We start from the raw sequence: 52,702 nt of genomic DNA on the forward strand, positions 1-52,702 counted from the left end.
ACAAATTACACTACTGCATTCCACTTTTACAGTGATGCTGAAAGTCCATACTTTAATGTGGGCTCCTCTCACCGCATACAAATTGAAATCAGTGAAATATTAATCCCTTTGACAGGAGGCTCTTAGCTCCAATTTAGAGCTCCATTAATTAAATAATCTTCCATAAATTGTTTTAAGTGCTCAATGTAGTGTTTCAGTCTCCCACATTAAATTAGAATTTCAAAGAATTAAATAATACAGCTTATTTTAAGCAACCATCAGAGGGCTCAACAGCCTTCTAATAAAATTATAATGAAACCATACTCAGTACACTGTAGGAAACTTTGGCTCAGTCTCTTTTAAGATAATACACTTCAGTTACAGCTTCTTCTATATGTTAACTTGGTAACGTCATAAAAGGGAAAATACAAAGCGCATTCAACACCGTGTTCCTGTTCTGCTCCTAACCACAGCGAACCTCTCCAATTATCTTCCAGGTGGGGGCAACAGTAAGCCAGTTTTGTGTAATCGCGGCCGTGTCCTTCTGCATCAGGAGCTCAGGGCGCGGGGATGCGCTCCCGCAGAGGCGGGCACCGCGCACACCCCGAGCTCCAGCTGCCCGGGGAGGCCCTTCCAGCCTCTCTGCGGGCCAGGCGCGCCCTGCCCTCGCTGCCGAGCGGCCCGCTCACCCTGCGGCCCGTCCGCACCGCCGCGGGGCCACCGTGACAGCGGGGCCGGCACCTGTCACCCCGCCCCGCCCGCGCCCTCACCCCCGCCCGGGGCTCCCGGAGCTCGGCCCGGCCCCGCTGGGCCCCGCCGGGGTTACGTGTCGCTCCTGCGGGCGGCCCGGCCCCGCGCCGAGCCGTTGGCCGTGGCCCCGCCGGTGCCCGCCTCGGGCCGGTACTTGAGCCAGCAGATGAGCCATGTGACGACCACGGAGAAGAGGGCGAGGATGCTGGCGACCGACAGGCAGATGGGCCCCACCGGCGAGGGCGATGCCGCGGCGCCGGGCGCGGCGTCCCCGCCGTACTGGTTGACGAAGATGAGGCCGGTGAAGAGCAGCACCACCATGGAGAGGAAGGAGACGACGACGCACACGCAGCCGGCGCTCAGCGCCGCCCGCTTGCAGCTCTGGCAGCTCTCGTAGCCGCCGCCCGAGGAGCGCGGCCCGGCGGGGGCGGGGGGCGGCGGGGCGAGCGCGGCCGCCGCCTCCCGGGCGCGGGGCGGGCGGCGGGGCGGCAGCGGCGGCAGGCGGTCCTGCGGCACCGGGTCGCGGGCCCGCAGCTGCGGCGGGCAGGCGGCGGCCAGCTTGGTGTTGACCGGGAGGCCGTGGACGCGGTGGTCGGGCAGCGCCGTGCGGTGGCGGCAGAGCGGGCAGGCCAGGGAGCCGCCGGGCGAGCGCCCCGGGCCCGGCTCGGCGCCGGCGGCGGGCGGATGCTGCGCGGCGCGCAGGTGCAGCTGGCTCAGGCACTCCTGGCAGAAGGTGTGCAGGCACTCCAGCAGCTTGGGCGCCCGCCGCTCCAGGTCGAAGTAGTTGTAGCAGATCTTGCACTCGTAGTCCTCCGAGCTGGGGGCGGCGGCGGCCGCCGGCGGCGCCGCCACCGCCGCCTCATCCTCCCGCCGCCCGCCCTGCCCTACGCCGCCCGTCTGCGCCGGCTCGGCCATAACATCTCGCCGGAGGGGGACGGAGAGAGCCGCGGAAAGGCGGGGAGCGCCGGGCCGGCCCGCGGGGAGCCGCGGCAGCCGCGACCCCGCCGCCTCCTGGCCGCGCCCGGGGGCTGCGGCGGGGCCCGGCGGGGAGGGCGGGGGACGGAGGGAGGGCCCGGCCGCCTGCCTGCGTCGCCCGCCGCGCTGGCGGTGCCGGGGGCTGCCGGCGGCTGCCGCGGGCGGGGGGCGGGATCGGCGCCGCCCGCCCCCGGGAGCGGCCGCCGGTGCGCGGCGGAGGCTGCGGTGCCTCTGTGCTGCCCGCCCGGCGTGCGGGGCTCGGCTCGGCTCGGCACGGCACACGGCACACGGCACAGCACGGCCTCGCTGCTGGCTCGCCGGCGGGAGCCGCCCCCGCAGCCCGACCCGGCGGGGCTCGGTGCTCTCCCGCAGTCCCTCCGCCCTGCAGCGCTGCGGGGAACGCGCCTGGGTGCCGGGCAGCCCTTTAATCCTGGAGTGCGTGTTGTTAAAGCGTTCTGCGGGTTTTAACAGCTGACGAGGATTCCCCGCTGTCAGTATGCTTTGAGACCCGCAGTTACAATGTCATGACGCTCGTTAGGCACGAACGCGGCAGGTGAAGGGTTAATATGGGAAGGCAGGGTGACATCTCTTTCATACACCGCAGCTCGCAGGCTAACTGATATTTTACTGCTTTTCGGAAAGAACATTTTGTGCGCTGTGATTCTCGTTCATGGTGCACGCTGAGAAATAAGAGGTATTTTATTCCGGAAGCTGGAGGCCGAAGGAGCTGCTGGTGTTGTTATTTACATCCTGACATCACTATACAATTGAGAGCTTTCACCCAGTTTAAGGGAAAACATCCAAACAGTGAGATGCCCACAGCTGTAATGTTATATGTTAAACAACCTGATAGATTTCACTACATCAAAGCCTGCGCTGTCTCATCAGGGAACTCTCTGGAGAAACTCTTTTATCTCAGGTGTAGCAGAGGCCATAACAGTGATTATTTCTCTCTGCAGTTCCGACGATAGCTCTAGGCAAATAAGGCCCGTGTTTCAGGTACTCTGCCTTGCCTTGCTGTCTGGCTAAAGCTGCATCTTGGGCAAATCCACTCTGGCCTGAGAACTGTGTCATCTTGGATGCTTCTGCCCTCCTCTGCCGTGGGACATGCTGGATCAGGGGTGCTTCACAGCAAATGCTCTGAAAGCTCTCTCCTCCTCAGTGCTGTCTGTGCTAGGGCTTTGTTCTTGAGCTCTGAGCGTTCTTGAAAAGCAGGGGAATCATTGTTTAGAAAGACTGACTTGTTGGAAAGATAAAAAGCAATGTATTTGTAAACTGTGATGACAGATGTGATGATTGTCCTGGCCAAAGGGGGAGCATATCTCAGCTTAGCATAAACTGAAATCATGGGCTAAAGTCAAACAGTGAAAAGTAGGAATGTTCTCTGTACAGAGAGACATTGTTTTATAATTTATCTATATTTAAGACTAAGAGATGTCTTAAAATCCTTTAAAAATGTTGGTTGTGCCTCTAAAAAAAAGAAAAGTGACTTTTGTTGTTACTGTCCATAGTGCTGCTTGGCCTGTGCAGTCAAAAATTACCCTTGTTTAAAGGCCCACATTGGTTTGCAACCTCAGAGCTAATCTGTCTGATGAACTTGGACTTTTTCATCTACCTCTGGTAACTTCCTTTTCTAAAATGAAATCTCATTGTATTTAGTCATACATCCTTATATTCTAAAATGTATGTTTCTGGTAGTTTGTCTGTTTTGGTTTTGGTTTTTTTTTGGTTTGGGTTTTTATTTTGATTTGATTTGGTTTGGTTTGGTTTTTTTGCTTGCTACTCTTTCCCAGTTAGCATCATCTTCCCATTTAATTACTTCACTGTTAAAAGATGTCAGGTTATCCCAGGCACTGCCCTTTTCTTTAATATTACTGCCACTTTCACGACTCTACAGCCTCCAACAATTTTCAAAACATGTGAAAGTCCTCAGATCCACACAAATATGAATTAACATTTCAAGTACTTTTTTTTGAGGCACTGTATCAAATGCTTTAATAGGGTCCAGATACATCAGCTGCATTTCTGGTTCAGAGTGCTTCACCCCTGCCTTTTGTGTTCTGAGTTTTCTTATCTGATGGATATCTGCCTTGACGTCAACTGAAACTCCATCTAATAAGTATGTGAAAGTCAGCACTGGAAAAGCTTCCTGTAATTCAGGCATGAAAACTGCACAGGATAGATGGGGAAGTTGAGCATAACTGAAAAAATAATAATCATTAAAAACAGCTAAATGCAAAATTAGGATTAAATTTACTCTTTTCTGTGCTAAATCTAAGGATGGGGGAAACTGGTGAGTGGTCACAGAAACATCCTGGTTCCCCATCACCCCTGTGAGCACAGTGCTGGATAACTCAGTCCCACTCAAGCAAGGTTATCTTGTGCTGTGCAGTCCCTAGAGAATATTGTTTAGCACAGCATGTAAAGTGCATGGGCCTCACTCCTGGTGAGATGCTGCGTTGTTCTGGACCAGCACAACCCCTCTTCACCTCTTTGTTTCTCTAGTGGCACTTGCAGGTTCTGTCCTTGCCCTTCTGCTGGCACAGGAATTCGTGTGATGACACGGCCAGTCAGCTCTTGGAGACAATCCAGCTGAATGCTTTTTACTTTTTAAGTAAGTTTTTTCTGCTGGAACAGCTCAGGGAAGCAGGTTGTTGCCTGGGTGCATGAGGTCTGCAGCCAGTGGGAGGAAAAATGCCAGAGGCTGTGTGGTCAGGAGAGGAAATGAGGTGGGACCACAGCGCGGCTGAATTACGTACATTTACCTTACCATGGAACCAAGCCATGAATGATTTCAGCCCTCCTGTCCCAGTCAGCATCCTGCCATGTGTGTGTTACAGCTGGGTCAGAGGCAGCTTGGCAGCCCCTGGCAGCCCTGTCTCTGCAGGACAGAGTCCCCCTGTGTCTCTCTGGGAGGCTCTGTGTCCCATCTGCTCCCTGTGCCCGCTGCTGCCCTGGCTCCTCAGTCCCTTGGACAGGGAGGGTGCCCAGCCTGCAATTAAAGGGGGCTTCTTACCTGGATCCTTCAGGTGACTGACCCTGTGACTCTTCACAAGCAGAGGAGCTGGGCCATGAGAACTGGAAAATACCTCTGTGCTGAATTTGAAGACTTCCTAGGCAGCGAATTGAAGAGATGAAATATTTTTTCAGATTTTTGGAAAAGTTGCCGTATTTACAGAGATCCAGATATATTATCTCTTTTAGTCACTTTAATGACAATGAATGTTTATTTTTTGGATTGTCAGGTTGTAGGGACTGTTTTTTAGTGGGAAACATGTATCAGTTATTGTAAGAAAGCCCCAGAATGTGTCTGAGCTGATTCTGAGGGCTGACTTTTGTCTGAAACACTACAGAAGACTTTAGATGTTATTCAGCAGAAGTTGCGTTAGAAATTCAGGGCAAAAGTGGCAAACAACCCTTACAAAAGACACATTTTTCCACTTAATCTGCAGCTGGTAAGAATTGATTTTTAGTGTGGTAAATATCAGGCCTAATTTATCCCGTACAGTGTGCCAGTTTCATGCTGGTGCAAGATTTGGTCTAAGAAGAGTTGTAACAGTATAAATTAACAAATCAATGAGTCAAGCCCAAAAGCTCATAGAAGAATCCTCCTGTTTTTCATAAGGGACATATTGACATACACCCCTGCAGCAATAATGTCATGTTAAGGTAGTTTAATTCCCCAGAAAGTCTGTGTTCTTATACAATAAGTGTTTTTCACTTTTGATGGGTGGCAAAAGATGTCTTATTTTTATGCCCCATCATTGCATAATAGGATGCTGCATCATCTTCTGCTTTCTTCACGTTGACATTTTATTTCATATAAAGTATTTCTGAATAATTTATAATTAAAGTGCTTTTCTACCTTTTCTGTATTGGAACTTCTGTAAAAGCTATTGCATGTTGGTCTGTTGCATTCAGTACTGAAAGGAACATTCACTTTCAATAATATTTGAAAATAGCCATTTCAGGGAGCTGAAAAAGAGAAAATGGATTACAATTATGAGCAATTCTACATCAGTCACATCCATATAAAAATATGTTAATCTCTTAATGTATGTAATAAGAAAGATGCAGAAGTAGATGCAATGTTTGACACCACTCTCCTACCAGTAAAACCTTTATTGTGTTGAATCTGCTAAATACTGTCCTGTTTCAATTGGCTCAGGAAATGAGAAATGTCTGAAGGACAGACCTTTGCTGACCACTCACCTCTTTTCTCCAGGGTTAAGGTCTCAGCTTCTCCTCCTCACACAGTGTTCACCTGCAGCCCCAAGCACAGACACACTCTGGCTTGTGTCAGTATCATGCCAAATTTTATTGGCAATAAAAGGATGAGGGCTTAAACCTGGGGGTGATGCATAATTTCTGATGGGAATGATTTCTTGTTGTTCCCATCCGTGTCTTTTCCATAATGTGTTTTCAGCACATCCCTGCATTACAACTGCATTACAAGCTTTTGTTAAGAAATAATGAAGAACCATTTGAAATTGTGAGGGCATGTCCAGCAGGTGCATCTCCTCCAACAGCTAAACTTGAACAGCACAAAGAGATCCCCACAGATGTGCTATCCACAGAAATGTTTGAGCTGATGGCAGATGTGGGCTGGCTCTGCAGTTTGGGGAGAGATGGATCTGGGGTCCCCTGGGCACACCTGGCTTTGCTCCAGCCCATGGGAATTTCAGGTTGGATGGTTTGGGCTCCAGAGCTCCAAGACAGTTCCCATCTCCTGTGGTATGGCACGTTATTGATGGCTCCTTGGAGCAGCAACTGTGTTAGGGCAGATCTGCCCTGGGTCTTTGCAGGGATTTCATAAATCTTACATTTTATAAATCTTTTAGAAAACAGTATTTAAATTGGTACAGTCTTCCAGGTTGTCCGCAGCTTTTGAAACAAATGTATTTGTGTAAAATATACCTTCTTCTAAGCTAATGGCACTTCTTCAAACTGTGTGGTGATGATATAATTGAATCAAGAATCCAGGAATTTCATTCTTGGATTTAACTGTTGGTTTTTCGTTTGTTGTCTTTTTTTTTTTTTTTTTTTTTTTCAAAAAGGAACAAGCTAAAAAGAGAAAAAGAGGGAAAGCCTCAGAGAAGCCTTTTGTTTTAGCCAGCACTGTGTCTTCTGCAGTTCAGAGTAATGGTGAAAATTTAATCCAGCACTGGGTGCTGAATGCAGTGTGGGGCTGGCGGAGCCTGTTGGGGCTTGCCTGGAGCAGGAGCCTCTGCAAGGAGAGGGATTTCTGTGGAGCAGGGCATTTTTACATGTGGAACTGCTGGTGCTCAGTGGCACCTTGGAGCTCAAAATTATGGTTCTGTTTGCCACAGTAAAGCAGCTGGGTAGGAAAATGTATAAAAACAAGATTAATAATTATTATTAATTGTGATTAGAGTAATTAGTGAATGCCAGCATGGCTATTAGCTCTTGGGCAGTTACTTTATGCTGCCCAAATTGTCCTTGCACTGCAATGACACAGTCTATGGAATCACTTTAACAGATTACTTAGTCCTTTTGGGAACTCTGTTTGGAAGACACAGTACACATTCCAGTTACTGATTTTATTTCAGGATATCATTGGTAACCTTGAGTTAAAATAGGGATGGTTATCTCTGAAGTGAAATCCTGAGCCAGTGAAGCTGCTTAAGAATTTTTGTCATCGGCTTCAAAGTGGCCAAGTTTTTGTCCTTGATAATGACAGGGACATTTTTTCCTTTTTAAGACAGCTTGGAAACAACTACTGTTGTTCAGACCACAATATTATGTATATGTGCTTGAATCAGTTCAGAATGAGAAACAGATGCAGAATTTGGGATTTTTTTTTGCATATATGCAGATATTAAAATTCCAGTTAGTTTGTTTGTTTTGAGCTGAAGTGAACACATGGAAATTAACACATATTATACTGACTGGGGGTTTTGTGTAGAGAGAAAAATACCATAAAGTTTTAAAATAAACTTTAACATCTTCTCACAAGAAATAGCAAATTTAAACATTGCTTGACATGAGCCTAAAACCTGCCTGGGTCTTTGCAACCCTGGAGAAGTCCAGCCTCTGCGTTTAAAAGAGGCAGAAAAGCAAAAAGCAAGTGTTAGGGGTGAATTGGGAACAATTCTAGATTCCAACAGAAAACCTTGTTTTGTTGCTGTATCAACCATGTACTGAGCACTGTGTGCCCTTTGGTGCCTTCCCTCTAGGAAGGAAATATCGTAAAAATCCCTGACACAGGGAATTGATTGGCATCTGGCTCCATTGCTTCAGAATGCTGAACACTCACTTTATTAGAACTATACTATATTGTAATAATACTAAATTACATTAAAGAGAGATACTAACCTATACTCTATCATACCATGCTTACTTCTAACTTCTACCTTCCTTCTAACTTCTGAAAAACGCGTGACTGTCAGCTGATCCAACTGGTCACCTCAGGTAAGCAATCTCCAGAACACATTCCACATGAGCACAACAAGAGGAGCAGCACATGAGATAAGAATTGTTTTTTCTTTCTCTGAGGTTCCTCACTGCAATTCCCAGGAAATATCCTTGGGAACTGTGCCTTGCTTTTCTCAGTGAAGAGAAATGTGGCCACAAGGAGATGTTCAGGCACGAGCGGGGACGGGGAAGACCTTGCACATGAAGGAAACCCCACAGAGCAGGACTGCACAGCCTGTGGAGGAGGAGGAGGCTCAGGGGGATGCTCGAGCAGGCTAATGGGCTCTGCTGGACCAGCCCAGGGACTCAGACACCTGCAGAGATCTCCAGCACCTCGGGGGGATGGAGGCGGCCAGGGGGTGCTGCCAACTCCCGAGCTGCCCTGCCAGGGGACTGTAACCCCAGCAGGAGAGGGATATCTGATTTGTTCCTTGGCATCTCCTGCTCCCTTGTCCCTGCTGCGGGCCCCTCGTTCTCACAGTACTGGTGGGGAGGTTGAGAAGCTGCATTCTAATGGGCTGATTCGAAATTAAATATTTTGTAACAAAACCAGCTTACCACCGGGATGTCTTTCTGATGGGGGTGAGAACTCAGGATGTAACCTTTGGAGAAAAAACTCTTCAATTAGCTAAAAATGAGGTCCTAGCTGAGTCAAGAAAGAGATTCCTTCATCCCAATTTAAAATCTAAATTACATTAATTGAAGAGTGTATGGTTTCTGAGTTTTATGAGTAAGAATAACTGAAAATTGATTAAATTGACATTTCTTGTTCACAGTTGTTTTCCACACAAAAATGTGGACTAAATTTGTGGACCCAGCAGTAAATGCCAGTTTGGAAGAATTCCACTAGATTCATTGTTGCACCTTCCTTAGCCAGTGTAGAATCAGACCCTGCATGCACAAGTTTTCTGCTTTTAGACCTGGGGGAATATAATCAGGATCCAGGCTGGGGTTCCATTCCAGATCAAGTCTTTCACATGCAGACTATAAAATCAGTAAAAAACAAGCTTAGTTTGGCAGGGACTTTAAAAGAAACCTTTGGATGATTTTATCAACAACAGAAGAGGCAATTCGTTCTCCATGCTAGAAATCAACATATATCTCATTTTAGGAGATGTGATCTATACTGACTGGAGGTTTTTTGTAGAGAGAAAAATGCCATATTTGAGAGAATTTTTCTTAGGACCACCTCAAGTCCATGTAAACACTTCAGCCTTCAAAAACCTTATCCCCTAATCTCAGAGAAACATTCTTGCCCAACATATTTAGATCAATATTTTTGGTTTATTTATTTACGTTGTCTTTTTGATTGTCTAAGGCTTCAAATAAGATTTTAGAAGTTTATCCCAAGTTTCTGTATTAATTCTGCAGGAAGCTTGAACATTGATTTAGGAGTTGTGGTTTGGATTTGTAGATGCTAATGCAAGAAAGCTGCCAAGGAATGCAGCTTCTCTCAACTCTTGCACTGAAAGAGACATCAAAACCACTAAGGAAAGGAGCTAAAACCTGATTTTCTCTTCAGCCATTGCCAGGAAAGCTTCCAGCCAGATGGATGATCTGTGATGGATGGTCAACAATCATAGTTAAAAGTTCTGAGTGCTGCCATTGCTTTTCAAAACGGCATATTCCCCAAAAGAGCGCAAATAAATAGAGCGATAATGGGGTGGGCATGGGTGTCTTATCTAAAACAATCACTGAATTTCTCAAGTCTTGTTGGCTTGCCCAGTGTGTGTGCAAGAGCCACAGGAAATGCTGCCCTGACACCCCCAGGTATGGTTGAACACCTCTCAGAGCACATCTGGCATTCAAAAGCTTGATGCAGAGGAAATATTTTACTAAGATACTTAAAAAAAAAAAATTAAACTAACCCTCCATGCAGTTGACAGAGTTTGCATTAAAGGGAGATAACCAATTACGGTCATATTTCTCTCCTGCAAAAAATGAAAGTTCAAACTCCCTTCTCTCCCCAGCCAGCCATTTGGTGATATTTAAACACATTTCAAGCAAAATGTTTGGTCTGGAATGAAGTATAGTAGAAAATCTCTCCTACTATAAGTTATTAGAAGTGAAGGATCATATTTATGATCCTATTCTGCAGAGGGAGGAGGGAGCTGCCCAGGCAAGCCCCCTGCTCTATCTTGAGACACTATGGTTTCACAGCACTTGAGTTTTTGCTTCTGATTTAATGTCTATCAAAGGTCAAATAAATCCAGTTTGAATAAATGTTTTTAGAGGAAAAAAATTTAATTGCCTGCCCCCAGTTCAGTGATGTCTCCACAAGGAGATCTCTAAATGGAGCTTACCCCTGTATTTTTGTCTTCCATATGGGCCCTTCTCCTTTTTTCCTTCCACTGAAGATGGTCACATTTTTAAGGGTTTGCAAACTGCTTCAGAAAGGAAGGGCAGGACAGGCTCAGGCTCTGGAAACACACTGGTCACACCTAAAAAACTTCATTTTTTCAGCTTAATTTATCCATATGGAAGAACAGCAGGGCCCCTGCTTCATCAGCATCTCAGTAGTAGTTTCTAGAATCAGGGGTAATTCACAGATTATTAAAGGTTTTTCCCACTGCCCTGTACAGTTAATTTCACAGCTTCCTCTATTTGAAGTGGATAACTTGTATTATTTTTAATGAATCAAGGTAAATGCTGTCCTAATGGTTGTTTCTATCTACTATCCCTTAAAAAATGTACATGTGCATCCTTCTTGGTTTGCTGCCAGTCAATCAATGTCACAGCATTGACAGATGGATGTGGGATTTTTTGCTGTCTTTAAAATAGGATCAATGACATTAAAGCTTGTCATGTAAATAGTAGAAATAAAGCAGAAAAACCCAAGAGCTATTTATGTTTTTTAGGATGACATCTGTAATGTGGGTGGCATAGAATGGAAAGTAAAAAAATTCAAAGCTGTTCATAATTGAATGAATTGACTGAGCATATATTTTTTTAGCAGTTTAAAAGGCATTAGTTATGCAAAGTCCATGCATGCAAACAAAATAAATGTATGAACTAAAGATAAACCTATGAACTGGTTGCACAAATCTCAAACCATTTATTTGCTCATTTTCTACTCCCAGCCTTTTTTCTCTGGACTGTTTGCTTCTGAACAGACTTTTTCCTGAAACTCATAAATTGCCTGAAAAAAAACATAATTTAAGAGGTCAGCAGCTCCCAGCAAAAGCCTCTGCTGCCCTTCACAGGATGCTTTTTGTTGGCTGAGACTCTGCAGGGACCAAACAACCCTGCTGGCCAGGCTGACCTGCCCTGGCAGTGCCCAGCTCCATACTGCAAATAGATTTGAGACAAAAGAAAAGAGCCCTACGTCTCTCGCATTCCAAACAAGTGTTTGACAGAGTGACTCATGCTGCCATAATGCAGGGATAAACACTTGGAAGACATAAAGCCGCAGCTTTAGGGCTGCTGGCAGGAAGTTTGATGCATGTAAGATGTCACAAAGAGAGGTTTCAAGGGGAGGGCAGAGAGGTGCCTGGCTCCCAGATCCATCCTCTGCTCTGGGCAGGAGGAGGAACCGTGAGAACATGCTGGGTACAGAGGGCATTTGGGAGGGCTCTCTGGCATGGCAGGGTAGAGCACTGCCCCCAGCCCTGGGGAGTGCCAGCTGTGCCCCAGAAGAGGGGCAGGATTGAACTCAGCAGCTCCTGTCCCTGCTTTTTGTTCAGATTCCTGCCCATTATCAGCTGACTGCTCCAAGGCTGCACACCGTGCTCAGGCTTCTGCTGTGCTTGTGGGCTCAGACCAAAACTGGCTTCTCCAGAATGATGGATTTCTTGAAGGAAAAGGCAGTCATGAAAAGCAGGGTATTACTCTGTATTTAATAATTATTACTCGAGAACTGTAATCTTGTCTCCATTCCTGCTCTTGCTGAATGAGGATTCATCAGAGAGCCCATGCCAGGAGATGTCTCAGAATGAAGCAAGCGAAGGGAAAGGATGTTTGCCCAGCTGTGCCCCTCCAGCAGAGCTCTTGTCTCTTCAGCAAAGCTGCACTGCCAGCCTGGCCTTTTCCAGGGGAGATGGTGGTAAGGGTCTGGAGCTGCTCACCCTTAGCAAAGACCCTCCCAGGCCCTTTTCCAGCAGTGATTTACAGAACCTGCTGAATTCCCTGGTCTTTGTGCCATCCCTTCAGTGCAGGCACTGAGGGCTGTAAGCAAAGATCACCAAAGATCACCATGGGAGCTGCAAAAAAACCACTAAAAACCCTTTCCACAGCTTCAAGCCCTGGGGTAACACTTAACCCAGAGAAAGTGAAGTTTTTACCATTTTAAGCCTAGACTGTTGTTGATAAAATCAGATTTTTTTTTCCAGAGAGCTTGTATATGATATTTTAAATCAAGACAAGTCAATTCTTATGATAGTTAAGTTTTAAAAAATTCTTAGGAGTTAAGTTCAACTTTTCAAAACAACATTATTCATTCCTCTTCTGCTGTTGTCTCCTAGAACACTGCAATAGCAAAGGTGGCCTACAAATAACCAGAAACATTGTGAACACCTCCAGGAATTTCACAGTAGACATACATGCAATTGAAGTGTCCAAGTGATATGGTGCAAAATAATTATTTAAATAACACGCTAATCTTCACTGGAAATTAGCAATACCATTTCAAGCAATGCAAATCATAAGCAATTACATGGAATTATCTGGTTACTTACACTGCAAACAGAAAAGTTAATTATTTCTGCCCAATACAGCACCCACAGCTTCAGCACATTCCCTTTCTTGCAGTTTTTGGAGCTTCTTTCATCCTCCCATGTTTTAAACTTTGCTTTGCTTTTGTACTTACATTCTCTAAAACTGAAAATGCAATCACCTATATATTAAATAAGCATATTTTAATAAAATTATGTGAGAATTATTAACAAATGGGTCTACAGTTCCATTTTCCCCCATGTCTAAAGTTGTAGGACTTGGTGAGCAGTTTGGAGCCCAAAGGACTCATGAATTTAACACACATTCTGTGCTGAGGCTTTACATTTTCGGACCGTCTGTGACAACTGCTGTGTGTTCAGTGCCTTGAAGGCTGCAGAGGGATCACAGGGTCCAATCTTTCTGTATCACTCAGCTAAACTAATGAAGATATTGGCATAGAAAACATTTTCTCTTAGTCAGAAAAGGCCTACAAAATGTGCAGACTTGAGACTCATTACAGCTGTGCAGACTCCTGTTGCGATTCTTTCTTTATTGACCTTTTCCTGCAAATTTTTTTCTCTAAAAACATTTCTTCAAACTGGATTTTAGTTGACCTTTGATAGGTATTAAATCCAAAGCAAAAACTCAAGCGCTGTGGAAACCATAGTCTCTCATGTGTTGGTTTCCAAGGGCACTTTCTACAGATTTTTTCCATCTCTTCACCATATTTCAAAATCTTCAGTTCTTCCAGCTAATCTGAGTAAGCTCCATTTTCTTGCCTGCAAGGTTAGTGGGTGGTTGGGTCTGACATTCAGTACTGAAAGTCTCAGATCCAAAATAATGTGTTCAGTAGCTTGTCAACTAAATATAATGAAAAAACAAAAGTCTTATAAAAAGAGTACTTGTAACTTGTAGTATTAAAGCATACACATTTTAATGGTTTCTTTCTCAGCAGAAAGAGTAAAAAATGCAAATTGCCAGAAAACGGTGAAGGCAGATGAAATTAAGAGTCGGGCTCTGAGTATGCTGAGAAAATGTCAGAGGAAATGAAAACATGTGGGATGAAGCTGAGGAGAAAATTTGTTCAAGCCTGTTTAAATACAATGCTGTGGTACTCGGTGAGTTGGTAGGATTTCTGTCTTGACTTATGGCCAAAGGATGTCTGTGTGTGTGTAGGGTTTCTGAGTGCCACCCCTCCCTCTGGCACAGCCACATCTCACTGCCACGGTCAGTGGTCCCAGGCCAGCGTGTGCTGATGTGTGCAGCTCTGCCCTGCCAGATCCTCAGCATCCCTCCCGGTACCAGGGACCCTGCCAAGGCCTCTCCCTGGCACCAGACACATCTCACCAGGCAGTGGCTCTCCACCTACTGCAGCAGCTCCAGCAGAGGCTTCAATTTGTTCATGCTCCTGTCGCTTCAGTGGTTTTTTGTTTGGAAAGCCACAGTTCTGACAGTTGTGTTTGTAAATCATAAGGCACTGCCTCCTCAGAGGGATCTCAGCGGAAAGAACTCTGAGTGTGAGCTTCCACAGTGAAATGTGGCTGCTGTCTGCAGAGTGACAATAAAACCTGTGCTATATTTTGCTCCTCCAGACCCATTCTCTCAGCCTGGGGGAAGACAAGGCTTGTCTGGCTGTCAGGATTGCAAACTCAGGCTGACATCTGAAAACTGAGCTGTGCTCTCCTACCACCATCATCCACCCCCAGCCCTGGAATTTGTACTTCACTCTTAACTTTGTTGATGCTGAAGGCAAAATTATCCACCATCGTGACAATGACACCCGTTGTTGTTGAGGAAATGCCTTCAGCACAAGGCACTATTCTCAGCTTTCTCAAAAGTTATCTTTTGTATTCTCATCTTTCATGCTTTTCCTCAGCCCAGAGGTGATTTTCTTCCCTTGTGAAAATGTAGCTAAATACTAACCAGCTATTAGTGAGATATTTTGGCTCTGGATGAGGTGGTTTCACTAGATAAAGCTCTAAAAGCTTTTTTTTTTTTGCTACTGGACAATTTATAAATGACTTCTTTTAAACACTCTGAGAATCGTACTCATGTAGACTTTTGCAGTGCCATTGATTCCACTGGCATATTAAAATTAACAATAAGTAGAAATTTCCCCCTTACTTTTTCCCTCTACTAAGTTTAGAGTGAGTTTGATTAATAAAACCTGAATCCTCATCAGCTGGATGCTGACATCCTCACTGAGACACATTCCCACTAACCTACGTGTGCACCTGCAGAGGAATTAGGGAGAAGCTGGCTGTGAATGCTGAGTTCTATTTTAATACCTGGGAAGTATGATAATGACATGACTATGTAGGCAGATCAGATAAATATTGACTTGTGGTTGACAAAGAGATGTTTTAAAATACCCACCGAGTGCTGGCTCCAGCCATGTACTTTCATTCCTGCTTTCCTGCTTCCCACTGTGTCCCTGGATGAGATCCTATCCCACTGGCATCAGTGGCAAGGCTCCCAGCTGCAATTTTACTGTAATACAGCCCTGTAAAGGGCTGTAATTTTGCTCTTCAAATTAACATGTTACAAATTTTTGTGCTTTTTTCACATATCTAGGAACAGGAAAAAAAACCCCACAAATATTTCCCAGGTACTTATGAGTGCACCTAGTAAATACTACAGCTGTTAAAAAACAAACCCAGAGGCAAACAATAAATAATTTCCCCAAGTAAAAGAGTACAAACACATAACCTGCACAGGCTGCCTCCCTCCTCAGTCCCTGTGAGCTGGTTCCAACGGGGGAGCCCTGTCATCATGGCCAGGGCTGTGTGTGCACACACCAGCAGCGAGGAGAGCACCCGACACAGGATGGTTGGGCAGACCTCTGCCGACAGAAAATTGCCTTTGGAGAAGATAAAAGAAAATGAATCACACAAACAATTAAACGAGATCTATGGAGGCTGCCCCAGATTGTGGATGGGGGGATGAAGAGCTGTCCCTGGGATTCCTCACAGAGGCCACGTGGCCCCAGCCCAGGCTGGGTGATGAGATGGCTCTGCCATCTCTCATCTTGAGAGTACTCATGGAGCCTGGGTGAGCATCTCCTGCAGGCAACACAAACTGTGGCACAGGGACACACTGACTTGTTAAAAAAGCAAAGGAACGTGGCTTTGGTTCTAAGTGTTCTGGAAAAAAAAAAAGCTTTGATGCCCCCTTGCATAATTTAAGGTATTTGAGAATGAAAAAAAGGCAACAAACTTTAAACAAGTGTATGTTGAGCAAATAATGATTGTGCAATCCTTGTATAAAATATATTTCTGGGAATAGAAATGGGCTGTTCTAAGAAGAAAAAAAAATTGCACTGGTGGAACTAAGGTGCTAAATGTTTTAAAAATAGGAATCAGCAGGGATCACCTGTGGCAACGTTTGCAGCCCCATAACTTCAGGGGCATCTTCCAAGGGATAACTCCTCTTTTTCCTGTAGGAAACCCCAGGGCTGTATTTAAGGGAGAAAATATTCAGAGATGTATCCTTACAGGTGTATGTGTACACATGATGTATACAATGCAGGTGTGCAAATATTTGGGAAAAGAAATAAAAGCTGATTCCAAAACTGGACAAAATGAAACTGGGGACAGCTCAGGCTGTATTTTACAGAAGATGAGCCCATGCAGCATGGCATCCACGCCTGTTTTTCCCAAAGATCTTGGTGCGATTTAGAGCATTCTATCTTCAGGGAGAACAGCATGGCAGGAATAACACCAAAGAAAAGGAACACGCTGAATGTCCTGTCCTCGCCGCGGGGGGCACCGCGGGGTTGGGAAGCGCAGGGCCGGCAAGGGGCGCTCCCGGGCGGGGCAGCGCACCTGTGCGGGGCAGGGCGGGGCAGCGCACCTGTGCGGGCAGGGCGGGGCAGGGAGGGGCGGGACCTCGAACCTGTTCGGGGCAGGGAGGGGCGGGGCAGCGCACCTGTGCGGGGCAGGGAGGGGCGGGACCTCGAACCTGTTCGGGGCAGGGAGGGGCGGGGCGGGATCTCGCACCTGCCCGCGGCCCCGCGGCCGGCGGGGCGCGCTGGGGCCGCGCAGCGCGGAGCTGGCGGCAGCATGGCCCGCCTGCTGGGCACCCTGCGCAGCTCCCAGCCCGTGGCGCGCTTCCAGCGCTCCTGTGGGCTCTTCCCCGCCGCCGAGGAGGGCGGCGGCAGCGGCGAGCCCGCGGAGGGGCCCCGGGACGGCGGCGTGTGCAATGGAGCGGCCGCGCTGCGCCGCCCGGCCGGCGCTGCCCCCGGCGGGGTGCGGAGCGGCCGCGGCCCGCAGGTGAGTGCGGGGGGGCCCGGCCGTGACTCAGCAGAGCCGCCCCCGGCACCGAGCGCGCAGGGATGCCCCGGGAGGGTCCCCCCGCTTCCTGCCGCCCGCGGGATGGGAGGAGGGAAGAAGGGTTGGGGCTGGAGCGGGGAGCGCTGTGCGCTGCCGCAGCCCGGCTGCATCCCGGCCCCGCTGGGGAGGCGTCTGGGGGCTCTCGGCGCCCCCCCATCGCTCGGGGTGGGGCGCTCGGTGCGAGCGGGAGTTGCCTGCGGAAGGGCCTGGGGGGCACCGCGGTGTGGCCCCGGGATGCGGCAGGGAAGGAGCAGCTCTGCTCTGTCTCCGAGCGGGGCGCACCTGCCGCGGTGCTGCGCTCTGCCCGGCCCCTGTCCCTGCCCGCTGCCCAGGGTGTGCGGCTCTGCCCCCAGCCCCTGCCCACGGCTGTGCCCGGCCTCTGCCCGCTGCCCACGGCTGTGCCCGGCCTCTGCCCGCTGCCCACGGCTGTGCCCCCTGCCCGCTGCCCACGGCTGTGCCCGGCCTCTGCCCGCTGCCCACGGCTGTGCCCCCGGCCCCTGCCCGCTGCCCACGGCTGTGCCCCCGGCCCCTGCCCGCTGCCCACGGCTGTGCCCCTGGCCCCTGCCCGCTGCCCACGGCTGTGCCCGGCCCCTGCCCGCTGCCCACGGCTGTGCCCGGCCCCTGTCCCTGCCCGCTGCCCACGGCGTGGGGCTGTGTCCCCAGCCGGGCCCGGCGCTGCCCGCTCCGGGCTCAGCCGTGCCGGTGCAGCCGAGCCGCCGATGCAGACATGCAGCGCTTCCCGCTGGCCAGGCAGGTCGCGGCGTTTCCCGGCACAATCTGTAATTCCCCTGTGTATCAGAAGGAACAGGGAAAGGTATGATGCAAGCCGTGTGTACAGGTCGGACGACCTGCTTTTTGCCTTACTGTAATGACTCGAATTCATTACCAGATCGCTTTGTGGTGCCTTTTGGAAAGCAGGTGCGATAATGGGCTTTCAAATGCTACCTGCAACATAAACATGGAGCAGCCATGAATGTCACAACTCTACCACTCCTTCCCTTCCGTGCTATTTTACTCTTCCCTGTTCCACATCTGGTGCTCAGATTCCCATTTCAAGCATCTAGAATTCTTCCTTAGCTGCTGCTTGACTCTTTCTCGATTAGATGTAGTTCAGTCTGTTCACTTCTGAACAGTAAGCTCTCTTTTGGGTAAACTATGCAGATAATTCACTAAAAGATTTATTGTCACTGCTTTCTTTTGAACAGTGACATAGTTCATGTGGCAGTGTTGATACTAAATCCTGTCCAAGTTAATGCTCCATGAATGCAGCTGTTCACCTTGAGCAATTGTTTTGGGATTCATGAAGCAAGGCACAATTACCTTTATGTGAAGGGTGAATGTGTTCTGCTTGAGACTCCATGAAACTTGGAGATAAAAGCAGAAGGATTTGTTTCCACAGAATTATGGCACTCACTTCTGAAACATGAAAGTTCAAACACCCTTAAAATTGAGATGGGAGAATAGATTGAACAGCGTTTCAATGAAGTGCTAGAATTATGAAGACATGGTCTCTGTGTTCCTTTTTATCTAAACTGGGAATGAAAATCCATTTTTACAAGGAGCATCTTCTGCAGCCTGATAAGAAATGTGAAAAGTGAATTTGGATCTCCCTTAGGCTGAGGCTCAGACTCTCTGCTTTGTTGCTAAATGACCTGGGGTTACCTTGATGTATCTGCAAGTAAACAGGTTTAGGAATCTCATTTAAATAGCTAATTCCTTGGCCCTGAATTCTCTATGGATAGTGTCATTTTCTTGCCACTAGCTGCAGGTGTTTGCAGAGAGGTGCTGAGGTGCTGCTCCTGCATCTCCCTCCTGGAGCCTTGTGTGGCTCTGTGCTCATCCATCCCTTCCTGAAACTTGGGAGTTTTGGAGTCATTGTCATCAGGACAGTTGATTTCTATAGGGTTGTATCTTCCACACTGCTTTGTCTTTACTGTCACAACTGTCTTAAAGATCCTCAGGTTCTCCTGTGTAAGCTCTTGGACAACCACTGGGTTACACCTGTGAAACTAGAGCCTTTTGCAGGCAGTGAAGATGTGAATGGCTTACTGGATGATGGGACTGTACAGCTCCAAGTCTGCAGGACATCCCCTCTTTCTTCAGTGCCAGCTCTCAGGCCCCTGCATGTGACCTGGATTGTGTGGCAGGGTGGCCCAGCTGAGGGCTGGGGGCAGTTTGGGAGAGGATGGACACACCTGGTAGGGAAAATGCTGTACTGCATGGAGAGGAGAGAGCATGTCTCAAAGGGGTAAAAAGACAGAACAGCTCTTCCTCTGGAAGGAGGAGGCTTTTAATTATTGCAAACATTTGTGCCAGGAGTGCTGCTCGCGATTCATCACTGTCTTTGTTTATGTATAACCTGGGCATGAAGTGTGTGTTTAAAAATAAAAGCCACAATGCCTGATTACAGTGGCCAGCAGCAGCATGAGTGGCTGTGTTTCTGAATCTTGTAAATCAGCCCTGCCTGCCCCACAGGAATTGCCATGAGATTAGACAGGGAATGAAGTGCTTAGATGTGACAGCTGTGGCTGTGTGCAATTCTTAAATGTTGAATCAGTCACCTAGCCAGTGTGCTTGATGTTCCTTGGTTACCAGATCACTCAGAATGACTTTTTAATACCTCAAATGCAAACTCTGGTGTCTGTGGATGATAGAGAATGGTGCTAGTCCAACACACTAACTGGACTTGGACCAGATATTGAATATATGGGCTTGTAGTGGACAACCTGTCTGGGTTTATTACTACAGAAGACAAGAAAGAAACTCCTTATAATTATCCTGTCTAATACTAGTTTCTTTTTTGTACTGCTTTCTATTATTAGTTTGTTTCACCAGAAATTTATTTCTGGAACAGCTGAAAGGTATCTTTTCCTGACACTTTATAGGAAATCCTCAAGCTGTGCTCTTAAAAACATAAATATACTACCTGAAGCTGGTGTTCTGTGAGTGGCCAAATAAAGGCCATATATATTTTAAAAGTGGAACTTTGCTTATCTCTAATCTCCTGGTGGACTTTTGCTCCTGAAATTGATAGCCTTAATGAAAGGGTACGAAAGAAAACAACAGCCTTCTATTCAAAGTTCTTTGTAGAGATTTGTTTGTCTTTCTCCACTCTTCCTCTCCCAGATGCTTTATCTTCTCAAGATCTGTCTTCCTGCCTTGCAGAGAGTACAGTTCATGTTTACACTGTAGTTATTCCTTAACTGTCGGACCTGCTCTGAGCTGGCACAATGCTTACAGACTGCCTGATGCTGTTTAGTGATTGTATGGCTCCTGCTCATGCTGTAGGTGAGGAGGACAATAACCAGGATCACAGCCAGGTGATGGTAGCAGAAACAGAGAAGGTGGGTACAAAGTGCACCTCCATCTCAGATGTATTACAGTCCCCAAAAATGTGGTAAATTACTTGCAAGATATAGATGAAAACACTGTTTTTGCTGTGATGGGATGGTTGGTAAATGGAGCATGTTTGCTCTAGACCCTGAGTTAAGGTCTCTCTTCCATGGTGGTCCCTTGCAATAGATTTTTGCACCAGCCTCAAAGTATTGCTTTTTCACTTTAAATGGTTTTGCAGGCTTGCTTTGTTTCATGTTCTTTCCCTTTCCATGCAGTAGTGAGTTGGTGGTAGCTGGGATAGGTTCAGCAGGAGAGGCAAACCCCTGTGAAAAAAGCCCACGAGCACTGCTAGGAGGACAGGCTCTAGTGCTAACACTTTGTGCCCCCAGAGAATACAGCTGAACTTTTGGAAGCTCCTCAGTTTGGAGCTGCAGCTGGGGAAACACGAGCTGCAGTTTCTGGTTTCAAGGGGCTGAGCACAGGGCTCACATTCCCCATCGTTGCTCTGGCACTCCATGGTCAGATCTGCCCTACCTGGAGAAGGTGGGAGCTCCACCATGCTGCAGGTGTCCAGGCCTTGGTTTGAGGCACTAGCAGCCAGTGAGGGATGGTGTTCATCTGAATGAATGAGATGGTTTCATGGAGGGTTTTGGCCAGCCCTGAGTGAGGGTCCTTTGGAAGATGACAGCAGAATCACATCCAACTTTCAGATAGTGTGTGTCAGCCCTGGGAGGATCTGTCAGCCCTGGGTTTGCCTCTCCTCAGGGAGCAGCCTTGCATCCCCTCTGCAGAACAGGCTGCAAAGGCAGCTCTGTGCTGGTTGTTACCATCTTATCTTCAGGATCCTGGAAATGCTCCAGGACCCTTCAGGATCCACAGGAGTTTGTGAAGATTTGCTGATTGCAGTAGATGTCCTGGTGGTGCTGAGAGAGTGGGTGCTGGCACAGGGGGACACGAGGGGCTGTGCTGGCAGCCCAGCTCCTTACACTGATGATGATGATGATGTGCTTCATGACTCAGTGCTTCCTGGCTCACAGCCTGAGTCATCTTTTTGGAGGCCACTGGACCTCATAATGAGGAGCTGTCAGGATCCTGGGATTAATTCCAGTGCTTGGAGGTGAGCCACTCACTGCTTTATAATTCTGCTGACTGTCTTGGGCCATTACTTCAGATATCAAGCAGAATGATAAAAGTTAATCTGCTGTTGTTTTTCTCATTTTGGTCTCTGGAGAACAGGAGTACATTTAACAAACAAGAACCAGAGAAAATGTGTTCTGGAAAATCCCTTTGGACAGCCAGTTCTTTCAATTTATCTCATTTTTATGCTCTGCAGGGAATGTGTATGGGTCATCTGGGCAGGGGAAAGTGACTAATGGCTGCTATAGCAAGTAAATCTGAGGTCTAGAGCATACAGGTAGTGTTGTCTAAACCATTATTTTTTTATTTAAAATGTCTGTTCACTTTCTTGCTTTAAAGGGTGTCAAATCAGTCTGGTTTGGTGAGCACCTGTAACTTACTTTCTCAAGGTAAACTGCTATTGGTCTAGATGTAGAGGACTGTGAGTGCTTTATTATGGACCTAAATTGCTGATTTATTTATTTGTTACTAAATTGTGGAATATTTATTACTAGATATAAAAATAAAAATATTTTATTTAATCCTTCCTTTTGAAGACAGCTGGCAGCTGCAAAACACTGTCAGTAGGGTTCCCTGAGCCTGTGGGTTCTGGCACACAGGAAATGGTCACTATCAGCCCTGGTCAGGTCATTTTTATCCCCTTTGCATCTTGCTCCACTGCATGGAATTGTGGCTGCTTACTTAAGTCAACCACTTTATGAGGTGCAGTGCCTTTAGTGTTCCTCATTGCCATTTTCTTTGCCAAGTGAGAGTGTTGGGGAGCTTTGTTTTACAGAGCTCCATGTCGGACATCTCAGTTGTGCCACAGGAGCAGAGCCTGGATGTTTGCAGTGGGAAGGGCCCAGCGGCATTGGCAGTGAGGAACCTGTTCCCTGACAAATGTACAGCCCACCCACCAGGCTGCGTGGCATGCAGCTCAGGGCAGAGCAAGCAAAGACTGAAAGAAAGGTCTAGGGAGGAGAAAGGAGTCCCCATGGAAGGGCAGTGCCAGCCATGTCACCTGCAGGTGTGAGGTGCCAGGGTGAGTTTTGAACTGGGACTGACTGAAGTGTCAAAGCTTGCAAGCACCTACCAAAAAGTGCCACCAGCTGGTGCCAAGCTCTGCTGGCTGGGGGAGTGCCAGGGGCTGCCCTCATTCAGAGGGGCAGGAGAGCCAGGCCTTGCAGCAGCACTTGGAAACATCAGGTTGGTCTCTTGTGTGTTGCTCCATCAGAAAGAGCTGACATCAGCATGGCCTGCACTGAATGCAGCTAATAATGAGGCAGCAGGTGAATGAAGGACATCTTATCTGCAGCTCTCCTCCCAGGGCAGGCTGGCTGCTGAGCTCTCCTCCCATGTGCCTCTCCACAGCCACAGCTGCAATTTGGACACATCCCTTGTCCTCACAGAACTCTGTGCCTTTTGGGAGCTCAGGGACAAGGCACCTGTACGCATGTGATGGTATTTAACCCAAGTTCTCAGCACTACCTTAGGAAACTGCTCTTTGACTCCAATCCTGGAACCATCTGCTGGCAAAAATATCACTTCACCCTGTGCTGGTGCCTGATTGTAAGAGATTAAAACAAATAGTTTAGCTGGCTGAAGATGACATGGTGTTACTCTGTTTGTTCCAGAAGCTTTGCTACTCTGTGCCTCTCAGAACAGACCTCTGCCATGGAGCTAATCTTTGTGCAAAATTAGCTGACTGGATTCACGGTGCTCCTGTGTAGAAAAAGTGATTAATCTATGGTGTCTATTCCAGGCTAAAGTTAATTTCTAAAAAACAAAATCTTAAAGTGAGAACAAGCTTTTGCTCTGCAAAGAAATCTAAAAGTGAAGTCCTGGTTCTCCATGGTCATTGGCCACTTCTGCAAGGTTTTCTTGGGTTGGATTAGGTCAGGTTAAGTGAAGCTTTTCTTGAGGGTCTTCTCAGACCTTGTGTGCTGGGGCAAAAGTGAGTGATAGGCTTCCCATTCCTCCTCCTCAGTCTCTCTGCAGAGCACCTTGGGTATTCAGCAGCCATGCAGGCCCTAGTAACACTCTGACTCATTTGCTTTTGGCAGAAAGTCAAAACTAAAAGAAGGTGGTGCTTGAGGGAGATGGGTGGGTGTGCGGGCAGGGTGACCATCTCATGCTGTGCTGTGGCACATCCTTCTACTCAAAACCAGTTTTAGTAACACTGTACCTTTGGAAATACGAAGTACAGTAATTTTCAGAGGAATCTGATATCAGTTTTGAAGCTGGAATCCCCTTTCTGAATTGCCTAAAATTTGCTTCCTCTGTTTCTTAATTTGCCTTTTCCTCCCTCTGTCCACAGACACTGATGCTACCTAATCCTTAAAACACCTTCCTCAGACATTTCCATGTGCAGGCTCTGTGTTGCACCCCACAAAATTGCAGTCTAATTCTCGTAAATTAAAATGCAATTAAATAAACCTGTTCTTCCACTGTAAAACAGGGAAGAAGGAAGCATTTTCCTTCTGTCCTTCCCCTGCCTGCCTCTCTTGCCCTGTTGTTTCCACATTGCACAAATTGGGCAGTTGGAATGTGGGAGGATGCTGAAGTGCACCCACCACATCTGTCAGGGCAGCTGCAAGAGCCCAGCCTGCCCAATCTCAGCCTGGCAAAGCGCGGCTCAGGGCATGAAGGAGGTGAGCTCATCAGGAGGAGAAGTGCAGCCCTATTTGTGCTGCTGTTGTGCAGCTTTCTTGGCAGAAAAGTGCTGCAGATGCACATCAGTGATTTGTAACAAAAGTGTCAGAGCTGGGCTCCTGGAGTTACTCCAGCAACTGGAATGACCACGAGAGGAACAGCTTTTTCCATAAAGAGTGGGCAAGGAAATAAATGCAGAGGTGTTACCCTCCATGCTGGAAAGGTGCCTTCAGGTGTGTGCTCAAAAGTCTGAAGATTATGGTGGAAGGTAAACCTCTTGGAATTCCTCAAAATTATACTGCAAGTAAAGGGGTGAAACATAATTCTGATGCCATGACACCACGGTGTGGAGGGAGGTCAGACAGCCTTGCCTTTTTAATAGCAACAAGAAAAAGCTCCTAAGTATATGAGTTGGTAGGTTTGAGGTTTGGCTAGATGATCTTTAAAGGTTCCCTTCCAACCTAAACTATGATTCTCTGAATGATGGATGTCAACATGGATTCTATGATTCTCTGAATCATGGATGTCAACTCTCCAGGCCTCTGCTAAGAAAGGAATATAGGAAGTTAAATGGCCTGTGAGTTTGAATGTCACCATGGACACCTTTTGATGGAAAGTGATGAGAGTCTCTTCAGAACATGTTTCAGAGCCACGTGGAAATCACCAGCTGGAAATGCAGGTGTGAGAGGCATGATGCCTGTGAGAGGAACTTAGAAGAAGGTGCAGGTAGGCTGGAGGACGAGAATTGAAGTCAAATAGTCTTGTTGAGCTGAAGATATGATTGAAAAATGACTTCTATTTAATAGGTGCAGGTACTTATTGAAGAAGTAGGTTTAGACTAACTGTAGAATGGAGCAATAGATGTGGTAGAGGTTTCATGGAGGAAAAAAGTTGTTTGAAATCACAGGTTTGACATGATTCAGTGGTGACAAACCTCTGAAATCTGCCACAAAATGAATGACATTGTGCAGGACTGTTCCTTCAGCATTGCTGAAGTGTCACATCTGATCTTTGGGCTCTGTAATTCAAGACAGGTACTGTGTCTGCAAAATGCCCAGTACCTCCTGTAAGAATTACCAGGTGTTTAGGGAGTGAAGGAGTTATTTTTTGAATGCTTATAACAACCTTCTTCTGTGCCAGCCTTCACAGGAAGGAAGCAATTTGTTCCTTGTCTGCAGTAGATAAGAAAATAGCCATAGGTTTCAATTTCAGCAAGAGTTTCAGGCTAGATGGCAGGAGAGCAAAGCTCTTGGACATGGCCTGGAGCAAGCAGTGGAGTTTCCAGCTCTGTTCAGTAAGGACAGGCTAGACACACTTGCACCAGAGTGGTGGGAGTGTAAGCCACCCATCCCTGGTGGACAAGCTGGACCAGCCTTGGTTTGGGCTGTCTGTCAGGAAATGTGAGGCTGTCCTTCCCAGTGGCTGCTGGCATGGTCCTCCACAAGCAATCTCAGCCTCCTGAGCAGCCACTCCCCTTTCTGTCTGAAAGAGACTTTGGTTTCTTTAAGACAGCTTTCTTTAAGGAAGACAACATAATCAATTTTTCCTTCCTTGATTCTTCCTATTAATTGCCTAAACAAATGCTCTGTCAACACTGCTCTTATGTTATTCCACTTTATATTTAAATGACTTGGCAGATTCTGTTACTTCTACAGGTGTTCCTTCAGCACAAGGAAGGAGGCTCATCATGTTACTTCTAGAGCAAGATACAAAAATAAAACCTGGAATTCAGTCTATCTCCCAACTACTAAGCAGAGTGGAAGGAAAACAATATGAAGATTAAAAAATGGAATCTTCCCACATTAACTGCAGCGTCTTAACTGTGTTCTGGACCCATCCCAGCTTCAGATGTGTGCATCTGTCTCAGCTGACCATCCCTTACAGGCTGAAGGCAGACTTTGGATGAACACATACTGATGTGTGGTGACTGGATGGGCATTGTGCCCAGGGGGGCAGTGTTGGTGAGAGACCTGCATGTACCTTTCCCAGAGTCTGTCTGGGTGGGCTCAGCCTTTGCTCTGGCAAACCACAGCCCCTTTCAGCCTGGCTGCTTCCAGCCATCCCTGGCGCTGCTGCCTGTGCAGCACTGCTCTGCTCCTGTACCTTGCTGAGGATTTTATCCAATGGCCTTTTGGAATGAGTTAAGAAATTGCTGAAATGCTCCCAGGATCCTGCCTGAGTTTTAGGCTGCCTGCTGGTTCTTTACCTGAGCCCACTGAAAGTGCTGTGACTCTGTGGCTTGAAGGCTGAGCATTGTTCTGTTTCATGCAATGGTTATCTTGATTCTGCATCAGCTGATGGTTCCAGGCCACATCCCTGCTCACTAATCCAGGAGTTCCTGCTGCTGTCTTTGCTTGCACAACAGCTGGGAGCTGGATGTGTGCTCTGTGTGCTGCACAACAAGGACCCACTGCAACAGCAGAGCTGGACAAGATTTTATGACATTTAAGAAGGATTTTCTTGTGATTTCTGTTTGTCTCCATCCCCACATTTCTGAGGTTTTGGTTGGCTCTAGGTGTTCCTGCAACAACACCCTGTAAACCTGGACAGCTATTGAAAACTGGCTGCCTCGTGTTCTGCAGAGACTAAAAAATTTAATTCCTTGTTTTAAAGCATTTAAACAGAATGGGAAGCTGCACATATGTATGAGTTTGGTTAGGTGTATTTTTGATGCCCTGGGGCTCCTTGTGTGTACTTTGTGGGCTCTGTGTGCTGCTGTCCTGCCTGTGCTGTCTCCTGCCATCCCTGCAGTTCCTGCCACGGCTCTGTGCTGCTCCTCTGCTGGCTCCCTCACCCACCATGGGCGCTGTGCACCCAGCCAGGGGCCCATGGCCACACCAGGATCCCACTGGGGCACAGCCCCTGGCCCTGGCCACCCCTCCCTTCCTTCCTCATGGAGCAATGGAGCAGGGTTGGTTGGTGCTCCCAGGCAAGGGGAATGTGCTGCCCCTGGCTGCTTGTTGCATCTTCAGGAAACTCATTGTGTGTGACTGCAAGAGCTGAAGCTTTTGATAACCATGGGTTTTGCTTTTCCTTATTTTCCAAAATCTCATTACCAATATCTAATTTTTTGTTGTTGTTGTGACTTGATAGGTTCCTTTTTAACTTGCTACAGTTAATAAACATAAAGTGATGCAAAACTGTCTGCTTATGCAGAATATTCCAGTACAGAAGGCTTTTCCCACTGGTTTTACTCCAAACAGTAAACCCCCCCCCCCCTCCGTGGGGCTGATTTGTGTGACTTATACTGTCTTTGTGTACAGCAACATCTAGACTGGAATTTTTGATTTTTTTTTTTTCTTTTGTGCCTGATTTTTGGTGGCTTCTCTAAATTTAGAACCCTTTTTTTTACAGCATTAAAAAACCTTAAAGTGAAAAGTATGTAATGTGTTAATTAGGGACTTTGGGAGGGAAACTCCTAATCTTTTGCAAGGCAGTTCTGTTGGAAGGGGAGTAAGGGACTTCAAGAACTTCAATTAAACATGTACATCTTCTGAAAGATCCACAGTAATTGAGAGCTGAGAACAGAGTGTTGGTTAATGGGATCTCTGGGTCACACTCTGAGCCTTAGAAGTCTGATGCTGCACAGCTTGTCTCTAGAGACAGGGCAGGAAAAGCTGGGGCCTGTTTTGCTCTCTGACAAGAAATCTCCCACAGGAATTGCAAGGAATACTATCTTTGCACAGCTACTTTTTTTTCCCCCCAAAAAAATTTTTTTCTGGGAATGTACAAAAATACATTTTTACATTTATTATGTTAGTGGCTCAGCTGCTATTCCTTTGCTTCAGCTTTGAAGGCTAAACACTATATATATACATAGTTTCTAAAATGATGGATTCCTCCTATGCTGTGTCATTGTGTGTTGCTGTATCCCCAGAGCCACCAGGGTGTTGGTCTGTCCTGCTCTGCTGGCCCTGTGGGAATGTCTGGGGATGCTCCCCTGCTCCAGGGTGCTGTGGCAGCTCCTGGTGTGGGTGACCCACCCCTGTGCAGAGGCTGCAAACGTGGGATGAATGCAAGAGCCATTTCTGTGCCAACAGCTGGGTAGTTTATTTATGGAGACTCATACATCCAGGAGAGTTTCTTGTAGTCTGAGCACTTGAGGTTTTTCAAATCAGACATTCTACAGTTGGTGAGAAGGGTAATTTTTGTGAAATTACCTGTTTCTGTGTCTGTGAATGTTGAGGCTTATTACATCTTGCTTTGGAAATGCTCTAAAAATTCTGACTTTATGTACAGCCTTAATTGCTGCCCATTAAAACCTCTCTGATCCAGACTGAGCAGCAATGGAGATGGATGGAAGAATGATTTGCTGAAAGGGCTTCAGGCATTGTGGAAGGCATCAGGTCACTGCAGTACATTAAGAAAAGCTAATCTAAAGATAGGAGTTACTTAAAATTAGAGATTGAATAAATTTCTGGGAATGTTAGGAGATGTTAACACAAATAATGGATTTTTCTGCACTGGGGTTAGAACGAGAATAAAAAGGGAAGGCACTTGACAAAGCACTGCACTCTGCTTTCTGCAGAGGCAGTGGGTGTGGATGGTAAATGTGAGCTCACTGCAGTCTGGAGGTGCACGGAGGAGGTTTGCTGTACCTACAGTGCTTTGGGATCACAACAAGTGCAAACATCACTTTATTACCGTGCACTGCCAAGCACCAAGTGGAGCAATCCTGTGGCACTCTGAGTGCCTGACATGTGGCTGTGGCATCGTGTCACAGACAGGCTCTGTTTGTCCCCTGCCACACACAGGCTGTCACAACTGCTGGTGTAGACTTAAAAAAATAAGGTGTTAAAAATCCAACCAAATGTGTGTGATTTCTGATAGAAAAGGAGTGAAAGAAAAAAAAGGTTTTAAGAATCAGAATGGAATCATGTGGAATGACTTGGATCTGAAAATATTTTTTTAGCTCCACATTTCTTTTAGAACCTGATAAACTTACTTTCCCCCACAAAACAGTTACTGGAATCAAAAGGTTTTATCCCTCATCCCATGAGGTTGCAAGTATAAAAGCATTACCTTAGGGATGTGTCTGATCCTCTCTGAGCTAAAGCACACATAATTCCCAATACCTTGGGGATTAATGCTTGAGTGAGGAGGTAGTGGTGCCGGCAGAGGGCTTTCTGTGGGGCCAGGTTAAGTGTCACCAAATACAGTTCCAGGATCTCAGACAGGAGCATTGGAGCTGCTAATTGCACTGGGGGTGTTCTCTAAGTGGCAGATGAGAGTTGAGACACTCAGACTGATTGCTCTGTCACACAGCCAGGCACAGCATCGAGCTCTTATCCTAAAGGGATGCCAGTAACTCATCTGTGGCCTCTGTGACTGAGAGATGGGGAAACACTCCTCTGACCCCGGCATTTCCAAAAATGGTGACTCATCTTTTCTGTTCATTGGTGCACAAATCAATTCAAGTTGTGGGATTTTTTATGGTACTTGAATGGATGCAAGTTCTTTCCATCTTGCTTTGGTCATCTCTGTGCAGTTTGCCTCATCTCTGCATTAAAAGCCGATGAAGAGACTGGAGCTTCTAATGGCTTTTGCAGTGAGTCACAAATGCACGTCTAGACTCCTTAGACAATTTTTGTTTTCTCACTAGCATGTAGGGTGAGAGTTTCTCTTTAGTAAACTAGTTACACAGCCAGCTCCAAGCATAAGTTTTCCTACTTGGTGAGTTTTACAAGCTTATGTCAAAGCTGTATCTTAACTTAGTGTGTCTGTGCTGAGACCCTCATGGTCCCTTCTCAGTTCTCATCTTTAGGAAGTTCTTTCATCTTGTATTTACACAGCCAATGTAGATATTTTTAATTTTGGGGGAGGATGGAGTGAGACTAGATTGGTTCCTTAGCTCCTCCCCTGAATCAAAACTCCTATTTGTCTGTCTGTCTGTCTGTCTGTCTATCTATCTATCTATCTATCTATCTAATTTCCTTATTTCCTGGACTGACAGGTGTACCTACAAAATGTGATTCACTTGCCTGTTGCTCCTGCTAAGAGTGTGAGCTTTCTTTGTGGTGCCCTAGTCCCAAATGGCAGCAGCAGCAGCAAACCATTTCTAGACATATTCAAGAAGTGGCCAAATCATGGCCTAAGCAATGTGGGCTGTTGTGTGGCTTCCCAGCTCTGCAGGGCTGGGTGTCACCTTTTGGAAGAGAGAAACATGTTAGGTGGGGTACATCTAATGAAATAATCTAGCTACCAAATCCAGACACCGAATGAAATTTCATGCAGAATAAAATGAATAAATGAAGCGCTAAAGTGTTGCTGTTTGCAATGTATCTACTGGTATGCTTAAAAAGACAACCTTGTGGCTGTTTACTTAAAATGTTGGAGTGGAAATCTGCTGGTGGCAGGTGCAGCTCTTTTCCCTGCCCACTCAGAGCCTTGTGCTGCCCTGGCCCTGCTCTGCAGCTGTGCTTGCTGAGCCCAGGCCCAGGCAGGAGCTGAATCTTCCAGCTGTGGCACCTCTGTGTGGGGTGATCCTGTGAGATCCCCCCCAGGACAGGGCTGGAGGCGCCTGGAAAAATTCAGTGTTGAGGGCTGCTGTCAGCAGCACCTGGCAGCAAATGGCAGGGACTACAATGAGGCAAATTTTAAATGAAGTAGTTCAGTAATTGCAGTTTAAGTTTTTCACCTCAAGATGCATTTCCAGTGAAAGCAGTGGTGGCTTTGTCTACTGATGTTGAAATTTCAAACTTAGCATGTCAATACCTTTTATGAAATACACCTGATTACCCTGGAGGGAAGGCTGATCCCATCTCTTGGAAGGCTTTGTCCTCGTGACTGCTGCCTTAGTCTGAATGGATTTCTGCTCTGCAGGAAATGTGGCTGTGCTATCACTACAGCTTTCATTCTAGTACCAAAGCTGAACTTCATTTCTTGACCCTTCTTATAGCAAACTGTTTGGTTTAAGGACTGGGAACTGTATAATATTTTAAGTGTTTGTTATATTTTTATACTTCACTAAAACAATAACATTCTCTCATTTCCAGGGTTGCACACAGAAGTATATTGTGAAGAACTACTTCTACTACTACTTGTTCAAGTTTTCAGCTGCTTTGGGTGAAGAGATTTTTTATATCACTTTCCTTCCATTTACCTACTGGAATATAGATCACTCTGTGTCTAGAAGAATGATAATTGTTTGGTCTGTAAGTATTTCTATGATCAATTTCAACTTTAATTCTGTATCCATAGCAATTTAATATTTAAGAACAAGAACAACCCTCCAAATGAACAAAATCCTTTCAAACCAAAGAAGCACCAACACTATTCATGTGCAGCTCATGTTTAGGAAGAAAAGGCATTGCAATAATGAGAGAGGAGGCGAGAGGCATCATCTGACTCAGGGTTTCTTCATCTCTGCCACATCTTGGGCTGACTTTTTTTCAGCACAATCACTGACTGAGCTGCTTTTGATATAGTTTGCACAGAATAGCTGGGGAAACACTTCCTTCCCAGTGCATCATAGTATTTCAGGGATTGTTTTTCATCACTTCAGGAAATCTTTCTCTTATTCTCATTTTTTCTGTGTAATTTCATATGGTTCTGGCTTGGTTGAAGTTACTATAAACCTGGTAGTAAAGGGATATGCAGGCTGCAGTGGAATAAGATGGGTGTTTCTGCAGTCACTTGACGGGGGAAAGATCAGATGGTCTGTTGAAGTCTAAGGCTTGAAAGCATTGATTTTTATTAATAGAGAGCATTCACAATTTAACTGACTTCAGCATTGCTTCAGCATGGGTTTGGGGTATCCAGAATAATGCATTTCCATTGTAGCACTGAAAACCAGGAGATAACCAGGTACTTCAGGCCAGGACTGGCTGTTTTGTCACTGCCATTGCTCATCTTGGTATTGATCAGATAGTGCTGCCCAAATAAAACCATTTTAGAACAGAGAAGGGAGGTAGGGAGCACCTCTGCTAGGTGCAAGAGCCTGAAGGTTTTACTATCAATCTACACTGACTTAAGAAACTGAATCTTGGTAAAAACTTAAATATGATATCCAAGTTTATCTATTTACAGTGAAGCTTCTCCGTGATCCAGTCAGTTCTGGTTAATAACATTTTGTCTTTTGACCAAATAATATCATAAGAAATAGTAAAAACAACTTGAATTGAGTCATACACTTCAAATACACCTGGTCTTGGACAGAATACATCAGTTGCTCTGTGCCAATAACTTTAGTCAGTACATTTTATAAAGAGAACATGAAAAATAACTTGCAGATGAAATTTAGAAGTAGGTGGACACAGTATAACTAGAGCTGGGTTTTGGCCAGGAGTACACCTACAGCTTCTGGAAATGTGCTACAGAAGATGAAAATTGGTAGTCACTGCCTTCTAGGTTTGCATATTGCTCAAAAAATGAGCCTTTGGAGTACTTTACATGAATTTCTGTAGATTTGCTTTGTCTTTTCCTTGCAAGGAGTTCATCTGAGTATTGGCCAGACCTAGTCTGACTTAATTAGAGTATTCAAACATCTGATATTATGATAATTAATATTATTTTTCACTTACTGAGTTGTGGAGCTGCACTTTATACTGAAAAGGGGAAACTGTTTTAAATGCACGGGCTTGCAACAATCTGTATTTTTAAAAGATTAATTGTATGTAACTGTGAAATGGCTAAAAATGTCCTTGCAGGCCATGTGTCAATGCTGTGGCATGCTCAGCTGGGAGGGTCTCTGCAGGTGAGCAGGGAGTGGCACTCACAGTGCTGCTGCTGATCTAACAGTCATTAAATCATACAGTGGCTTGGCTTGGAAAGCACCTTAAAAATCACCTGTTTCCATCCCCCTGCTGTGGGCAGGGACACCTTCCACCAGACCAGGCTGCTCCAAGCCCTGTCCAGCCCGGCCCCAGATGTCTTGGTCATGGATGTGACATTTGTCTCAGCTGCAAGGGAAACACCAAGGTGTCAGTGGCACAGAGCTGTGCTTTTATCTAAATTGGAAGGTTTTTGTGATGGACTTTTGAAGAAATGCTTCTGAATGTATGATGATGTGTGGCTAAGAACTGTGCTAGATGACAGTAAAAATCCAGGCATCCTGACAGTCTCAGACAACAGCTGTGAGTGGAGGGCTGGGAAGAGCATGGAGGGATAATTGCAGGACCCAGGCATGTTCTGCAGAAGGCTCTTATCCATCTGGGGAAAGGGGCTGGTATCAAAGGAGAGCCCCAAGGGAAAGGCAGGAGTAGTTCTCCTCTAAAGGGGTTGCTGAGGATGAGGAGAGGTTGTTAGTGAAGCTCCTCAGCAGGGAGAGAGAGTGGACCAGCAATGGCTTTTTCAAGAGCCTGGGACAAAGCACGTGGATATGCTGGGGACATGGCTGGCAGGGATGATGGTGACACAGAGGGTGACACCGCTGGCCAGGATAAGTGGCTCTGGAGAATGAGGGTGCTGAGGGTGGTACTTTTGGGCTGTTTCCCACTTAAACTGTGAGTTTCTGCTGCAAGTGGGAAATGACAATGTTGGTCAGGATGAATCATGGGAGTTTCTTCCCTTAAAAATTAAAGCAGCATTAATGGTGTTTACAAAGACTTCCTGCCATCTTATCTGTAATAGTTTATGCAGAGCCAGTCACCCCCTTTTGAGAAAGATAATTTCAAATTGGAGCAGGGCCAGGGATGATTAAAGAACACACTATTTTCTGAGCAGAGACTGAAAGCTTAGATAAATCCCTAGCAAAATGAAGTTGGAGAGAGAATGGGGCTGGCTGCAAAAACCATGGGAAGGAAGGAGCTTCTTAAAATAAAACTACAGTCACAAGAAGAAACACGCATAAGGCAGTCATAAATAATTTCAGTTGAAGCCAAAGGTTGTGAAATAGCTCTAGAAGGGTGAAGGGCAGAAAGAAAAATTATAAAGAGTTTATTTCAGCAGCAACAGAGGAGTGGACTTGGAACCCAGAAATGTCTTCTGCAGCCCTGGGTCCCCAGAGCCAGCTGCCTGTGCTTTTCTGTTCAGGTGGATGGCTGTGGGAAATGCTGACTGGCTTTTTGTATCTAGATGCTTTGGCAGCCTAAAGCAGCATGTTATGCTTCCATGGGACCTTGCCCCTGAGGATTCAGGGTATATATGCAGGCTTTGGCTTTACCTTTGTGAACAGATGGAGGAAATAACTGCATGAAACCTCTGAGCAAGGTGCTGAGTCAGTAATGGAGGTCCCCTGGTGTCTGCTTCTCTTCTCCAGCAATTTGAAGTAAACACTCTTGAAACTGCACAGGCAAGGCTTTGATGCCTGTGACTCTTGCAATTTCAGCCAGGAAGTGCAGAGATGAGAAACAGCTTCACACAGTCCCCAAATGTACTTTAAATTTACTGCACATCTCAGCTCAAGAGGTGAAAGCTCACTTTATTTCTGTTTGTTTGCTTTTTACTTTTTGTACTGCTTCAAGTTTGAAATCTTTATTTTGGTGTGGAATTTCAAGGGCAGAGACCTGAAAAAAATACTTAGTGTTTCAGTTTGCTCTTCAGCATGCCTGGAAATCTCTTTTTCTGTGTTTTTTCCTCAGGCCACACCCCTTCATAGCCTATAAAACTTTAATTTATGCAATGTAAATATGAGCTGGCCAGCAAGGACTTTGTTGGGGCAGGTGTGGGAGCTTTTGGCATGTGACAGTGATAAGTGCTGACTCAGGGCTAGGTGGCACCTCTGAAGGGAGTCAGGGTTTGGGTGTCTGGTGATGCCAGGCTGTGTGTGCCCCTCGGGGCTCCCTGAGCAGCACTGGGTGGGACATCTGCAGCAATCTGAGCAGGCTCTGGGTCTGAATCCATCGCAGCTCAGCTTTCCATCTTGCTTTTCTGAGGAACAGTTTTCTGAAGGCTGTCAGCACTTGGTTACTCAGCAGGGATGAGCCCTGAACTCCCTCTCAGGGTAACCAGGAGTTTCCTAACCAGCAGGAGTTCACCTGCAATTGTGATGCTACTGATATTGCTGCGCAGTGATTGAAAACAGCCTTGGAAGCAAAGTCTGGGTTTAACAATTCTTATGTTTGTTAGTTTTAATGCCTTTGCAACACTTCACTGAAACAAGCCTGGAGCTGCTGACAAACACAGTCACTTGAAAGCCAAGCTCTAAATATTGCACAGCACAAGAACACGTAAAACTGTATTTAGGCACATGAATAACTGCATGTCAGCATGCAAAAATAAATGGTGTGTGCAAGTTGATAAAGCGTTGATTGAAAGGGAATTTTGCAAGAGCTGGCAGCTGTACTCCACCCTTGAAGAAAAAGTGCCAATAAGGCTTTCATAACTGAGACAAGCTCTGAATCATTTAAGGTGAAGTTTCAACTGGAAACCTTTTGTATTTCAATAGAACTTCTAGGTGTAACAGTTTACAGCTTTAGATGTCAGATAACAAACCAGATCAATGTGACAGTACTTTTCCCTGCTGCCAGGAGCCTGGACCCAAATTTCCCTCTCTAAGCCTATTATAAAACAGTCAACTACCTTATAGATTTTGTCTAAAGGCTTCTTTTAAAGACAGAATGAATGTGTGAGGGTGTTGGCTGGTTGTGCTTCTGGAGGCTCAAGGTTCTACTAATCTGGTTCTGGTTTTGTGTTTCTGGAGCCTGAATTAAGACAAAGTCCTCCTTCTTTTTATATATATAGATAGAGAACTTTTTTGGAAGCTGCCCATGCTGTGTCTTCCCTGTCCCCCTGCCTCCTGCTGCCCTGTGCTGTGAATGCTGTGTTGCTTGGTGGGCTGGAGACCTGCCTGTTGCCATCATGGCTGGGACAGCCCAAGGGTTTGAGCATCCCACCAGCTGAATGTGACCTTGGGCCCTGGCCAAACCCTTGGGAAACGCAAAGCTCCTGTGCAGCCAACACAAGGGTGATGTATTTTCTGGGAAGCAACAACCACACTGGAAATGGCAGGTGCTGGAGCTCCAGGAGAGCCAGCTGCCCTCTACCAGGGTGTGTGGGGCTCCAGGAGAGCCAGCTGCCCTCTGCCAGGGTGTGTGGGGCTCCAGGAGAGCCAGCTGCCCTCTGCCAAGGTGTGTGGGGCTCCAGGAGAGCCAGCTGCCCTCTCTCAGGGTGTGTGGGGCTCCAGGAGAGCCAGCTGCCCTCTCTCAGGGTGTGTGGGTCTCCAGGAGAGCCAGCTGCCCTCTCTCAGGGTGTGTGTGCCTCAAGGAGGGTCCATCTCTGCTGCTGGGGTTGGCACATGGGGAGCAGCCTGGTGCTTCAGGAGGGGCTGGGGAGCAGGACACAGTCTGAGGGTGGCTTAGGGCCCCAAGCTGGTGCTGTCTGGGGCTCCTCTGCCCTGCAGGGCTTCCTCCAGCTGGGCTGCTGCCAGGGCAAGGGGCCAGCAGGGCTGCTCAGTGACTTCCATGGTGTGCTTTCCTGGAGCCAAGCCTTAGCTCTTGGCATTGACGGGGGGCAGGAGAACTACCTCCACAAGGACAGGCTTTTCCTTGCCCTGCTCCTCTTCCACTCTGCACCAAGTGATGCCTGAGGGACGCAGCCACAGCCAGAAACTGCTGCAGTGTTTATCTGGTCACTTCACTAGGGGGAGGCTGAGAACAGGACAGTGCAGGCTGGGTGCTTGGCTTAATTTCTGTATGAGAAATCAAAGTCACGCCTGCCTCAGCAACCACATGCAGTCTTTACTGCTGCTTGACTAATCTGCAAATGTTTATTAATAGTGCATCTTTCTCTTTTTTCTTCAATATGCTTGGTCACTCCTATCAGTGCACAGTGCTTGTGAAAGAAACCCAAAGTAACATCATTTTCAAACTGTAAATTTCCTTTCTGGGAAAATGACATATACTACTGCAGACCAGAGTTTCTATTTTGGAGCTAAACCAGCAGATTCAAAGTCAGGCTGCCACAGTGTGAGTCTCAGGGCAGAAATTGCCAATGCTATTTGACCATGGGTCTTCTCTAGAATTTTGTCTTGTCTTTTCAACAGATCAATAATGAAGATAAGGACAGCTGCCAAATCAGAAGCTGAAAACAAATATGATCTGGTTCCCCTCTGTTAGCTGAAATATTACAGAATAAAAAAAGAATTGCTCCTCCTGACCTTCACAGGCCAGTGGGAGGCTCAGGTGTGTCCATCCTGTGCAGGGGTTGTAGCAGGGCAGGGATGAAGGAGGATGTCACACACAGCCCACCTGCAGCACTGAGCATGTTTTCTCCATCCTGCCAGGGCTGGAGTCCGGGCAGTTGCCACAGGAATTTTCCACAGGGGAAATTGCACTCTGTGGCAGTGCTGCCACACCTCTGCACAGGGCTTAGTTGTGTCTGTCTGCACTGTGGTGGTAAATCTGCCTCCAGAGCTCCTGCTTCCTGTCATGGGAGTGATGCATGTGAGGAGTGAGGGGAAACCATTGCAAATGCCAGACAACACCTGCAGGTGAGAAAAAAAACCTCCTCTTACATGGTTGACTTACACACCAGAGGCATAGGAATGTCAGGGAAACAGGGCACTTCATGGCACTCAGATGCTCAAAAGGAGGAGAGCAGCCCCACACCCCAGAGGGATCTCCTGCAGATGTTAGAACAAATGAAGAGGTATCCACACCTGTGTGGATGCTAATGCCTCAAATTTGGTTCTGCAGCTGTTCACTAAAGCAAAATCTGTTAAAATACAAAGATAGGTTTGTCTTGTTTATCCTGATGCAAAGGTTCAGGTGAAGAAGTATTTTTGGAGATAGACCATATATATGACTCAGAGCAAATGAAGAGGAAGCTCTCAGAAAAAGACTACAGAGGCTGTCTTGCTGCTATAGCAACTGCCAATTGCCTTTGTGTAGTAAAATGTAATGCTCTTCACCCAAAGTGGCAATAAAGCCTTGCCTTTGCTTCACCTGAAGTCCTGGCTTGCTGTAAAGGGTTGCTATTGCCCTTAGCACAGGCCAGCCCAGCTGTAGTGGTAGGCAGCAGAGTCTGAGCAAGGTCTTGGGTTTAAGTTGCTTACGGTTTTGGGATTTTTTTTTGGTTATTTGCTTGTTTTTCTTGCTGCTTAAATTTTTTAAGGATTTAACCCGGTGGAGTTCAGAGCCATTTCCACTGCATTGGGAAAACATGGATGTGCATGAGAGAAGGGCAGGGGTGGGCACTGCCCACTGGGTCCCACTAGTGCCACTCCTGCACGGGGCTGTCTGCAGGGAGGACACCCACTGCCTGGGCCAGGCAACTCTACCAGGAGCTCTGTTTGCTTTGCTGTGCTGTGGGCAAAGAGCCTGGGCAGAGCTGTGCCCCTGCAAGCCTGCACAGAGCTGTGCCCCCCAGCCCCTGCAGCCCGTGGGGTGCAGGTGGCACAGCCCCACCTGTGCAGGGTGGCCTTTAGCAATGTGCACCTGCTGTTCATTCTCTCGGGCAGCTTGCCAGTTCAGCTGCTGGGGGGTGTTTCACCCTGCCCACAAGTGCCATAATTCAGGATAATGTGTGTAAAGTCATGTGCACGGTACCCAAATGAGCTAAAAGCAAAGGTCTGGTGCTTCAGAGATCAGTGCTTAGTGTGGGCATATTCTGGAGTCCCCTGCATGTTCTATGAAAGTCGTCTCACCTCTCCTTACTGCCTATACAATTTGTTTCCAAAAAGCAGAAGGGCCAGACTTTAATCCGGGATGCCAGGAAGGGAGGGTGTTGTGAGGATGCCTGATATTTTCACTTACCCATCCCACCTCCAACATTCAGTCTGTTTTTCACCATCACAGGAGTCCTAGCATAGCCTTCATTTTTGAGATGACTCATTTCCTTTTCTGCAATGCTCTTATGTTCTAGTGCTAACAATACTTCCACAAGTGGAAGTCATTATTATAGAGGAGTGCTGATAAACTGGCTCATCCTACCTTGCCTCTCAGATGGTATCACAAATGGCAGCCTCAATGTTTTATGTTCTGCCTGAGAGAGCAATTTTTCTTTCAACCTTGGAATTTAATTAACTTCCAAACATGTGCCTGCATCCATTTGGAAACTGAAGGCATTAACTAAATAAACCCACACAGTAGGTTTTTAAAAGATGTTTGTTCCTTGAGCCTTTGTTTACTGTGCACAGTGTGGGGCAGGGTATTCACTGCCTTGCCTGTGCTGTGTGTGTCCACAGGAGCAGCCAGGTGTGTCCCACCTGCTGATAATGAGGCAGTGATGTGATTCACATGATAAAGGGAGGGATAAAGGATGCAAAGGCACCAGCAGTCACTTTTCCAGGCCCTGGTGCTGGCTGTAAGTCTAGCACTCTCTGGCATGTCTGTACTGTAAAGAGAAGTGTGTGACTGGCTTTTTCCTGGTCCTGACTTGTGAATCCTGAATCCTGTCATCTTTCTTTTAATGTGAATTCATTCTTTAAATGGCTGATGAGAGAGAGAGGGATGCAGTGTGCCTGGTGACAAATGTGGCAGTGGGTGATTGTGTTGCTGTTCCAGCATATGGCCAACACCAGTAGCAAGGGAAGGATGTTATTTTAAGCCCCCTCCTTTGCTGGTGGAAGCATGAGAAGCAGAAGAGTGAGCTGTCTCACACAGCAACTGAGCTTTCATGGTAGTTAACCTGATTTTTGTACTAAAAAACAAAAAAAGAAAAAAGGTTTGCTTGGCTTTGTTTTAAAAAGTCTCCCCTGCCTATATGTGGCTACATTATGTAAAGGGAGGAGGGCTACAACAGAAAGCAAATACATCCTACAGGGACAGCCTGGTTAACTTTTCTCAGATGTCCTCACTGTGGATGCTGAGAGCCTACTGCCTTTGGGAAGAGGGTGCTGAGGAGCCAAGGATGCCCATGGCTGGATGGGCAGCACCTCTCAGGGATGCTGGACAGCATTGCCCCTTGCCTCTGCTTCCCTTGCTGACCTGAGAATGTGACATTTCCCCTAAAATTACTGTGGTGCTGTGCTTTAGAGTGAATTAATGCAGCCCTTGCTTAAACCTCTGGTGTTCCAAGCAGGGAATAGAAGCCTTTTACTGGGGAGTAAGGCAGGAGAACTGGTAGCTCATGTTGCCTGTCCAGTTTTCCCTCTGCTGCCTCTGTGAGGATGCTGAGGCTGTCATTTAATAACCACAGGGGTGCTGTGTCCCAGCAGGGCTCCTGCAGCTCTGGGTGACTGGGAGCTGCTGGGAATGGGGGAGCTGGGGCTGGACACAGCTGTGATTTGAAGGTGGGGTGGAAAAATTTCTCTTATGGCTGCTTTCTTTGCAGGAGAGGGGCTGTAAGGGATAGGGAGGAAACTTAAACTTCTCTGGCATGGGGTGGGAGCCAGCTGTCTGTCTCAGTGTCCTGTATTGCTGAATCTCATCAGCCAACCCTCCTTTTGGTCCCACTCCTGCTCAGGTTACCACAGAGTGCAGCAAAACCGCCACTTCCTTTGCTGGCTGAGCTAATGGAAACCCCTTTAATAATTCAGGGGATAAATTCTCCGCTTGGAGGGCTGGATTCTGCAGGAAAAAGCACAGAAATACAAGTGGTTCTTGGGTGGGCTGCATGGGGATTGCCTGTGCTGACTGACAGCCTGTGGCCTTTCCTGTCCCCAGATAGTGATGTACATAGGCCAGGTCTCCAAGGACATCCTGAAGTGGCCTCGGCCCCTGTCACCACCTGTGGTGAAGCTGGAGATGAGGACGAATGCAGAGTATGGGATGCCATCCACCCACGCCATGGCAGCTACAGCCATCTCCTTCTCCTTCTTCATTGCAACCATGAACCAGTACAAGGTAGGGGTACAAAAAGAAAAAAAACAGAAGAAGAAAAAGAAAATACATTAAGAAAAGAAAAGGCTTGTTGCAAATCCAAAGATGTTGCTACTTTCAGAGGAGTTCTGTATTTATTTTCACACATGTGTATTCTTCTCTGTGCTTACCTGTAGCTGGTCAATAATAGACACAAAAAGAAATGTGGTGGAAATGTCCTTTTTTGTGCATGGACTCCTCTCAGAGCTGCTGGCAGGCTGCACTGCCCTGCTGTAGTTTGGTGGGGTCACTGTTTTTGCATGTGGGGTGACCACGCAGGGAAGGTGCCTGGCAGCCAGCATTTTGTGTTCACCCCATGCCCATCGAGTCAGTGCTGCACACTGGGACATGCTGGCTCCCAGGGAAACCAAAGCAGCTCTGTGTCACATGGTTTCTGTATGAAAGGAAAAGCATTCCTGGAAATCCCCTGGCTCCAGCCTGTGTTAGACTAACAGCACACAACATGATTGGCAAGACGAGTAACACAACATGCTTGTCAGAGGAGTAACAGCAACTTCACTGCACTGTAGGAGCTGCAGGCTGCTTGGGGAACTCTCATCATTCTTCCTCATCATCTTCCTAAAATGTTTATTTCCTGGAAACTCGTTTCTACATGATGATTATTTTCATTCCATTTAATGAATCCAAGCCTGTGTTTCCTGTACTCTAGCAATAATAACTTCCTGGCTGCGTTGTATTTAAGAATGTTTCTCAGCTCTCTCAAAGGATAAACCCATGTGTGGTAACTGGTCAGGGCAGCTTGACAGTGACATGGGGACAAGGAGCCATAAGAGGGAATATTTGTCATAAATTAATATTGTCATATATTTGGAAGTCAGATCCATCCCATGTGTCAGGGCTGCCAAGATGACCTGGTCAGCATCACCTTCTCCTCAATCCACAAGTGACCAGAGGGACATGCAGCTCTTCACAGGCTGTCTTGTGCTTCCTGGAAACTGCCATGAAACTGTAAAGCTGCTGTCAAATAATTAAATGGTTTAATTGCCTCTATTAAGATGGAAAAATCTCCCAGTACATTATGCTGCTATCTTCTCAACATGCCCTAATAATCATCAATTACTGATCTGGACTAGCTTGAAGGCTGCCTGCTGAGGGAGGAGTCAAGTGGGTGCAAATGCTCCAAAGGCTTAGAGACATGAGGAAAAATAGTGTTTTATGAACTGGGAGTGACATCTGCAGCTGGGTCTGAGCTCTTTATTCAGCAGGCTGGAATATGCCAGAGGAAAGGGTCAGAAGAGAGCTGTTATGCTTAGAATTTCCACAGAGGCATTTTTGTGCTGACCTGCGGCCACCCTGGTCAGTCATGAGCCTCAGGCAGAAGGTAGAGACTTTGTGTCAAATTGGATGAATTAATTGCATTTATTTATATTTTGAATTGGTTTACTCTTTAAAGAAAAATCTCCCTTACGGACTGAAGGGAGTCCAGCAGCCCACTCAGTTTCAGGGTTTGAATGAGTGAATTAAGGGCTAATATGTTAAGCTTATTCTTTACCAAATGGAACTTTTAAAAATTTTTTAATGTTGATTTATTTAAATGTTTTTTTCCATGTTTTTAGGCTACTCAGAGAGGGTATTAGGCAAAACGAGGTTCATAAGAAGGTAATTGAACCTTTAAGTGTCACGGGGAAGAGTGGTCCTGACTGCTTTAATAGCTGGATTGTGGTTTCAGGCCAGACATTGATTCTCCCCACTCAGCCCGCTGCTCGAGGACTATTGATCACACTCCTGGTCACACTCTGCAGCTGTCACCGTCCCCTTGGCTGAGCTCCGGCTGCAGTGCTGCCTCAGCCATGCCTTGTACAACATGCCTTTTTCCTTAAGCTCTTTAACACTAACATGGCGTTTGCAGATAGGTATTGTAGAGAACGATTCTGCAAATACCATCTATACCCAGATGTCTCCCCAGTGAGACCAGACCTTGCAGAGGATGACGTGACCTTCCAGCAGTGTTGAGTGTTGGTTGAGGGGGACCTTGTCTCAGGTCACATTCATCTCCTGGGGAAAGCAGAGCTCAGGAGCCCCTTCCCAGCACAAGATCCTAATGTCAGTCCAGCTGCTTGGTTTAATGATGAATTTAATTATTTTTCCCATTTTCACAGTATCCATTCGAGCTCGGCCTCGCAGCAGCGTTTGTGTTCTCGACGTTGGTGTGCCTGAGCAGGCTCTACACAGGGATGCACACAGTCCTGGTAAGGATGTGCCTCCAGCTCTGCTTCCCTGCAGCTCCCCAGGCTGGTGGCCATGCCAGCACAGGGACAGGCAGCTGTGCCGCTGGGTTTGGGGCTGTGCACCGAGGGGAGCTGCGGGAATCCCTGCAATTGGAGTCCGCATGGGGTGATTCCAGCGCCTGGGCCGAGCAGGGTGAGCCCTGCCCGGCACCTCAATGGAGCTCTCCATTTCGAAAGTTTAATTGCGAGGAATGCTCTTGGGCAACCACGCTGCTCCTTAGCAAAGGCCTTTGTGCAATAGTATCGCTGTTTTCAGGGAGAATAGCCGGGGCTGGCTCAGCCTGGGAGTGCCGGCAGCAGGGATTGCAGCCCGGTGAGTCACGGGCCGAAGCGCGGCCAGCGAGCTGCCCTGAGGGCCGGCCAGGCCACGGCAGGGCTCCTGTCCGCGGGCAGGCACCCAGAAATGACAGGTTTCTTCTTTTCAGCTGGAAGGAAATGCTTCTCAAGGGACTGAGATGCACAAATAGTTTGGCTGAAAATAATTATAAAATAGCTGTGATTTTATATGACAGACTTGTTGGGCGCAGTTGCTTAGAGACATCAGTGCTGCTTTAGGAAGAACTAATTTCAGTGTGCCTGTGATAGCTGGTTCATTCCTGACCAGAGGAAACTTATTGATCTATTATACACAGTGGACAGATGGGCAGTCCAGCTTCCCAAATATGGATAAAAACTTCAGGCTATTTCCTCACAGGAGTTTGATATGTTGTTGGTTGTATATGCATAAATAATTGAATCTTTTTTACTAAGTAATAATTATATGTTTATAATGAGACTTGATGGCTGTAAGAAAGGAAGCCCTCATGAGATTAAGGTTAGCTATAAAATATAGCTTGACCTTCCCTTTCAGGCCCAGTGGATCAAAACAATATCTTACATGGAGGCTGCCGACACCCTTTCTGGGCTACTGACCTTAAGTCAATCAGTAAAAATTCTTTGCATACTTCTCTTGCTGGCCCATCATAATGAAAGACCCCTCTAAATTTAGATGGATTTTAGGGTAAAGAATAAAAAGTCCTTTGTGCTTTTGACATGACAGAAAAGGGCTGTAAAATAAAATTTTTAAAAAAGCTTCTTAGCTGAAGTGTGAGCAATGCTGCCTTCCAAAAGGGCAAATGTGCTTGGTTGGGGTCTTTATCCTGTGTGAGCCATGGTGGGGATGGGGCTGGGAAAGGCCCAGTGATCTCACACAGCCCCACTCTGCAGCAGCTTGTCACCTCAGGGAATGGCTCTGCTGTGCCACTCGAAGTGATGGCTCTTTGGGGAAGAAGTTCAGAGCTGTTTGTGTCCCTTGGTGGGACAGTTCCTGCCCTGAGCTGTCACATCACCAGGCTGAGGCACAGTAGTGCCAAGCCATCAGCTGAAAGAGCCTCTGGGGTTTTAACTGAGGCCTTGACAGAAAGGATGGAATAATGGATTAAGTGGTCCTAGCATTTTAGTGAAGCAAAGGAATGGGTAACAAATATCCATGGACTTGGTGTGACTGAATTTTTCCTGTTTGAGGAACCAGAGGAGGAGTGACAAGGGCAGTTGCACTGTGCTTTCCTGCAGCTCCAGTACAGAATCTCACCTTCTGTAGTCTCAGCTCTACAAATCTGTTTGTATTTTAGCACTGCTGGCCTTGCTTTTGAATGAGGAGTGGTATCAGAAAGAGCAGTGATGTCACTAGAAGAGATATTACCATTAAAGACCTCCTGGAGAGGCAGTCAGCTGGTATGGGAGCTATCTGCATCCTTCCAGCTGTGCCAGAATGAATACTATGCCCAGGAAAAAGGGAACAAACACCCCTGGCCTGGGCTGTTACCAGGAGAGCATCACCCAGCCAGAGGATGGGGTGGCAGCAGTGTACTCAGACTGCTGACAGGCAATTGAGTTACCACCACCCATCTCCAGCACCTCAACATCAGTGTCCCTGTGTGTGGAAAAGCAGGGGAAACGCAGGGTTCCTTTTTTTGTAGGTTTCAAATGATGGAGTCTGAGAACCTAGTAAAGAGGGGATCTGGAGTTACCTGCAAAAGGCAAAGTAAGAAAAAATAGTAAAAATTTGGACACACTTTGAAACAGTGAATCTGTAAGGTTTTAGAGGTTAATTTTGAGAAACAAGAAGCAACTGGAGATGATATGAGCCATTCCCTCCAAAGCCATAGCTGATGTGGGGAGAACCCCACTGGCACTGCAACTGCCCTGAGCTACAAGCACAATGACCTGTGCTGACTAGCATGGTCACTTTTTATAACCAAAAAACCCTGAAGGGTTTTCCCCCCCCCCCCCCCCAAGATATACCCATTTAGTGCTGATGCATTTATTTCTGATTACATTTCCCATAGGGGGAGGTGGGGGTGTGTGTTCTGAAGCTCCCCCCTGCCCCTGTGCTGGGCTGTATTTCAGGGTTTTTCATACGACCATTAATCCTGAAATGATCTTAGATATTTTAAACGTGAACACCCAGCATAGTCCCAGTACTTCACACACTGTGTAGCACAGTCCTTAGGAGTGGAGTTTAGGAGCAAGAGTGGTGTCTTACAGTAAATGAAACGTAAGGGGATGCAGGCAGTAAGGGACCCTATACCAGACAGAATAGGAAAATTGTTCTTTCTGCTCGGATTGGCAATAGCAGGGAAGCAGGGCAGATGTTCGGGGCTGTGTGGGAGCAGGGGTGAGCTGCATGCCAGCAGAGGGGCTTCAGGGGAGGTAGATGGAGCCTGGGGATGACTCGTCTGTGCCAAAGCAGCTGGAGCATCCCAGCAGGATGGATGAACCTCCCAGCAACCGCAGGCTTTAAATTCTGCAGGTAGTTCTGCACCTTGGGCAAAATCCTTATTTAAAAATTCCTTTATAATTGCGGGCTCGGCGAGAGGCTAATCTGTTTACACAGGCAGACGGGCAGGAATGCGCTTCCTGGGCGTGCTAAGAGCAGCTCCACCCCCGGGAAAAATCAGCTCCTGCTCTGGGGGCACGGCAGGGAGGGTCTGCAGAGTGCTCGCAGAAATCGGAGCCGTCCCTCCTCTTCCCGTCTTGTCCTTAGCTGAACAGGCAAGGGGAGACATCATTAATTCTGCACTGCTAAATGTAGCTGTTGGTCTGGATCTTGCCCACCTCCTCTGGGTGTTCAAAAAATCAAACCTGCCCATGCACACCGGGACCGAAGCGACCACCACAGACAGCCAGGCATGTCCTGAGTCTCCAGCAACTTCCAGTGAGGAGTTTCCAAAATGAAAAGCCCAGATATTGGTGGATGGGGAGAAAACAGAATAAACCACTGGCCTCCTATATATATATATATATATATATATATATATATATATATACAGACACACTTATAACTTTACTTACAAATTGCATACATTTACTACTGTACTGGTACATATATATGTAAACAATTTATTTACTTACAAATTATATACATGTGCTACTGTACTGATGCATGCATTATAAACCACACCAAATTAACAAATGTAATGATGAAATAAGCATGACTTCTTTAAAATGCATGTTTTATTTTACTTATGAGCAGTGCAAAAAGTATGTTCTCCCCCCCAGCCCCATGGGTTGCTTTGTGCACCCAGTTTGGAGACCATGGGTACAGTGCCACTGGTCAGAGCTGATTGTCTGGGTCCTGTTTGAAACTTCCAAGAGCCACATTACTGTACTGGCACTGAAAGGGAGGGTAACAAAATTCAGAAAACTTTAATCAGGTTTGTAAATAGGAGCTGTTTGCAATTGGGTTGGGAACTGCTGGAGCCAGCTGAGTACATCTGAGCAAAGCTTTTGTGAAAAAATGTTAATCTTTGGTTAAATTTCTTTAATTGGAACAGAAAAACATGTGAACAGCTTTTGAGTTTTGCTCCTTGATCACCCATAGAGTGATGGTGAGGACTTTTTCCTTTAACATGAGGTGGACAAACATCTGTGTGGGAAATTGATGTACAGAGTGGGGATGGGATTTCTGAACATCAGTGCTGGGAGCAGCCCCCAGCTCTTTTGTATTGAGGCAGTTACTTCGTGTTGGGCCAAAATAAGCTTTGTATGTAAAGGTGTCATCTAAGAATTTACATCAAAACATGAATTACTGTGAAGCAAAGGTATATAATTGTTGTGGTGTGCTGCCACTTTTTTCCAATATATAATGTAATGGTATTTTACAATACTAGGTATCTATGATCAGGTTTGTGTATTTCCATGGCTAGCCTCATGTTTTGGATGAGGGAATAAATGGAAATTTGTATTAGGGATATGCAAAATGGCTGTAGGAGTTGTTTAAAACCAAATGTGCTGTGAATCTAATGGAAGTTGTAAACAGCTGAAGTTCAGCCCTACAGGAGTAATGCATTTACCAGAATGTCATTAAATATTTCTGTTGTGAAGAAGTCCCCTCATTCCTGCCTAACTCGAAATGAAGCTCCCATAAATAATTTTTAGACTGTGACCAAGCATGGTAGTAGTCAGCTGTCATGACTCATGAAGAAGATACAATCTTAGAAGAGGACATTTCTGTCTGTGCCTAACTTCAGCTTTTGCACAGCTTTTTGTGGCTGTACTAACACTGCTGCCTCTATGTGACACTGGAAGGGTGGCACAGGGGAACTTGTTTATTGCTTTTTACCTGGCTGCTCCCATACAGAGGGCTTTTGTTAGGGGCTGCCTCCTGTCTCAGCTTTGCGGCTGACAACAATCAAGCTCTCAAAACACCTTATTTGCCTCTGTTAATAAATTAGGGTTTAACTATATGCTTGCTTCAGGCAGTGTACTGAAAGCCAGATTTCAGAGACTTGGGCAATGAATTTTCTCCTTGCTGTATCCCTGCCTGGAGGTGCCTCCCTCCCACTGCTGGCAGAAACCATGGCACATGCACCACGTCCCACAGCTCTGCACTTTCCATCCCTGGAGCTTGTGTTTCTGGGATGGGAGCCTGTCTCTGACAAAGGACAGCATCTCCCCCTTCATGCAAAGCAAGCAAGGGAGAATCACACTGATGTGATGAAATTGCTCGCAGGGTTACCAGGAGGCAGAGGGTTTGTGTGAGGGCAGGTCTCTGCAATGTTGTCCCTGAGATGGAGTTGTGCACGTGCCTTTTCCGAGGTTGTAGATGGGGAATGCCCTCAAAACATGGGATCAGGTGAGGAGGAGGATGTGTGTCCACAGACACATGCATATGCATAAGCTGAGGTTGGGTTCGTGGATTGTCATGCTTTGTTTAGCCTGTGCTTCAGGTTTTCCCTGCACGTGGATAATGCCATCACTGGATTCTGGGTGTTCCTCCACTGCTGGGCCCCACCAATGCAGATACTGGTCTTTTATCATCACCCAAACACCTGGTTTGCCTTCCAGGTCTCACAAAGGCTTTTCAATGTGATTTCTTTACAGGATGTGATTGGAGGAGCACTGATTTCGGCCGTGCTGCTCGTGCTCTTGTATCCTGCGTGGGACACAATAGATCACTTGCTGTTGACCAGCCCCTTCTGCCCATTGGTTTCCATAGCTGTGCCTCTTGTCTTATGCTACAACTACCCCAAACTAGACTATTACAGCCCTACCAGGGGAGACACCACTACCATCTTAGGAGCAGCAGCTGGAGCAACTGTGGGATTTTGGTTAAACAACCAGTGTGCTGCTTCAGCCCACCCTGGCACGAGTGCTCAGCCTGGGCTTCCTCTGGCCAGCAGTGCAGTGGTGTTTGTGCTGGCCAGGTTCTGCACAGGGATCATGGTTGTGCTGCTGACCCGCTGGCTCGCGAAGAGCGCGGTGCTGGGCGTGCTGGGCTATCGCTACCGGTTCCCCGTGGGTGACCTGCAGGCCCGGAGACGCCTGGAGGTTGAGGTGCCCTACAAGTTTGTGACGTACTCCTGCGTTGGCTTCACGGCCACCGTGCTCGTGCCGCTGCTGCACCAGCTGCTGGGGCTGATGTGAGCCCAGCTGCTCCCCACTGAGCCCCCTGCGGCCACCGCTGCGGGGACGGGACACTCCAGGCTGCTGACTCGACCAAAAAGTGTTTTTGTGCCTTTCCGCACTGGTGTGGTGGGTTTGGCTCTGGCTGCGTGCCAGGGGCTCACCAAAGCTGCTCTGTCACTCCTCTCTCTCCAGGGAGAGAATATAATGAGAGGATCATGGCTCAACACATGGGCAGGGAGAGATCACTCAGCAGTTTTACTGTCACAGGCAAAACAGACTCGACTTGGGGAAATAAGTTTAATTTATTACCAGACTAATCAGAGTAGAATAATAAGAAATAAAACCAAACATTTACAACCACCTTTCACCTACCCCTCCCTTCTTTCTAGGCTCAATTTCCTTCCTGAAGTCTCTAGCTCCTCCTACCACGATCGCTGTGGGATGGGAATGGAGGCTACAGTGAGTTCATCACATGTTGCTGCTGCTGCTCCTTCCTCCTCAGGGGCAGACCCCTCACACTCCTCCCCTGCTCCAGCATGGGGTCCTTCCCACAGAAGACAGCTCTCCAAAAACATCTCCAATGTGAATTTTTCCATGGGCTGCACTTCATCCAGCATGGGTCCCCTGAGGGATCAAAAGTCCGGCCAGGAGCCTGTTTCAGTGGTGGTCTTTAAACCTCTCTTAGGGCATCACCCTGCTTCAGTGGGGGGTCCTCCACTGATTGCAGGTGGATCTCTGCTCCCCATGGACCTCCATGGGCTGCAGGGGAGTCTCTGCTCTGGCACCCAGAGCACCCCTTCCTCTTCCTTCTGTGATCTTGATATCTGCAGAGTTGTTCCTCTCCCATATCTTCATTTGTCTGTCTGCTTGCAGTTGTGCAGGTTTTTCCTCCCTTCTTAACTCTGTCATCCCAGCGGTGCTGCTGCTGTCCCTGATGGGCTCAGCCTTGGCCAGCAGTGGATCTGTCTAGAAGCCAGCTGGCATTGGTTCTGTTGGACACAGGGGAAGCTTCTGGCACCTTCTGGGAGAAGTGACCCTTATAGCCACCACCACCACCATGCCCTTGCCACACGAACACAAAGCAACTGGCCTAAAAAATCTGACTTGGAGGAGTCATGGGAATTGCTGTGCACAGATAACTTTGGGTTAGAAATCACTGACCCCACTGTCCCATAATTAGATTCACTTTCCCCAGGCAGCTAAATGTGACAAGCACACAGCCAGAATCCCTGCCAGAGCAGGCTGTGGGGTTGGGGTTGCTGGGGAGCAGGGCTGTGCCTCTGCCTGCCTGGCTGTGCGGCTGCTCCTGAAGCAGTAGGGCAAGCCAAGGCTCAGGTTTGGGGCATCAGGGAAAAAGTGGCTGGTAGGGTGGGGGGAGATTTGACCAGCCAAAAACCAAAATGCCATCATTGGATAGAGCTCGTAGTGTCTTCTGATGGCACTGACAGACCAGGCTGGTTCTGTGTGGAAGATTTTACTAATTATTAAAATCTAAAATAAAAAAAACAAGCCCAAAACATAAAAGAGAAGGAAAAGCTAACACAAAATGTTTAATGTGATTTGCAACAAATTTCCTTGGATATTAATAAGAAAGCCTCCACTAAAAGATCCTTTGCCTACAAACAACTGAGCAGAGTTATTTGCACAGCAATGAGGCTTGAGTTCAAATTGTTTAACTCCAGTTTAGTTCCCCTGGCTAGGCGAAAGGAAAAAGTCCTTCCTATCATTCAGGGGCGACAAGTAGAGTTCATAAACTGTGTTGTGGAAGGAGCTGAGCAGTGACTCTGGTGACTACAGCATGTGACAATTACAGATGCCATCATTTTCTGCTGCTGCACAGCACCACAGTTGGTCTTCCACGCATCCTGCAACACTTTGTGTACACTTGTAGAATAGCAGGGAGGTGTGTCCATAGGAAGGGCATCCCTATATCTCAGGCTGCTTATTTAAAACAATATATTTCAGCTGTTGGACCAATGAGCTGTTGAGAAATACAGCAGTGAGCGTGGTCTGCTTGGCTAGGAACACATACAGAGCTATTGCTGCAGAGCTTCAAGCATGGCCCCCATGCCTTGCCTGGCAGAATGTACAGTGAGAGGCAGCTTTCTAACCATGTCCATTTGTCTTCCTGGCTGCGAGGAAAATGAACCTGAAGAATGTAAAAGGGGTGCTTTGCCATCCATTGACTGCCTGGATTAACATAACCAATTCCAAAACTGGAATAGCTGGGAGATGTCTGAGGAGTGCGAGGTGAAAAAGCTGCACCACTCTAAACCCAAGGTGCCATTCTCCAGAAGAAATGCAGGCAGAAATTTTAACCATGTTTAGATTTTCTCAGGCTGTGGATAAACTGTTCTATATCAGATTGTGTGGACTTCACACGTGCATGCAAAGAGCTCCAGTGAGCCTTTCAGCAGGGCACAGGGCCACTCACACCTGCCCCTGGGTGAGGGCTGGACATGGCCCACCACAGCCATGGGGTTCCATGCTCAGCCTCTCTCCCTCCCATACACCACAGAAATTCTGCCATCAGGTTTAAAATACCTTCAAACACCTTGTGCTAAGAGAGCTGCATGACACGCAGGTGCAGTGCACAACTGGAGCCCTGAAGAGGGGCCACATCACAAACTTGGGAAAAACCTTGGCAGCAAGATGAGCATTTAAGCTGGGGATTGGAATTACTCCCAAGAAAGGCACAGTTTGACAGGGACATTCATGCAGCTTTATGTGTAAAATTTCTGTTCTGATTCACAGCTATTTTATGCTATGAAGATTTTATAAATTATATATAAATGCTGCACAGGTATTTTTATAGTATTCACCTGCATGTGATTCATGCAATAAATGCAAACTCTATTTGGTTCAAATTTTAAAATAAACCTATTTTGCAGAGTTTGTTGTCTGTCTGTTTGTTTTGCATCCTCTATTGATACTTGTAAATGACTGATGGAAAGGCAATGAGTCCCAGCCAAAAGAGCTTCCCAAGTGCAAGCACCCACCTCTCTTCCCAAGCTGTCCTTCTTGTCTCTGCTCAGTCCAGCTCCATGCTTTGGCTCCTCCAGAAGGATCCTGCTTTTTAAAAAGCATTTTAAAAAGAGATTACTGGTCGACTAATGGCTATTTGTTACAACATTTGCAAATGTAAATGAGTGAGTTGCATGTAATTAGTGCTGGGGGACTTTTGGGCACTGGAATCTCCTTCACCTACAATATCTGCTTCTAATAGGCTGAACAGTTAACTGGAAGCCAATTTAACATGTGCAGTGATAGCATGACAGCCCAAGAACTGCAGAATATTTTGCATTAGTTGAGGAACCACAGCCACTCCTGCAGGGCCAGGCTGGGAGAGGCAAGTGAGACACATCACCCTTTCTGTGTTTCCTAACCTGAAGCACCAGCTCCTCATTGCAAATCCGTGTCTTTGCTGTCCTTGGAAATGCTCTTCATCCCTGCAGTGCAGATGCCTCTGCATTTCCAGGGTGGTGGGAGAGAATGAGGTTATGTGGGGGGTTTGCTGGCCATGTTCTTTACTTTGTAATACAAAGGCAACAGCTGAATCCTCTTGAGTAGGCACATTTGTGCTTTAGCGTAAAACACTGCTTTTGGTGTGAATGGAGTGGGAGGTGACTCGCAGAGTATCAGCCTGGGCTGTTGTGTTCTC

The 52,702-nt window shown here is 46.9% G+C and overlaps 2 protein-coding genes across 2 annotated transcripts; one reads left to right on the forward strand and one right to left on the reverse strand.

Moving 5' to 3' along the window:
• Positions 1–800: 800 nt before the first annotated feature.
• On the reverse strand, positions 801–14,555 carry LOC134423957 (zinc finger protein ZFPM1). The gene is made up of 2 exons (XM_063167528.1): positions 14,477–14,555; positions 801–2,159 (listed from the first exon to the last, which is right to left on the reverse strand). The coding sequence occupies exons 1-2, from the start codon at positions 14,553–14,555 to the stop codon at positions 802–804; spliced, it is 1,437 nt and encodes a 478-aa protein (XP_063023598.1). The 3' UTR covers position 801.
• Positions 14,556–16,850: 2,295 nt separating this feature from the next.
• Positions 16,851–51,933, forward strand: SGPP2 (sphingosine-1-phosphate phosphatase 2). Its single transcript, XM_063166791.1, has 5 exons — positions 16,851–17,060; positions 31,220–31,378; positions 40,709–40,888; positions 43,024–43,113; positions 48,517–51,933. Exons 1-5 carry the CDS (start codon positions 16,851–16,853, stop codon positions 49,057–49,059), a joined length of 1,182 nt encoding a protein of 393 aa, XP_063022861.1. The 3' UTR covers positions 49,060–51,933.
• Positions 51,934–52,702: the final 769 nt, after the last annotated feature.

Source organism: Melospiza melodia, chromosome 12, assembly GCF_035770615.1.
Source record: "Melospiza melodia melodia isolate bMelMel2 chromosome 12, bMelMel2.pri, whole genome shotgun sequence".
Taxonomy (NCBI): Eukaryota; Metazoa; Chordata; class Aves; order Passeriformes; family Passerellidae; genus Melospiza; species Melospiza melodia.

Coding starts and splice junctions, on each gene's coding strand:
- SGPP2 (XM_063166791.1), top strand. CDS start 16,851: ATGGCCCGCCTGCTGGGCACCCTGCGCAGCTCCCAGCCCGTGGCGCGC. Junction 40,889..43,023: donor CAACCATGAACCAGTACAAG/GTAGGGGTACAA, acceptor CCATTTTCACAG/TATCCATTCGAGCTCGGCCT. Junction 43,114..48,516: donor CAGGGATGCACACAGTCCTG/GTAAGGATGTGC, acceptor ATTTCTTTACAG/GATGTGATTGGAGGAGCACT.
- LOC134423957 (XM_063167528.1), bottom strand. CDS start 14,555: ATGGTGGATAATTTTGCCTTCAGCATCAACAAAGTTAAGAGTGAAGTA. Junction 2,160..14,476: donor GCTGGGGGTGGATGATGGTG/GTAGGAGAGCAC, acceptor TAAAACCCGCAG/AACGCTTTAACAACACGCAC.